Below are 72,089 nucleotides of genomic sequence, written 5' to 3'. Positions count from 1 at the left end.
GACAAAGCAGGTGGGAGAGCCAGTCGATACGCCAGAGGTCCAACTTTATCCAGTATTTCGTAAGGTCCCACGTACCTCGGACTTAACTTGCCACTTCATCCAAACCTCATCACTCCCTTGGTAGGGGACACCTTCAAATATACCTTTTCTCCCGGTTGGAACTCCAAAGGTCTCCTTTTTGAATCTGCCCAACTCTTGTTACGGTCCTGGGCTAGTTTTAATCTTTCTCGTATGATCTTAATTTTCTCCAGAGTCCGTTCCACTAAATCAGGGCCAGTGATTAGTTTCTCACCTATCTCATCCCAATATAAGGGGGATCTGCACTTCCGTCCATACAATGCCTCAAACGGCGCCATACCTATACTGCTATGATAGCTATTGTTGTACGAGAACTCCATTAGCTTCACCAACCTATCCCAACTATCCGTAAAGTCTAGTGCACAAGCCCTGAGCATTCTAGAGTCTGTATGGTCCTCTCCGATTGTCCATCCGTTTGAGGGTGGAAGGCTGTACTTAATCTTAGGTCAGTCCCCATAACTTCTTGATAAGTCGACCAAAATCTGGACGTGAACCTAAAGTCTCGATCAGACACTATATTCACTGGAACTCCATGAAGGCTTACGATTTCCTCCATATACATCTCTACCAGCCTCTCCATTGATATCCCATTCGACATTGGTAGAAAATGGGTCGATTTGGTTAATCGATCGACTATAACCCAAATGGCATCATTATTTCTAATAGTTCGAGGCAATCCCACCACAAAATCCATTGTCACATGTTCCCACTTCCATTGGGGAATCTCTAGGGGTTGCAACAAGTCGGCAAGTCTTTGATACTTGGTCTTTACTTGTTGGCACACCAGACATTTCGCCACATATTCGGCTATCTCTCATTTCATCCCATTCCACCAATAATTCCTCTTAAGATCTCGATACATCTTGGTTCCACCAGAATGGATCGAGAACCTCGAATTATGTGCCTCCTTTAGCAATTCCTGCTTTAATCCTTCATCCCTTGGCACACACAACCTACCATCCTTCCACAGACTCCCATCGTCTTTCAATTTAAATCCATCAAAGGGTTCTAATTCCAGTTTTTCCTTAATTTTTGCAAGCCCGGCATCCGAGTGCTGCGCCTCCTTAATCCTATCTATCAAGGTAGGTGCGACTACCAGGGCAGCTAGCACTTGAGCCGTGGAGTCTACCATCTCCACTCCAAAGTTTTCCATTTGATCCTTTGTCGTGGGCTCTCTTAACACTCTCGATTTCCTACTAAGGGCGTCTGCTACTTTATTTGCCTTGCCCGGATGGTAACTGATTGTCAAATCATAGTCCTTAATTAATTCTAACCACCTCCTCTGCCTCATGTTCAATTCCCTTTGAGTGAACAAATACTTGAGACTCTTGTGATCGGTAAATACCTCACATTGTACACCATACAAGTAATGCCTCCATATTTTTAATGCGAATACTACTGCCGCCAACTCCAAATCATGCGTTGGGTAATTCTGCTCATAAGGTTTCAGTTGGCGGGAAGCATAAGCAATAACTTTTCCATTTTGCATCAAAACGCATGCTAAACCGTTCTTAGAGGCATCACTATAAATCACAAATCCTTCCGTTCCAGAGGGTAGGGTAAGTATTGGGGCTGACACTAACTTCTCCTTTAACTTCTGAAAACTTGATTCACATTTATCTGTCCATTCAAACTTTGCTCTCTTTTGAGTTAATCTAGTGAGAGGCGTAGCGATGGTGGAGAATCCTTCCACAAATTTTCGATAATATCCAGCCAATCCTAAAAAACTCCTCACCTCAGTTACATTTAGTGGGTCGTGGCCAGTCCACAATTGCCTCTACCTTCTTTGGGTCGACCGACACCCCTTGACCTGATATCACATGTCCTAAAAATGCCACGCTCTTCAACCAAAATTCACATTTACTGAACTTAGCATACAGTTTCTCTCTTCTGAGTATCTCTAGGACCTCCCTGAGGTGGGCAGCGTGAGTTTCGTCATCTGGAGAGTACACTAGAATGTCGTCAATAAACACTACCATAAAATGGTCTAGTTACGGTTTAAAAACCCGATTCATCAAATCCATAAAGCCTACCGGAGCATTGGTTAATCCAAAGGGCATTACCAAAAACTCATAGTGCCCGTACCTTGTACGAAATGCACTCTTCTGGATGTCTTCGACTTTTATCTTCAATTGATGGTATCCTGACCTTAGATCTATTTTAGAGAATACCTTAGCACCCTTCAATTGGTTAAAACTGTCATCTATCCTTGGAAGAGGGTACTTGTTCTTTATTGTGATCCGATTCAACTCCCTATAATCGATACACAACCTCAAGCTACCATCCTTTTTCTTTACAAAGAGCACTGGCGCACCCCAAGGAGAAACACTAGGTCTAATGAATTTTTTATTCAATAACTCTTGTAATTGCTCCTTGAGTTCCTTCAATTCCGCAGGCGTCATCCTATATGGGGCCTTAGATATGGGATTCGCTTCAGGTATAACATTCATTTCAAATTCTATTTCCCTATCCGGAGGTAGACCAGGAAGGTCCTCCGGGAACACGTCAGGAAAGTCTTTCAGCACTGGATTCTTTTCTAAAGACATCTCCTCTTCCTCCGTATCCACAACATAAGCCAAATAGGCCTCACACCCTTTTCTTATTGCCCTATACGCCTGCATGGCAGACAGAAGAGGTAATCGACGAACTCTCCTACTACCAATATTTTCTTGGTATGAGAAATCCTCCTCATTCGGTTTCATAAATAATACCCTCTTCTTCCTACAATCAATTTGTACAAAATGTCTAGCTAGCCAACCCATTCCTAGGATAACATCAAAGTCACTCATGTTTATTTGTACTAGATCCACTTCTAATTTCTTATCCTTCAATTCCACACTACCATTCGGATACCTAGTATGAGACATTAAGATTCTATCTCCTGGAGCAGCTACTTGGTAGGGGTGGTCCATCTTTTCAGGGGGCATGCACAAGTACTTTGCAAATTTCTTAGCGACAAAAGAGTGACTAACTCCACAATCAAATAGCACGTATGCAGGTACAGAATTAATTAGAAGAGTACCTGTGACCACGTCGCCTGACACTCCCGCCTCAACGTCGGTCATGGCATGCACCCTCGCGTTAACCTTTGGCTTCTTATCAGGGGGATTGTTACCCTTATTTCCTTCTACCTTCTTACTTGGGCAATCCATAGCTCTATAACCCTGTTGCCCACATTCAAAACAAGCTCCAGTTCTCATTCGGCATTCCCCTCGATGTATTTTCCCACAAGTCTTACACGGAGGGAAAGTCGTCTTAAGTCGGCATTCACCCCGGTGCATCTTCCCGCAAGTTTTGCACGCCGGAAAGGTATTTCCCCCAGTTACCTTCGGTGGTGGCCCATGACTCTTCTTAATTAAGCGGAATTGTCCGCCGGGTTTCAGTGCTCCCGACACCGCAAGTTCGTTTCCTAGTCTAAGCCTTTTATTCCTACCCTCTTCATCCAATCTTTTGCAATCAGCCTCCGCCTTAACACTGGCATCTAGTACATCATTAAACGTAGGGGTATAAGTGGTGTTCACCCTAGTTTGAATCCTACTCGACAACCCCCGTATAAACTTATATTTCTTCAACTCGACATCTGCCATGGTCGACGGCACGAACCTTCCCAGTGCCGTAAACTTATTCGAATATTGCACCACAGACATCCCCGGTGCCTGTTTCAGGTTTTCAAACTGATCTATTTTTTGCATCCTCACGGCAGGTGGGAAAAAGTATTTCAGGAACTCCTCTCTAAATTTTGTCCAACTTACTGGTGGGACAACGGTAGGTTCCAGAGTTGCCCACCACTTATTGGCCTCTCCTACCAAAAAGGGTTTGACGATTAGGTGCTTCATCTCCTCCGGCACTTGCAGAAGCGTAAAATTATTTTCTATTTCATCTAACCATTTTTATGCCAAGTCCGGGTCAGGGGTTGCATCAAAAGTAGGGACATGGACCCGTTTCATTTTCTCATAGTAGGACTGGGTTCCCCCTTGTCCATGACCCTGGATTTGGACAGCCTGAACTTGTGCTAACTGTGATTGGGCTTGTAATGCTTAGGCTACTGTAGACACCAAATTTTTGACTTTATTTTTCATTGTTAGTTTTATTGATATTTATTTTAGTTTGGTTTTACTAATCTCATTTTTAGACATTTTAGCATTAAAAAGGAAAAAAGAAAAAAAAAAGAAAAGAAAAGGGAAAAGTCAAAAATCAAAAATCAATCAAAGGACAAAAACAAGACACATGAACCTATTTTTTGAGGAGGAGATCCTGGCTTTTCATATTAGGTTTAGTTTTGGGGTGCCCTAAAAGATGAAAGGGCCGCAAGCTAAAAGGGGGTGCCAATTAGAGAGGAGAGCTACGGGGGGCTACTTGAAAGAGCTGACGGCTGGAAAAACTCTAAAAAGGGAGCCTGAGAGGGGAATTTGGGTCTAAGGCAGCCGGCAAAGGAAAAAAGAGCTCACGGGGGGAGAATCAAAGACAGGGAATGAAAAACAAAAGCAAGAGAGCTGCGGCTGAAAGGTAAAACAGAGGAAGAGCGGCTGCCTAGCAAAGGAAAAATAAAAAGACCGAGAGAGTTGAGAGCCGAGGGGAGGAAAAACCCAGAAAATTGACGGGCAATCAGAGAGGAAAAATCCAGGAGTTGCGTGAGAAAAACAGCGGAATAGAAGGGAAAGGGGGCGGCAGACGGACGGGTTGTGAAAAGAAAAAGAAAAGAAGGAGAGCGCGAGGGAGAAATCGAGAGTTTTGGAAGAAACAGAGCAACAAGGGAAAATATTAGCGGCTAGGAAGCAGAGCAAGGAAGGGAGGAATGGTTCCGGCTGAAACAAAGAAACCAGAAAAGGGGCGAAAGTGGTGCGGATAAGCTGAATCTCGCCAGCTCCAGAATTTTTCGAAGCCGCTACCGCTCACTGGAATCCACCACCACCACCTCGTCTGAATCCAGCACCGCCACTTGCAGGTCACCGTAAGTCATCCCTTTTATTTGCAATTCAGTTTTTCCCTCAAACACAGGCCGCTAGAAATTTTCAGCATATGTCTGCCGTACCTTTGTGCCGTGCTGCTTTTCTTGTTGTTTGTTCGTGAATTTCAGAACATACATGCTTTGTGTATTGATTGGGTTGAATTGCTGGGTATTTCTGATAATTTTGGGGCGGGTTCTAGAGACAATGGAGCAAAATTTGCTTAAGTTTTCATGCCCATTGATTGTTTGTTAAAGTGTCCGAGTGAAAGTTTTAACTGAAAGACAATTGGCCGGCATTTTTTGCAAGTCCGTGAGCTCATTCCTTGCATTTGAGAAGTCCTGATGAATTAGAGTTTTTGCAGTTTTGTTTTTGGTTTGTCGTTTCACTACGAATTAATGCTAGGAGATGAAGTTTTGTTTAGGGGGAAATTTTGTTTGACTGTTGGGAATGATTGCAATTGAAGTTAAAAAATCTGGTATTGCCGATTGGAAAGAACGGAAATGGTAATGGATGATAACTTGGTGAAGAAGATGATGATTTCTCCAAAATTACTAAATCAGACCCTTTGTTGTCTCCTTCTTCGTAATTTAGCCCCAAGGTTTTAAGCCTTTACAATTTGACCTTAAATCTTTCATAATTCTTTCAATCAAGTCCCTGTTGTTATTGCATTGGAACCCCTCAAGTCACCCCTTTGTTCTGATAAGACCTGGAAAATTGGGAAAAGTGAACTTGTTTCTCCCTTTAGATTTTAAATCATCTTCTAATAAGCATGAGTAGTCCTTTAACTAGATTAATTCTTGTTTTTAGGATGTAATTGTGGCTTAATAATTTTTGTTGATTTTATCATGTTGGGATGCTTGTGGAAAGGTGATTTGGGTTGAGAAGTTATTATCTTGGGTTTTGGTTTGGGCCAGAGGATCATGACCCATCTGTTTGGTTGGCTAATTTTGGGCCAAAATAGTTAAGCTAGCCCATCTGTTTTTGCTTGGAATTTCCATTGGGCTGGGAAGCTTTGGCCCAAACAAATAAAGGAAATGGCCCAATGGTTTGGTCCATTAGGAAACCAGAAAATGATTTTGCAAATCAGTCCCTGAATTTCTCCTTAACTGTATTGTGGCCCTGGACATTTTCAACTTCTTTCAATTCGGTCCTTAATTTAATTGCGAATAGGTCCCTGCACTTTATTTTTCTTTAATTTTGACCCCAAAACTTTGTTCATTTTTGTAATTACGTCCCTTCTTCTTTTGACTTCTTAAATGTGGGTTGTTGACATGATTCAATTTCATGTTTATATTTATCTTTCATGATTATTTGTTAATTAAAGTGGTACCTTAACCTTTTTATTATTTTGGAGGGTAAATTAGTAGTTTCGCCACACTAGGACATCGATTCAAGGGAGGTACACTCTATCCCTTATTTGCACTTCATTTGACCCTACGTGCTCCTACGTGTTATGTGAATATGCATGTCTACTTCGCTTTCCTTGCCTTTCCTTAATTCCTTGCATTTATTTCATTTACTTTTGCTTTTATTTAAGTCATTCATTATGGGGTATGTGTACACCTCTTGGTTTGTAATAGATAGGGCTTGGAAGAGCATTTTGGTCCATTCTCCCCTTCCCCTTTTGTTTTAGTTAGCAAATGTAATAGATTCATTAGCTTGGTTGCATGCCTATGTGTTATGTGTTAAGTGCTTTATTAGACTCTTGCATCTAGTCGAGCATGCTAAGTGTTATGTGCTACGTGTTTATAAGTGATTTGCATGTCTACTCGCTTTTTATAGTCATGAATGAATGTGATGGATGAATGGACGTCACCACACTAGTCCAATGCTAGTTGTGGCCCCCTTCCCCGTCACCACTCTAGTCCAACGCTAGTTGTGGTTCATTGTCACGTTTTCCACTAGTCCAACGCTAGTAGGAAATTCATAGAAAGGGCTAGTCCAACGCTAGACCCAAATAGGCCGCCCTCCTCATTCGTGCATATTTGCGTGTTCACTACATGTCATGCATTTTTCTTAGTTTTATCATTTGGCATGCTCCTCGAACCCCTTCTCCCCTTCATTCTAGGTTTTTGCATCTCATGCTAGTTATAGGGTACATTTGCTTGAGAGTCCCCTTTCGACAAGGGAAACGAGCGAGTGTGGCTCCACAAATAGCCTTAGCACGCTAGTTCCCCCTTCTAATCAAAGGGAAGATTAAAGTCACAAAGTTAGGACTCCCCGTTCCCGTCTTGATGCATTCCTATAGGATTCATGCATTTTACTCATTCGCTATCACATACACTTCTACTTTATATTCTAACCCTATTTCCACATTCTCACTTCACACTACTTTAATTTTGCACGTTTTCACTCAACTACTTACACTTTATAATATCACTTGCACACATGCACTTTATGTTATCTCACATACGTTTCACATTATTACTTTACTCACCTTATCTTGTACATCCATTTGCACACTTCCACTTACACACTCTTGTTTTTATCACTTTTCTCACTTCACACAAACTCACACTTTCACATGGCATGCATTCCACTCATTTTTACGTCATTTAGGGTTACGTGTGACCTCTCCAAAGGATCATTATTGGGCTTCACAATTAATGTGATTGGCACCACTCGACCTTTGAAGCACTACCCTGCCGCTGCCAAATTGCAATTTGCTTGCACAAACAACATGGCTGAGTATGAAGCCTGCATTTTTGGTCTCAAAATGGCTTTGGAAATGGAGATCAAGGAGTTGGTAGCTTTCAGTGACTCAGATTTGCTCGTGCACCAAACCTTGAAGCAGTGGATAACCAAAGATTCAAAAATTCTGCCCTACCATTGTAGTTTGCTCACTCTGGCCAAGCAATTTCAAAATTTGGAGTTCAGACATCTCCCGCGAGCCCGAAATGCATTTGCTGATGCTTTGGCCACTTTAGCCTCTATGATCCAGTATCCAGATGAATTGAGGATCGAACCGATCCAGATTCAATTTCAAGACAAGCCTGTCCACTGTTGGGTTGTAGACAAGTCCTCTGACAATGTTCCTTGGTATAATGATATTAAGGAGTTTCTCAAAACTGGATCTTACCCTCTGCATGCTAGTACCAAGGACAAGAGTTTTCTGCGTAGAATGGTTTCAAAATTTTTCTTGAATGGAGAAGTCTTGTATAAAAGAACCTCAGATTTGAACCTTTTAAGGTGCATCGATGAAGATGAAGCTCAGTATATGATGAAAGAGGTGCATAGTGGCGTTTGTGGACCTCACATGAATGGCCATTTGCTAGCAAAGAAAATCATGAGAACCGGATATTTCTGGCTTACTATGGAGCGTGATTGTATAGACTTTGTCCGGAGATGTATAAAATGTCAAATGCACGGTGACGTAATACACGCTCCACCCACTGAGTTGCATAGTATGATCGTCCCGTGGCCCTGTTCAATGTGGGGTATGGACGTGATTGGTACAATTGATCCACCCGCTTCAAATGGACATCGATTCATATTGGTGGCAATTGAGTACTTTACCAAATGGGTTGAAGCGGAGTCATTCAAACATGTAACGAAGAAAGTAGTTGCTAATTTTTTGAGAGATCACATCATCTGTCGCTTTGGAGTGCCCGAAACGCTTATTACCGACAATGCCAAGAATCTGAACAATGACATGGTAGATGGACTATGCGAGCAGTTCAAGATCAGACACCGCAACTCCGCCATTTATAGGCCTCAGATGAACGGAGCGGTAGAAGCCGCGAACAAGAATTTGAAAAAGATTATCCGCAAAATGACTGAAAGGCATCGCGATTGGCATGAAAAGTTGCCTTATGCACTAATGGCGTATCGGACTTCTATCCGGACATCAACTGGGGCAACGCCATATTCACTCATGTATGGAATGGAAGCTGTATTACTAGCCGAAGTTGAAATTCCTTCGTTGCGAATCCTCATGGAAGCCAAGTTGGAGGAGGCTAGTTGGATAAAGCAGCGCCACGAGCAGCTGACTTTGATCGATGAAAAGCGATTCAATGCTATCTGTCATGGTCAGTGCTATCAGAAACGTGTGGCCCGGGCTTACAACAAAAAAGTCCATCGGCGTGCATTTGAAGAAGGTGACAAAGTACTAAAGCGAATTTTGCCGATGCAAGATGAAGCTAAAGGCAAATTTGCTCCAAATTGGCAAGGGCCGTTCATTGTCCAAAAGGTATTACCTGGCGGAGCCCTTATCTTGGCAGAAATGGATGGACGAACATTCCCTCAACCCATCAACTCAGACATGTGCAAAAAGTTTTTCATTTGATCATGCAAATTTTCTTTAGAAATTCATGCAAATGGCGAAATGCAAGTCAGGCCATCTTCTTTTACACTTAAAACATTTTATCCCTACTTGTCCCCTTTGAGCCATTAGAATTGACAAATTTTCGTTTGGTAACCCCTGAGAATTGTAAACCCCACACTGGGGCAAAAATTATTTTTGAAAGCGAGATGAAAAAAAAAAAAAAAAAAGAACCCCACACTGGGGCAAATTTAATTTTTAAAGAAAAATGCAAAAAGTGAGAAAAATGCAATGAAGAAAATGCAAAGAAATGAAAATCCGATCAAGCTGGGGCAAATTTTCCTCAGTTTCGTTCAAAATCGGAAATGATTTCAAAATAGTGCAATCTCAGGTTATTTCACACCTCGCATCAAATTTGCTTTCAAGCCTCAACTTTTCTTGAAAACACCCCACCTGACCTCATTACAAAGCCCAAAGTCCTGGCTTCCATCATTTGTTGCATTTCTATTAGCAAAATTTGATAATCAACTGGCAAGTGATGTCCGTAATGCCTTCGCCTAATCTACAAGGGAAGTGCATTTTACTGATGCCTGAAATCTTTAACTCATATTTCTGAGTCGATCATGGTCGAGATGTTTCTTTGTTCTTTAGGTGAAAACCCGAAAGGGCGCCTCGAAAAAGAGAAAAGAAAGAAAAAGAAAAAAAAAAGAAAAAGAAAGACAAAAAGAAAAGAACAAACAAAAAACAAAAAGGGTGGGGGCAACCTTGGTGAAAACCCGAAAGGGCGCCAAGGCAGGTTTTCTCAACAAGACGAGCACGAGAAAGAACAGCTGGTGACCCGGTTCATTTGGACTTTCCCTCATGATTGTGATACTTCTGCCAGTATCGAATTCCGAAGCGAATATATCCAAAGCCTTGAATGTGATATTCGTTGGCCAAATTTGTATTTTTCTTTACAAATATTCTTTTGCAAAATGTATCTTTATAAACCTCTTGGTTTTCTCTCTCGACTATTTGCATTCAATTGCTATTGGATTGACTGCATTCTTTTGCATGCTCATTTTGCCTAACATAGGAATCATCTTGCATATATCATTGCTTTTTTATATGACAAATTTGCATGCATCATTGTTTCACCATTGGATTCGAATGGATGATAAACCCTGGGGCTTGTGCAAGGATAGGGGATTCCATCGTCTATTAAAGCGAGTGAAGTGTAACAAAGCGGCTACATAGATTTGGTGACGGGGTAAATGCGAACTTTATCAGTCTCAGAAATTGAAAGGTTTCAAAATTACAAGGTCGGCTAAGCTAGACACCGCGGAACAGAGGCAAAAGTGTCACAAGACTCATGTCTACACGATTCTCAAGGCAAATCGGGTCAAATGATGGTGGTAAGTCCGTTATTTCTTCTTTTCTTGCAGGAACATTGCATTTACAAACAAGAACAACCACTCTTCTCTTCGCACCAAAATCGATATCAGAAACAACTCCCCAGAAGGCAAAGACGAAGTGATATTGTTATTAGCAAAGTTTGACCATAAGAAACAACATCAGTCACTGTTTTAGCTACGGAAGTCAAAATTCCCTCGTGGTACAAAAAGTGTGAACCATTCTCAGGTAAAAACTCAATTCATTGTTTAAGTCTCTCCTCAGTGCAAGCCCGTTTTAAATTTCCGTTCGGGTCAGTCCCGTTTAAATTTCTGTTCGGGTCAGTCCCGTTTAAATTTCCGTTCGGGTCAGTCCCGTTTAAATTTCCGTTCGGGTCAGTCCCGTTTAAATTCCCGTTCGGGTCAGTCCCGTTTAAATTTCTGTTCGGGTCAGTCCCGTTTAAATTTCTGTTCGGGTCAGTCCCGTTTTAAATTCCTGTTCGGGTCAGTCCCGTTTAAATTGCTGTTCGGGTCAGTCCCGTTTAAATTCCTGTTCGGGTCAGTCCCGTTTAAATTCATGTTCGGGTCAGTCCCGTTTAAATTCCTGTTCGGGTCAGTCCCGTTTAATTTTCCTGTTCGGGCCAGTCCCGTTTTAAATTCTTGTTCGGGTCAGTCCCGTTTTAAATTCATGATTCGGGTCAACCCCGTTTTAAATTCTTGTTCGTTAGAATCCTTTTGCAGCCAAATAACACAGGTGAGTATTTGGTGTCTACTTCTTTGTCTCAAGTTTTTTCAAAACTCGGACAAAGAGGGGCAAACTGTAGACACCAAAATTTTATTGCAATTTCTTTTACTATTATTTTACTTATTATGTTGTCGTGTCAGTTTTATTCACTTTTAGTTTTTAGTTTTTATTTTTATGTTGTTATTTTTGGATCTTTAGCACAAAATTTCTCGAAAAGGAAAAAGAAGAGAAAAACATTAAAAAATATGCTTTATGTTGATTTTTTATTCAAATTCAACGCTTTCTTGAAAAAAAAAAAGAAAGAAAGAAAGAGAGAAAAAGAAGAAAAAATGAAAGGAAAAATGGAAAATTGCAGTTTTGCTGTTTATTATCTCTAGTTATTCATTTTCATCCGATGTTAATTAAATTGATGGTTTTTATTTAATTTTATTACCGTTTTGTTAAATTACTTTTAAAGAGAAAAAAAAGGGAAAAAAAGAGAGAGAAAAGGAAAAGAAAAGAAAATTAGCATTTCATTTTTATCTTAATTAGCATTTCTTCATTAGATATTTTTATTAATTAGTTATCTATATTTTTGTTAAATCAATCAAAAAAAAAAAGAAAAAAGGAGAGGACGTCGTGTTTCAGCCGCAGCAGAAGAAAAGTGCAGCTGCGTTTCCTGGTTTTCTTTAGCTCCCTTCGATCAAGGATAGTACAGTCCACATGGCTTGGCCTAGGAATCCCAACGGTGAAGTATCAAGAACCATTAGATGATTTCCAAAAGTGCAGACGGCTTCATCCAACCATTGCTGAGAGGGTTTTAGCTCTCTGAGGCCATATAAAAGAAAGGAGATGCTGGCTGTAGGGAGAGACTACGAGGGTTTTAAGTTGGCGGCGGAGAGCAGAAATCAGAGGAAAAAAAAACAGGAGAGAAACAAACTGTGAGAGGGTAGCGTTTGTAGGCTGAAGAGAGGTTACGGGGGGGAAGTGAACCGAGAGAGAGTGGGAAAAGAAAAGAGTGGGGCGTGAGAAGGTGTTCCGTGACGGTGGAGGAGAAGGAAAACCCAGCAAAAGAAAAGAAAGCAGTAAACGGAAAGGCGACGGCAACTGGTGGCGACTACGGAGCAAGAGGAGGAGCCCAACGTCACCATCATCGTCTTCGATCTTCATCAAGAAAATACGAGTACTGTAAGTTGTTTTCTCCTGTAAATTCTAGTATTCCTTCATAAACGCAGATGTCTTTAATTTTTTCAAGGCGTGAGTTTTCGGGACTTTGCTCCTGGAAATCCTTGTTTGTTGTCTACCCTTCTGCCTTTTCTATTTCATGATTCACCAAGAACCTGTTTCAGTGTTTGTGAGTAAAAGGCCTGGTCTTGTGATTATACGTGGATATGATGTCTACTTCTGGATTTTTTGTGGTTTGAAATTGAAAGAACTCAAAAAGCTGTCATCTTCCGTGCTTCCTTTCCCCTGGTGAAACTGAATGTTTGATTCGTAGGTTGCAATTTTTTCTTTTCAATAATTTGTTTGCATAACATGAACCTCTGCTACCACAAGCTCGAAGCTTTCGGCTTGTGGCAGCAGCGCGGAGTCTTTCTTCTGATTACTCGAAGCAAGGTGGCTTTCCCTTCGATTTGCCCGGCTGTTTCAATCAGATTTTTATGAAGGGGAGGTTAAATGATTATGCTTAGAGATGTTTATGACAAAGGGTTTGGTATTTCTGGTTTGAATGTTATATTAGTAGCGTTTGTCGATTCTGGCTTATAAACCTATCCAAGCTGGGGTAGGGAAATAAGGAGGCTGCATTTCATGCTCTTGTTCTGCTGTTTCCCTTTCCCGTAGCCGTCACCAAATGGGCCTCATCACGTACTTGATGAGATATTCGGATAAGAGGTGTTGAGTGTGTATGTTTAGGGGCTGAAGTGTTTGAATCACATTCAAGTGTTTGCTGGAAAAATGAACAACCGAATTGCTGAACTTTTCTTGTATATTTTTCAGAATTTTTGCATGATCTTTTCCTAAGTCTTCTGTTCGTTTTTGATGGTGGTGATTATATGTTTTGCTTAGCCTAAAGTGGCAGGTTTGGTTTTGAAAATATATAAATCCAAGTTGGGATTAAGAAATAGGCATTTGTAAACATAGAGTTGCAGCAGTTTTCATTTTTTTTTTCTGATTGCAGAAAGCTCATTTTCTTCCTAAGTTGCACGCTCTGCATGAAAAATCTTCCAAGAATCTCATTGTTTTAGCTATGTTTAATTGGAAATGGGTAAAAGTGCTGCATGAATCTTGTTTGCCAAAAATTCCCTGGAGTTGCAAAAGCTCCTGCGGCTGAAAATTCACAGCGGAGAAAATGCTGCTGTATCTGTTTTGTCGTTCTTGTCTCCGTGATTCTTCACCAAGTTGGCCATTTTAGTTTGATAATTAATCTGGTGTAAAGAGGGCAGCGTTGGACTGGTATTGAGTTTGCATGTTTGGCTTTAGACATTTGAATCATGTTTGAACTTTGCTGGAAAACGAATTTCAGATTATCGAATCATCTCACATGAACATCCTATTCAGAATTTGTTTTTGTTTTGCTGCATCAGTTCCTGTTATGTTTCTTGTTTGTTTGATCATTGAAGTTGGCCTTAGTGTTTAGTTTCACGCCATGATTTTGATCACGAAATTGGCTTTCAAAGCAAGCTGCATTCGGATGTGTATTTTGGCTGCTGAAAGTTTAAGGGAAATGTTGCAGACGACCGTTTTCTCTTCGTGGATTGCATGAGCTGCATGGAAATATTTTCTGAAATTTGCTTTTTGATCCCCCAAGTCCCCCTTTGTTGCACTAGGGCCCAATTTCATTTTAATTTCTTGCAATTGAGTCTTAAAGAATTTGCAATCTGAATCATGACTTGACCTTTTCATCACTCTTGAACCTTCAAAGTGCTTAAATGTGCTAATTGGATTCATATGGATGATTAATGTTTGCAACTGAATCCCATTTACATGATAATTGGCCTTGACATGTTTTCATGTGAATTATGGACGATTTTAATAGATTTCTAGGCTAAAATCATGAAAGCTTAATAATTTGGGAATTTAGAGTCTTGGTTTCATTTGATTTAGTTTTTCTTAGATAATTTTGTTATTTACCCATAATTTTTGTGATAGTTTTTCCTTTCTGTGATTTTTGCATTCGATTGTGATGGATTCCATCTTAAGCCATTCAACTTAGCACTCCATTTTAGATTCTTGAGACCTTTTATTGGAAACCGAGTCTTGCCTGCACACGCATGGGCTATTCCATATTTAATTTCCATTTCGTGCTTAATTCTCATTTTCGTGTTTAATTTTTGTTTTATGTGATTATTTGATAATTAAAGTGGTACCTTGACCTTTTTATTATTTTGGAGGGTAAATTAATAATTTCACTTCATTAGGGCGTCGATTCAAGGGAGGTACACTCTATCCCTTATTTGCACTTCATTTGACCCTACGTGCTCCTACGTGTTATGTGAATATGCATGTCTACTTCGCTTTCCTTGCCTTTCCTTAATTCCTTGCATTTATTTCATTGACTTTTGCTTTTATTTAAGTTATTCATTATGGGGTATGTGTACACCTCTTGGCTTGTAATAGATAGGGCTTGGCAAGCAATTTGGTCCATTTTCCCTTTCCCCTTTTGTTTTAGTTAGCAAATGTAATAGTTAAGGCCTTAATTGCCTTATGTGTCTTGCATGCTTAGTTGCTACGTGTTAATTTGCTTTTTTTTAGGCTCTTGCATCTAGTCGAGCATGCTAAGTGTTATGTGCTACGTGTTTATAAGTGATTCGCATGTCTACTCGCTTTTTATAGTCATGAATGAATGTGATGGATGAATGGACGTCACCACACTAGTCCAATGCTAGTTGTGGCCCCCTTTCCCGTCACCACACTAGTCCAACGCTAGTTGTGGTTCATTGTCCCGTTTTCCACTAGTCCAACGCTAGTAGGAAATTCTTAGAAAGGGCTAGTCCAACGCTAGACCCAATAGGCCGTCCCTTTTTGTTAGTGCATACTTGCACGCTCACTACATTTCATGCATTTTTCTTAGTTTTTATCATTTGGCATGCTCCTCCACCCTCTCCCCTTCATTTTAGACTTTTGCATTTTCATGCTAGTTATAGGGTACATTTGCTTGAAGAGTCCCCTTTCGATAAGGGAAACGAGCGAGTGTGGCTCCACAAATAGCCTTAGCACGCTAGTTCCCCCTTCTAATCAAAGGAAAAATTAAAGTCACAAAGTTAGGACTCCCCGTTCCCGTCTTGATGCATCCCTATAGGATTCATGCATTTTATTCATTCACTACCACATACACCTACTTTATATTCTATCCCTTTTTCCACATTCTCACTTCACACTACTTTTGGACGTTTTCACTTAACTACTCACACTCTATACCATACCACTCGCACACATGCACTTTATGTTATTTTCACATTATCATTCTTTACTCACCTTACCTTGTAAATACATTGGCACACCTCCACTTACATCCTATTATTTTTATCATTTTTCTCACTTCACACAAACTCACATTTTCACATGGCATGCATTCCACTCCTTTTTACATCATTTAGGATTATGTGTGACATCTCCAAAGGATCCTTATTGGGCTTCACAATTAATGTGATTGGCACCACTCAACCTTTGGAGAGAAATTTCCCCCATGTCCCCCTAGGTCTAGGTTTTTGCATTCATATAGACATATCCAACATGCGATACATACCTTGGGTAGAAAAATTAGGAAAAGTTTGGGTTAAGTCACGCAACTAGCCTTGGCTAGGGTGAGGGAGTGCCTTAGGCCTTGCCTTTGCCTTCTCCCTCATCAAATGTGACCCCCGATCCCTCTTTTTGGTTACGTAGACCCAAAAGTTCTCTAAAAGGGTTTATTTACTTTTTTCATTCAAAAACAAAAATCATTTTTGGGTGACTTGGTACACCCTAACTCTATACCAAGTGGCGACTCCATTTTCATTTAAAAACCCTTTTTTGAACTTTGTTTGGCCAAATCGTCGCATTCTTAAGTCCCATGGCCTTTTACTTTTCATTTCGCACACGTTCACATGTATATCATACACACTACTCACTCTCACACACACTCACATCATCCACACATTCAAAAAGTGGGGCGCGACAGCTACTCCAGTTAGTGCAGTCACTAATTCCGTTGGTAGCATCAGGTAGGGTTGATGCCCGCTTGAACCAGCCCCCTGGTAACCCGTATCCTGATCATTATTTTCTTGATACGGTTCTTGGCTGTGACTACTCTGAACGTTCTCGCCATTAGAGCTGCCATTGCGATTCCCGCCGCGCCTAGTTCTTGGTGCCATTTCCTAAGTCACACAAATGAGCCCCATACTAAGTGAGTATTTCACCCCTATTTATTATTATGCATGCATGCATACATATATATAGGTACATAAGAAAACACGCTCTTAACGCTGTTAAGACGATCCAACTAGAGTTGCCTACTTGCATACTTTATGCATACTACCCTTAAAATAATATGGGCGAAAAATTACATTAAACAAATTATAATGATAATAAATACTAAAAAAAAAAATTTAAGTAGGAGGTTTCATTCGCTAACTCTGAACGAGAAGAACAATCGATCCCTCACACATCGGAGCCAATAATCCAACATTTTCCCAAGAAGAAAATGTCTAACAACCTAGCGTCCAAACTGTCTAATTATAGCCAACAACTGGCTAGAGGACTAATCTACGCGAACAATCGCTAATCAACCTACCAATGTTTTAGGAATAATATTCCATAATACTAATAAAATGAGTGATTCGTCGAATGAAACCTCTCTTAGACCAACTCCACTACTCATCAACTGGTGGATCCGCATCCACAATAGCTCCATCTCCTATGCCCTCTCCAGCACCATCCTGGTCCTCAACTCCATTTTCCTCCTCTTGATTTTCCATGGGCATGTTCCCAGGGTCCTCCTCAGGGTCATCCTCTATCTCCGCATCACTATCAGACCATAGGTGATTCCACCCGTGCATCTGAGGTGCAAGAGGCTGGTGGTCAGCTATCCAGTTCATCACGCGTTGCCTTCTCTCTTCATACTTCCCCGCTAGGGTTTCGTACTCCGCTTGTCGATTCTGGAGTTGGGAAGCTACTTCCTCAAATCCTTCATTATACATATCAGCTAGTCCCTTCTGTACTCCCATATCTGCTTTCAACTTAATGACCTCTTCTCGCAGACAGAGGGCCTCTCCACGCCAGCCTTCCATGTCCTGTCTCATGTGTTCCCTCGACACTATCAGCGACGAGATCTCTTACCTTTGGTTAGCTACTCGGTCACTCAATGCATAAGCCTTCCTAGCTCCGTCCGTGGCTCTCTCTAACTCCTCGAGGAACCTGTCCCTATAAAACCTTTGTCTCATCCTAAGACGAGCCACATCACATCCCGTCAAATGGATTGGGCAGTCGCAATTCTCCTGCTCCCCGTGCACTGGTTCGGCCATCTCCTATAATACCAAATGGAACACCATCAGTCATGCTTCCATCCTCTTTACAATACCCAGATCTTTTCAAAACTAATTTACTACTCACACTACTTATTTCATGAATTATTCAACCTTATGGTCTTATTTCGAACCTAAGCTCTGATACCACTAAAAAATGTCACGCCCCGGGCCCGTACGTGCCCGTCACATGACATTCGCCGTACTTCCAAGTCTCACTCAAGAATACAAGGCTACATTAACTAATTTAACTTTAAAGGTACTAAATAATTTAACTAGATAAAGTGCGGTACAAACCACGTATGAAAGAAAGTCTACAAATGTTCAAGACGTTCGTATATTTATTCTCTGATTGAAACAGCGGATATAAAAGTAAATAAAACTAACAACTAGAAGTAGCTAGCTTGCCAACTTCTTTTCATCTAAAACTAATAAAAGTCATCCTCAGGGTCTTCTACGTAAACCAATTCATACCCTTCAGAATCTGTAAAAATGGTAAGAAGTGGGTTGAGTGACACATCACTCAGTAGGTAATATTTACCCCTCTGTTGGACCATGCACTCTTAGTTTTATAGATATATATATATATAAGTACAACTCAAATCGTTTGCAAATCATTCACATCCATAATTTTGAAAGTAACGTCATTTATAAAACAATCAGTAGTAAAGAATGACAAGGAATTTAAAAGCGCTTTATTGATACCCATCCATGAGAAATCGCAATGTCATAAATCACTTTGTAACAATTCATAAGTCTCTTCATATCCATTCATGAATCATCCCATAAAACGTCGCATATCCGCTCATAGATCATTTCAAAGCAGTTCATAAATCATTTCATATCCGTTCATAAATCTTCTTTCAGTTCAACTCATAACAAGTACATGCAATGACCGGCTACTGAGTACTCAGCCTAGAGATTTTACCCCTTCTAGGTGGGCGACCAATAGGTTTCATGACTACCGATTGGTCTCATTTCATTCATGGGTCAATCGGTCGGACTTTATACCAGGCTACCCTGATCTTGTCAATCGGCTGGGCTCTATACCAGGCTACCATGACTTTATCATTCGGTCAATCGGCTGGGTTTTATACCAGGCTACCCTGACCTTGTCAATCGGCTGGACTGTATACCAGGCTACCATGACTTTATCTATCGGTCAATCGGCTGGGCTTTATACCAGGCTACCATGACCGTTATACAGGACTATAGCCCCTACCGTCTATCCCATGACTGTTTTGAGCTTTACTTGTCAAAAATTCATTCCACACACCACATATATAAATCCTTGATTACATAAAAGATTCAACTCATTTGGTATATAATAACATATCAAAACATTTCAAATAAGTCACATGGTCCTTTTTGTATAGTAAAATATAACTTTCATAAATATCCAAGTAAAGCATTTAATCAAACACCTTTCGAGTCAACACAACAAAATAGGATTGAAAACAAGAATTTCATTTTGCACATTTGAAATCTCAGAAGGGTAAGTACCACCTACCTCTGTTTGGTTGCTCGAGTGGAACTATCTTAGATCCTTGTATCGTACCTATCAAATGCATAGGTTCCCTAATTAGTTATTACTTCCTATAGATGCATAAATATTCAACCTCTAAGTACGTCAAAGATTCGTATCTCGACCATTATACGACCCTAATAGCATTTCCCTCAAATTGGACGATTTCTATTTTTGGAATGTTTCTTAATTTGGAAAGTTTCTATTTTTAGAAAGTTTCTTAATTCGGAAAGTGTTCATTTGTAAGGTTTCCTAATTTAAAAGAAAATAATTATTCACAATCCTGTTTATTATCCTGACTACTATCTTACAATGTTTATTTATAGTTCATGCTTATCCAATATTATTGTTATTATTATTACTATCATTATTATTATTATTATTTTACATGTTTCGTTTAACTATTTAGAACTTAACCCACTTTGTCTACATTAACCTAATAAACCTAGATAAGGATGTTTTAAATTTTCCTTTATGCATCTTAAACGTAATTAATTAAGTATAATGTTTACATGGCCAACCCTTCAATTCTAACCATTGCCTTAAATTGGGTCTTGAATTTTAATATTCACGATATACCATAAAAATGGACTAATTATATTTAAAATTCATTTACTAAACATTTACTAAATTTTTATACTATAGTTTGGTCCAAGTTTACATTGCATCCCCTTTTTTTTTACTTATTTATTTTTTGTTTATTATGATGATTATTATTTTTTTTAATTTTCTCGGGTGGGACCCATGGTTGGCCTTTGGCCAACCATGTCTGACCATGGTCGCCAGGCCCTCTGGCGACCCAAACTTCGGCCAACCACGAATTTACTCCATTGTCGTCAGCAGGTGCTGGCGACATCATCTTTTTTTTTTTTTTTTTTTAAGTCCTGGGTTGGCCTTTCGGCCAACCCTTGGAACTGGGTGCGGCGTTGCTTCTGCAACGCCCAACCAAGATAGAGCAGCGGCAGCCGCCGCCGCTCTTCCCTTTCCTTTTTTTTTTTTTTAAAACAGATCCAATCACCTTATAATCTCAAGATTAAAAATCAACCCCCCTATTTTTATTAGCCTAGATACGAATCTTATCATAGCATATATATATCTACACCTATATAGCGACAATACATGTCCATAAAATTCTTAGAGCAATTAATACATTTACTAAACTTAAAGAGAGATTTCTTGCGTGAACTCGAGACTTACCGGTTTAGGTGCCTAGTCGTCGGATCGAGTGACGATGTTGCCTGCTTCTCCTTCTCTCCCCTCTGACGGCTCTTGCTCTAGGGTGCAGACGAAAGAAAGGTAAGGTTGGGCTCATTATTCCTTTTTTTTTCTGTCTAGGGTTTTAATAAAACCCTAAACCTAGCACTATTTATATTAGTACCCCTGATCCCATCCTACAGTTATTTTATTTTATTTTTTTTCTTAGCAACTCTATCTTTTCAGTTATTGAGAGAGAAATAAAAAAATAAGTGAGCAAAATAAGGTAATAAAATCGGTGCTAATGGGCGTGGGTTTCACACCACTGCCGGGAGCGTCCCATGCAGAAACTTCAGGAAAATGTTGCTCCCTCATTTCAACCACCAAGACCAAACCAGATGACACACCGTATGCACACCCTCTAGTTCACCATCCTGGATCTCAAAATGCCGCCAAACTAATCTTGCCCCTTTGCCTGAGCAAAAAACATGCTCCAGATCCTCCTCCCGAGGCTCCCGACAACACCAACATCGAGAAGGGCCACGAAGGCCGAATCTCCTCAACCTGTCCATGATAGGGATCTTGACCTGCAGCAACCTCAGCATAAAGAATGATATTTTTAAGGGAATACCCAGTTGCCAGACCAAGGCAGAGAACCAAGATCTGTTGCCAACCTGGCGAACTAAGGAATATGCTGATGCCGTGGAGAAGCTACCAGCAGATGTGAGGCACCAGACCATTCAATCAGGACCCCAAAAGGATGGAGGAGCCACTTCCAGTACGTGCCTAACCAGCCCTGCATCCAAATGTTGATTAAGCATGGCGACATTCCAGGCCCCCCATCTACAAAATCAGCCACTATATGGTCATAGAAGATCTCCACCTTACTACATAGCGCCCCAGACCCCAGCCAGTTATCATGCCAAAAATCCATTAGCCCCTGCCGAACGATCCAGCCAATGTTGTCCTTCCCTACCTGCTGTACTGCTATCATCCTCCTCCACGTGTGTGAACCCCACTGGGTTTCCTCTGTCAGATACGGGTGCAATCCCGCACAGTATTTCCTTGACATGAAATCCGCCCAGAGCGACTGCTGCTGCCGAAATTTTCACCAGAGCTTGACCGAGAATGAGGCATAGACTTCCTTCAAACCTCACAGCCCAATACCCCCTCCTCTCGTGGCCTACACAGCTTCTCCCACCGAATCCAGTGGAAATGAGTGCCAAAGTCTGACGACCCCCAAAGGAAATCTGCAAACAGCTTCTCCACGTCCACAAGAACCCCCTGTGGAGGAGAGGAAGCCGCAAGCAGGTGTATCGGCATTGAAGATAACACACTTTTAATCAAAATCAATCTGCCTCCGATAGATAAAAGTCAATTCTTTCAAGACAGAATGCGAGCCGCCACCGCAATAAAATCAGGATGTAAGGAATCAGAATTTGGAACGATGAGGAAAGAATTATCACCAACGAAATAAGAAGGAAGTTTACAACAAGTTTCAAGTGTAGAAACTCCCTTTGAAACTTCATTATTCCTTCCATCAATTGATTCAACTTGAGAAGGCATTGCTAGCTTTTTACACTTTCCTTCAAAATCTGCATGAGAAATACAAGTGTTAGGATGGAAATTATACTCAAAAGAAGGTGAAGATGATGAATGAACCATAAGTAGCAAATGAGAGTCAAAATTTGGAATTCTCCCTTCATGGGGGGTTTGAATTAATTCCCCTTTGGTATGGGCAGATTTGAATTGAAATTGTTCCATGAGGTGTTCCCAAATAGATTTAACTCCAAGAAGACAAACTCCATGAAAACTAGTGAATTGTACGAGTGACTTCAGAATGGAGCATGGCATGACTAACTTCACTTGACTTTGCTTAATCTGCACAAAAGAAGAAACACTAAACAAAGCAAAGGTAAGTTCGTTAGGAAAACAATAAGCCCTCACATTTTTGCTCAAAATTGGTTCACTTTCTTTTTTTTCTTCCTTTTTACCACTCATCTCATCAGATTTTCCCTTCTCTTTTTCTAGCTTAATGCCTTTGATTGTTTTCTCATTAGCAACCTCCTCAACAAATGGTTAAATAGGATGAGATACTCCTTTGTTAGGAATAGGTTCAGCTACCTTCTCCTTAGAAAACTCACTTTGATAGCATCTATTTGACTCCATTTGTTTTTGGTGTAGAAGACGTTGATGTCTCCCAAAATGACTCCTTATGAGATGGTTCAACTCTAAGTTTAGGCCTAGAAGATGTTGAATGAACCTTCTTATCACCTCTTATATAAATCGGCTTTAAAGAGGTAGATTGCATGGAACCCCTCCTCTTGAGAGATTCATTCTCCCGCTTGAGTTTATGTTTGTGTTTCCTCGACCATTGTTCCTAATTGTCAAGGTCGGTGTCCACATTTGAATCACTAGACTCATTCAAAGGTTGTTTCCCTCGAGATTTCTTAGAGGAATTCCTTGAAGTTTCTAGATTATCAATGCATTCATGGATTGTCTCAAACTTAAGATCAAACTTTCTTTGAAACTCCGTTAACATGGCATCCAATTTAAGAGCAAATTGAGTAATAGTCATTTCATCTCCACTTGCCATGTTTTTTTTTTTAAACCTGCAAAACTCAACAAACGTTAGTCATAAAAGGCCTCACTCGCTCCCTTACGTGTTTCTCTCACTCTCGTGTATCCCTCAAGTGTTTAAAACACTCTAATGTTCTCATTGATCACTTCTCAAGTCCTTTGAAGAAATCAGAATTTTCTCCAAGAAATTCAACCAAACTTCACTCAAGTCTCACCCAAAATGTGGCGTATAATTGCTGGGATTTTTAGGGTTTATTGGACCGTCAAAGTGACTCAAGGAATTCTGTGAAAACTTGCTAAAAATTACCAGATTTAGTCCGCAAAAGGTAGCCCATGAATTAGAAGAGTTTGACTTCGACAAGGACTCAATTTGGAAGCTAACAACTAATTAAATCCTAGACTGATTTGGACTCTTTTTGGTACTACTAGGCACGAACAAACAATCTGAAAATGACTCAAAAACACTAATTTATAAAGCTGGACATAATACTAATTTCGACCAAACAAGAATCAAGATGGCAGAATTTTGTTAGATCCTAGAATTACTCTACCCAATTTGCACTTGGCTGGAATTTAGGCAAGTTGAAACAAAGGTTTCTTGGGTTGTTTGGGAAGGTTAGTGGCTGATTTCTTGTTTCGTAAAAGTGCCAAAAGGTTAGCAATTGAATTTGGTAATTTGAGCGCAATTAGAATTTGTTTTGCAAACCCAAGTCAACTTGGTTTCCAAAGTCTAGTTGGTTTCCTTTTCTTGGTGAGTCCAAATCTGGTTTTTTTTTTCTTGCGCTTCTTTTTTTTTTAACGCAACCAGATTTTGTTTTCTTTCTTTCAATTCGGATTTGCACTTCAAGAAACAAGATTTTTGTTTGAGTTTTTGGCACAAGATCAACCCCTAATTTTCAAGAATCAAGAACTAGGGGTTTTGCACAAGTTCAAGATTTGATCTTCTTGATTTCAAGAATCCAAGAAACCCTAACTTTGTACCCCAAAAATTCAAGAATTATACCGAAAAAATTCCAGAAATTCAAGGTTCTTTATCAAGAATTTCAAGAACAATACAATCCAATCACAATCTTGACACAAAACACGAGAAACAACTTCGGATTTCCAAGAACAACCATGATCAGATTTTTTTGTGACTTTAGATGAATTCAAGATTCAAGAAACACAACAATAAGAGACAAGATAACGTATCCAGGAAATTTTTTTTTCGTATGAACAGTAACCGCGGATCATTAGTAACAATGAACAGTATGATGAACAGTGACCTTTTTTTTTGTTTTTTTTTTGAATCATGAATTTGACTTCGGAAAACGAGGATATATGACTTGAACACAAAAAAAAAAAAGGATATAACCTGGTGGTTGTCGACTAGCTCTGATTACCAACTGATGTGATATACAATTGGACACAATCTAGACAACCAATCACCGACGGTTTGAGCAGCGGAAATTTAACCCAATCTAATTCCCGAAGTAGCGAACAATATTGATATTATCTCAACCCACTACTTAACGAATTAGCGAACCAAACTATAGGTAGAGGAACGCCACAACCAAGGAGTTACTTGATTGATAAGTTCACTTGAATAACTTGAGAAAGATTCTCAAATATTCAAAGAAGCTTTCTTGGAAAGAGAAAGTGAAAAAAACTCACGATTTTTATTACTGCAAAACCAGAAGAAGGGAGACTCGGGCAGTGATGGGGAAGAGAGCTTCGGTAGTAGCGACGGAAAGAAAAAGGAAAACACAGAGCGGCCGCAACCTCAGAGGATCCTATCGTCGACAGTGGCTGAAGTGGTGGCACTGTCATTGCTGTTGCTGCTCTCCTTCTATTGCCGTGGACTCCACCACCACACTTCACCCCCAAAGCCCACTGGCGCACCTTTGAAGATCCGGCAGAAACCACCTGAGCCTTTTCTTTAGTCATCCCACGCCTCATTATGTGTTTAAGGTAAGACCCTTATCTTTTGTGGTAGAAAGCTGTTTTCTTTAGTTGTCATTTACTTTCTTTTTGCTGTATACTGGTTCTGTCTTTGCTTCCATGATTAGTTGATGGTTCTCCGCTGATAAAGTTATGATATTTGGAGGTTATCAATAGGTCTCATTTGAATTACTGCGTGATTATGTTTTGGCCGAACGAAAATTGCAGAAAGTTTGCAGCTTTGATTGTTTCTATGCTTAGAATCTTTTAGCACATCTAAATTGTGAGAACCCGTCAAAGTTCTTATTTTCTAGGCTTTATTTTATTTGTTTGCACACTTTTATACCTTTTCTTTATTAGAAAATTCCCCAGATAATTTTTTTTTATGAGTACATATAGTTTTTAAATCATTTTCTTGATATAAGTTAGTGTACGTTAAATTTGAAGTGTAGTATTGACGTGGGACCCGCTAGTGCGAAATGTTCGGAAAAATTCGGCCAATTAGGTTAAGTTTTGGATACCGGATTTATTTTACCAGGTGCTAAGAGATAATTAAAGGTTGTTATATGGATGAGAGTGGAGAGACAAAAGGATAGCCAAGCATTAATGAGAGTGACAAGTGTCACTTTGTGATTTGGTTGGACTTTGACCTTTGGACCAACTTTACCAATAAATCAAAATTGACCAAAATCATCTTCATTCTTCTAGCATCTTGGCCGAATTCTTGAGGAGGAAAAACAAGAAGAAAGCCTTCAACTCCAACTCCATTTCTTGCTCAATCTTGTGAATCAACCGTTAAAATTTCAAATTCCTCCACAAAAGTCACTGTTTAGGAATATTGAGGGTAGTGGTGGAGTGATTGGAGAAGGGAAAGGACTAAGCCATCACCTTTCTTGAGATTTCAAGGTATCATGTCTAGCAATCCTTTCTTTGGTTTTAATAATGTTTAATTAGTGACTTGTGTTAGTCATAGAGTTGGATTTGTGCAAGGTTTTGTGACTTTTGGTGAAGATTGGTGAATTTTCATAATTATTCATGATTTTTCTGTTTTAATATGATTCATATGTTGTGGCCATGTATGATGATTGGAAATGATATTTAAGGAAGCTAGAAGGTGGAAAAAGTGATTAATTGCAAGCAATTTCTGTTTTGGAAAGACAATTGGAAAGTTAGGGTTTCAATGTTCTTCATTCTGCCCGGCACTGTAGCTCATAGTTAGAGGCCGAATTGGCCTTGGGTTAAAACATGAAAGTTTTAGGGAATGTTATTTTAGAGATGCCTACAAATTTTCAGGTCAATCAGAGTAACGTAGCTTGTGAAAAGATGGAATTACCCTTGCTGCCCTGTTTCTACCCGAATTTGAGAATTGCTTCTGTAATGGGTTATTCTGGTTGGGAATGCTTCGGAATTGGTTGTTGAGGTCTTCTGATGAATTGTATCCCTGTTTCTTAGCTTTCGGATGGCTTTGGAATTACTGGATTTGGACTTAGGTAGCCTGATTTATGATGTTTGCACCAGAATACGATTTGTGAACCTGTTTTTGCGGTTCTGGTGTAGTAGATTGCATTTTTCACCTGGTTACACTCGACACTTGTGACGCCCCGAAAAAAAAAAAGAGTTTGAGAACTCGGAAATTTTCTAATTTTCTAGGGTTTTATTTATTTAATGGCTTGTTTTCTGCGTTTTCTTTCGTAGGGAAATTTTCTAGATATTTTTAATGAGCAGATATAGTTTTTGGAAGATTTTTCTAGTATCAAATAGGTTTTGAGAAATTAAGAGTGTATTCCGGATGTGGGACCCACTAGGGCGAAAAGTTCGGAAAAATTCGGCCAATAAGGTTAAGTTCCGGATACTGAGTGAAATTTATCGGGTGTTAAGAGATAAGTGGAGGATGAGATGTGATTGATGTGAGAGGAAACAAAAGGATAGAAATGCATTTAATGAAGTGACACGTGTCACTTTGTGAGTGGTTGAAGCTTAAGACAACTATTCACCCTTTTTGACTTTTTGCCATTGAGTTAAATATCTCACAAAAATCACTAAAATTCACTCTTTTCTTCTCCTCCATGGCTGGTTCTCTCTTGAGCAAAGAAGAAAGAAACTCTTCAACATTTTAGCTTCCATTTAGCTCAAGCTTCCAAAAACAATCACATAAACTAGTTTCTACTCCATAAAATCCCTCCATTAGGTGCTAGTAAGTTGTTTGGTGAAGTTTTTAAGGAAGCTAAGGTGTTCTACAACTCCTTCTCTCTTGTTTACTAGGTAAGTGGTGATTACACTTCCTCCTACACTTAATGATGCTTAATTTGTGCCTAGTGGTGGCTAAAGTGCTGAAATTTGTGGTTTGTTTCTTGGTTTGAGATGAATTGGTGAAGTTTTTATTTTATTGAGGAATTTTATGGTTTAATGTGATCATGATGTTGTGGTTATTTATGATGGTTGGTAATGAGGGGTTATGACTCTAGTGGATGTAAATGATTGGTAATTGCAACCAATTTTGGGTTTGGAAGGAATTTGAGGAAGTTAGGGTTTCATAACCCCCTTTCTGTCCGGTTTTGTATCATATGGTTATAGGCCGAATTGGCCTTTGCTTAAAACATGAAAGTTGTAGGTATTGATGTGTTTGAGGTTCTTGTAAAATTTCAGGTCATTTGGAGTAGTGTAGAATGAGATATGTCGATTTTACTGTTGCTGTTCTGGGTTGATCAGAATGTGCGAACTGCGCTTGTAATCGTCTGTTTTGACTGGAATTGTTTTGGATTTGGTTGTTGGTGTATTCTGATGAAATGTAGCTTGATGTCTTAGCTACCGCATGCCTTTGGAATCAATGCATTTGGACCTGTATAGACTGAGTTGTACTGATTACAGCATAGTGTGATTTGTAAACCTGCAATTACGGTTCTGGTTTTGTATTCTGCATATTTGACCTAGTTGTGCTAGGATTTGGACTGAGTGGCCTTCTACATTGTTGTAGCCCTGTCTCTTAGCTTCGAAACGGTGGGTCTTACACCTTCATCCGACCATCGTAGCGCCTTTGGTACCATTACCGCAAAATGACATCAAAACTGTTTTTCTGGTTTTGAGCTTAACTTTCATTTCCGGACTTTTCCCTAGCTTGACTTGTCCTAGTACTACTTGGAGCTTTCTGAATGGCTATTGGATGAACTTGTTGTTGTGTGTGTACCTTTGGGTTGGAATGAGGAAATAATGAAGCCGTGATGGCCGGAAAAGTTAGTAAATTCAGGGGAAGTGCTGTCCGAACTTTGAAGGGATTTGTTTGCATTGGGTTTGTGATCTAAGGCTTGGATTTGAGCAAGGAAATATTATATGATGGATGATTTCTGAGCCATTGAGGTGAGTGACCCTAAACTATTTCCAAAGTACTTGTGAAATGTTTCTTACATTATTTACTTTTGAACTGTTTCCAAAGCTACTTTTGAACTGTTTTGTTGCATATCATGCGTGCTTATATGAAAGTGTTCCTTGTTTGATATATTTCCTTGACTTCATGACTTGTATTATTGATTGATAACGTGTTATGTGCTTTGAATGATTTCCAAAACGAGCTTTCTAGGCGAGTGTGTATTTTATCGCACTCGACCTAAATCAATGTGAAATTTTCATGATAAATGATTAAATGCTACTTGCGCATGAATGTAAGCCTTTTGGGCTGAACTGGCCATTGCCTCTTGTTACCGGTCGTCTCGAGCCAGAAACGGACTCGGTCGGGCAATTAGGGACCTGGGTGAACGTTTGGTATACTCGAGTATTACCTTTGTAGGTTGGTGGAGGTTGGTGGAAAATGATGCAATTTCAAATGAAAAAAAAAAGGAAATGACAGGAGAACGAACGTATCTTTTCATGAATGTTACTATCGCTTTCCATTGTACATGTTTCTTGAATTATTGATACTCCATATTTAATGTTTTGTAAATGTTGTAATTGTTTCTGAACTTATCATTTGATTTATGACATCATTGAAAAGAAATATTGTTAAACCGATTTGATTACTGATTTTCTGGTTACTCGCTGAGCTTCTAGCTCACCCCAAAAATATTTTATTCCCCTCCACATTGCTCAAGGCGAAGGAAGGGCTTGTAGTACTTGTGCACGTGATTGGATGGCCTATGTTTTGTACAATTTGGATTTGGAATCAGTTTATGTATAGTTGGGAATTGTTTCCGCTTCGCTTATGACATGTAATTTTTGGAGAATGTGATGTAATATTTGAGATTTATCTTGTAATCTGTTTGAGGATTGTAGTGAACGACTGAGTCCCGGCGAGAGCCGGGCAGGCGGCCCGCCGAACCCTCTGGTTCGCCTTAGGGGGAGGTTGGGCTGTTACAAAACTGGTCTGAGTAGCCTTCTTCAACATTTTAGCCCTATCTCTTAGCTTCGAAATGGTGTATCTTGTACCTCAATCCGATAATCGTAGTGCCATTGGTACCAAAACCGCAAAATGATATCAAAAAACTGTTTTTATGGTTAGAGCTTAACTTTCATTTCCGGACTTTTCCCTAACTTGAATTGTACTCGTACTACTTGGAGCTTACTGAACGGCTATTGAATGAACTTCTTTTGTGTGTGACTTTGGGACTTTGGGACTGGATGAGAAAAATAATGAAGCCATAAATGGCTGGAAACAGGAAAATACAAAGGGCGTGCTGCCCAAATTTTCGCTCGAGGGCTAAGTTTCTATTTCAACTTATCTATTTTTCGTTTGGCAAATACTATGCCCGTTTTCCATCTTAAAACATGATACCTTTTCCATTTGAACCTTCAAATGTTTAGTTACTGCTTCATACCAAAATATAGAGGTATGACCTAAGGTTTTCTCAGTCAAGACATGTAGGCTATAATGCCTACTTGAATGTATATCGATTTTGAACCACATACACGATTCCGAAAAATAATATTTCTGAGCCTATCTAGTTGGATTCCGACTTGACTTTGATTCAAGTGTTTTCCATTGGAACTGTTATAACCCTTTGAGTTTGGTTTATGACACCCTAGTTATTTCCGTCCACAGATCCAAATGGTTGTTTTTCACTTTAAAGTCACCTTTATCCGTTTTACTCGTAACTAGTCGAGTTCCTTGATTCCACTTACTTGTTTTGCTAGATGAATAGTAATATTCTTTCTCGTTGAATCATAGGTTTTCTCGGTGACCGAGGGTAAGATCCGATAGGACATTTTGGACGTTATTTTGCATAATTCGGTGAGTGTTCCTTGTTTGTTATGTTTCTTGATTATATGGCTTGTATATATGACTGATAACATGTTAAACGCTTTCAATGATTAGCCAAAATGAGTTTTCTAGGCGAGTGTGTACTTTATCGCACTTAGCCTAAATGATTGTGAACTTTTCAATGATTGAACGATTGAAATGTTACTTGTGCATGAATGTAAGCCTTTTGGCTGAACTGGCCACTACCCCTTGTTACCGATCGACTCGAGCCAGAAGCGGACTTGGTTGGGCGATATGGTGACCTGGGTGAACGTTTGGTATACTCGAGTATTACCTTGTAGGTTGGTGGAGGTTGGTGGAGCCTGGCTAATGTCCAGGAAAGGGTGAATGAAATGAACGAATGAACGAACGAACGAGGGTTTTATGTATAAACGAAAAATGCATTTTCAAATGAATGAAGGAAAGGGGAATGACAGGAGAACGAACGAACGAACGAACGTATCCTTTTCATGTATGGTTTATTGTAAATGTTGTAACTGTTTCTTGACTTATCGTTTGATTTATGACTTGATTCTATGTTCGGAACCTCACTGAGCTTTTAGCTCATCCCTTTAGTTTTGTTTTCCTTAACAGGGGAAGGCGAGCAAGGACGAGAGCTCTGTATAGACTGGCTGGGTCTAGTTTTGATTTTATTTTGGTTCTCACCCTAGTGCTTGGCACGGGCTGGTTGTATGGTGACTTGAGAACTTTTGTATTCTCGACGGTTGTACTTCTTTCTGAGATAGCAATGTACATATAAGTTTCACTTAAGGTTTGGATCCTCGTTTTGCTCTTTCTTGTGGTTCTATTTCTGATTTGTGTGAGTGAACGACTGAGTCCCGGCGAGAGCTGGGAAGGCGGTCCGCTGAACCCTCTGGTTCGCCTAAGGGGGAAGTGGGGCTGTCACAAAAATCTAGAGTTGGGTTCAGTTTGGACTGGGTTTTGAGAGATAGAAACCAGGGTTTTGAATAATAGTTTTGGGGTCTTAATGCCTTGATTCAATCCATGTTTAAGCATGTTTGGGACTTTTATGAGGTACCGAGGGACGCTGCAACAAAGTTAGAGTCCTCTACTTTGAAAAGAAAAATAAAATTCTGCTCTTTTGGGTTTGTTGCGGTCTCAGGGATGGCTGGAGTTTCATTTTGGCTTTGTTTGTGGCTTGATAGTAATCCCATGTATGTGATTGCTGCGTTTTAGAGTAGCAATCAATGGTAACGCAGACCTGCTACTTTTTGTCATGCTGTCTCCATTTTCTTTTCTCCTATCTGTTTAGTTGTTACCAGCAACTGCTTTCTTGTGCTTCGGTGGAGTCTTCCTGATTTGCTCAAGAGTTGGTTTGAGGTTGTTTTGGCCTGAATTGGTTGTTGATCTGTTTAGCTCCTCAAATTCTGTTTGAAATTTCATTTGGCCGCAAGTTTTCTCCTTTCGCTCCTCTGCTGTACTTTTCATAGCCGGTTGCCCTCTTTACTATATTGGAAATGCGTAAATGTATTTTGGTTAATGGTGGCACTGGATTGAGGGTGTTATACCTGAGTTTGGTTGGAGTCTCTTTGCACGGACATGCTTCACGAAAGTTGCCTAGGAGAAACTAGCAAGGAAGATGGAACTTCCGAGCCATTTTTGCATGAAAGTTTCCATGATTTCGCATCATTTCTTTCTGTGTTTTTACTTGCTTGAATGTCAAAGATGCGTGTTGTGTTGCTCAATTCAAAGTTTGGACATTGGTTTGAGAGAGTTTGATCAAAGTTTGTGTTAGTTTTTTGAAATCTGTGGTCAAAGATGAAAATGCAGCAGACATTCATTTTTGTTGTAAGCTTCAGTGGCAGAAATTGTTCCTCTACGTAGCTGCATGCATGATCAAGAAGGGAAAATTACACTTCACTCCCCTTAGCTTCTACTTATGCCGCACAAGCCCAGTTGTGTTCCAATTTCTTGCAATTAGATCCTAAAATCATTGCAATCTGAACCATTACTTGACCTTTTCATTACTTTTGGACCCTTGAAGTTCCCAAAATGTTTAATTGGACTTGAGTAATTGGTTAATATTTGCAATTGGGTCCTTGGTAGTTTTTCTATTTTAGAAATTTGATCAATAATTTACTTTTCTTGGAAATTATGCATTGTTTGATTCCATTTAAGTTGCAATTGGGAGGGATTTGGTGATTTTGTTTATATTTTACTATTTGATTGGTGCCTTGACCCATTTATTGTTTTGAAGCTATTTTTCCTTCATTTGATTGCCATTGCAAGGGAGGTACACTCTATCCCTCATTTTCACTTTATTTGACTCTATGTGTCTATGTGATTTATGTGCTTAATTGCATTCCTTTTGAATGTTTTCATTTTATTTATTTATTTATCTATCCACTTTATTTGTTTTAATTCTGTATAGTTATTTTCAATTTCGATTATTTGAAAGGCATTTAAATGCCAAATTGTAATAGTTAGGTTTATTTTTATTTTTATTTTTATTTTCGCCTCCCCTCTTAGATTGTAGTAGGCTTCCCCCCTAAAAATGTAATAGTTAGGGCTTTAATTGCCTTATGTGTTTTGCATGCTTAGGTGCTATGTGTTTAATCGCTTTCTTAGGTTTTGACATCTAGATATGCATGCTTATGTGTTATGTGAATTACGTGCTCACATGTCTACTTGCTTTAATTATGCACATTACTTATATATGTGTATGATGGATGCAAATGCATGTAACCGTGGCTAGTCCAATGCTAGTCATGGTTGTCCCCTCGAGCTCTTACAAGTCCAATGCTTGTGAGAGAGCGTAGATGTGGGCTAGTCCAACGCTAGACCCTTATGAGCCCCTTCGCGCGATAGATCATGATTGTGTGATAAAATCACCTCATCGCATGCATATTTTACTTTCTAGGGTCTTTTATCATTTTGTATGATATACCCTTTATACATATAACCCTTATCCCTAATTTCCCTATATATATCCCCCCTATGTATGAAACATGACATTAGACTTGCATTTCATATAAGCATTAGAATTAGGTTAGTTCATTTGCTTGATTAGATTAGGGAATAGCCCCCTTTGAATATGGGATATGGACGAGTTTGGCTTTCTAGCCTTAGCACTCTCGTATTCCCTCTATTAAAGGAAAAATTGAGTCACGAACATTAGTCCCCCCGTACCCGACATGATGCACTCCTTTAAGACATGTATATTTCTATAATTATTTTATCCCTTTTCTTTTCTTGGAGTCTCATACTTTGCATTATTCGTGACCTCTCCAAAGAGTCATTATTGGGCGTCACAATCAATGTGATTGGCACCATTCAAGCTTTGAAGAGAAATTTTGCCCCCGATACCCTCCTAGGTCTAGGATTTGCATTCATATAGTATATCCAAATGTGATAAATCTTAAGGTTAAAACAAGAAAATCTTTGACTAAATCACGCAACTAGCCTTGGCTAGGTCGAAGGGGTGCCTTGAATTTTTATCCTTGCCTTCCCCTTCGTCAAATGTGACTCCCGAACCTTTTTCGTTGGTTTACGTAGACTAGGAGTCGTTTAAAAGGGGTTTCTTTCTACCTTTTTCTCTAAAAATTCATTTTAGGTGACTTGGTACACCTTAACTCTATACCAAGTGGCGACTCCGATTTTTATTTCAAAAACCCTTTTTAAACTATATTTTGGATCAAATCGTCGTATTTTCAAGTCCCATTTAGACCCATATTTTTCATTCTCTTTTTAAATCAAAAATCCATTTTTCAACCAAAAATTGAATCAAAATTCACCTTTTAAACCATTTATTTTTCTTATAAAAAATGGGGCGCGACAACAGGTTTGACGTCTCTTAGCATATCGATCACAACCGAAACTATGCTTGTCGGATTAGGGTACAATTTATATTGATTCGAAGCTAAGACAAAGGGATACAACTTTGATGAAGACAACTCAACCCAGTTCACCATTATCCAGGTCGAATCTACAAATTACGGAACCAGAATTTCACCATTAGGCTGGTTAACAGCATTGGATTCAAATGACAATAACTCAGGCTACAACTGTCCGATTGAGGCATTTTCAGATGCGTTGGAATGTTAAAACATAAGACTACAACTTTTATGTTTTGGACAAATTCTGATTTAATACGGATCAAGGTAAAAAAATGAAGCCAGAATGATGAAATGTCAAAACTGTCCGCAAAACTCTACCTATGGTAGTCAAGGGTATTTTTGTCATTTCATGTGATACAGTACTCGGATTGAGCTAAATTTTTAAAGGCATCTATAAAACATCATTTCCTACAACTCTTATGTTTTAATCTAAGCCCAATTCGACCTCCATCATGGCCGAATGAAACTGGTCAGAACAGGGTAGTACAAAAACTTAAATCTGGAATTAATGCATTCAAGTGATAATCTTCTTATTCATGTATAAAACCACTACTACCACTCCCTATCTAAGCTTATTCACATCATATTCTATCTAAAAAATAAGAAATACAACTAACCAATTCAAAACCCTAACTCACAAATCCACCATAATCATCAAATTTACTTAGATAGCCATCGTAAGCCAAGAATACAAGTTGCTACATAAACTTAAGCAAGATTAAGGGGAAGGAATAAGATGGACAGCCATGATACCTCACTAAGATGCTTGCAAGAGAAATCCATCACCTCTCCTTGTAAAACTTTTAGCACCCCAAGCTTCCCAAGTGCTCAAAGAAAGGATTAATGGTTTAGATTCTTGATTTTTCACTCAAATGAGCTAAACCCTAAAGATGGAATGAAGTTTTCTTCTCTTGTTTTTCTCCCTCTAGGTTTGGCCACCATGGAAGTAAAATGAAGAAAAATTGAAGTCCAAGAAAGATAAGAAGCTAAGACTTGCATTTGGTCAAATGTGGTTAGATTGTCTGCAAGTGTCACTCCATGATCTTTTCTCAAAATTTTTTCTTTTCCTTGGTTTTTTTAGTCAAAATTTTCGGCCATCATATGCTGATTAAGGGCTGATATTTTGGCTCTAATAACAATGATTTATTAGGTTAATAAAGTGGTGGTCCAATGGTGTGTTCAATCGGTAGTGAACGATACCCGTCGGTTCAAGTCGATTTTTCCTAAATCGAGTATACTAGGGTTTTAACTTATGATTCACTAACTTATTATTATCACTTCCAATCGCACACTTAATGTGACGCCCCGAAAAAAAATGAGTTTGAGAACCCGGAAATTTTCTAATTTTCTAGGGTTTATTTTTTAAAACGCCCGCCTTTTCTACATTTTCTTGATTAGAAAAATTCCCCAGATAAAGTTTATGAGCAAAAATAGTTTTAAAATGATTTTTCTAGTATCGGTTAGTTTTTGAGAAATTAAAAGCGTATTTTGGACGTGGGACCCGCTAGTGCGGTAAATGCATTATATTTTTAACCACTTGTTGGAATTTTGTATTAAGTGATATTATTTTACAAAGTGTTAAGATATTTTATTGGAAAGACAAAAGGATAGAGTTGCATTAATGAAGTGACATGTGTCACTTTAAGAGAGGTTGCCACTTATTTGACTTGTTTGACTTTTGACCTTTCTTACTAATTGTTGATTAAATATCTCAAATTTGCCACAAAAATCACCATTTCTTTCTCTTCTTTGGCCGACCAACCTTAAGGAAGAAAGGAAGAGAGCTCTTCACCATTTTAGCTAACATCTAGCTCAAATCATCCAACCCAAGTGCTGAAATTTGTTTCTACTCCATACAATCCTTCCATTTGGTGCTAGTGAGTGATTTGGTGAAGTTTTTTGGAGAAGCTAAGGTGTCCTACAACTCTCCTTCTCTTGTTTATTAGGTAAGTGATGATTGAACATCCTCTTACACCTAATGATGTTTAATTTGTGCCTAATGGTGGCTATGGTGTTGAAAATTGTGGTTTATTTCTTGGATTGGAATGAATTGGTGAAGTTTTTATTTTATTGAGGAATTTTCTGGTTTAATATGAATGTGATGTTGTGGTCATCTATGATGGTTGATAATGAGGGGTTATGACTCTAGTGGATGTAAATGATTGGTAATTGCAACCAATTTCTGTTTTGGACCAAAAATTGAAAAGTAAGGGTTTTGTGATGAACATTCTGTCCGAAATTTTAGGTCCTAGATGGAGGCCGAATTGGCCTTAGCTCAGAACATGAAAGTTGTAGGGAATGACATTTTAAAGGTGCCTACAAAATTTCAGGTCATTTGGAGTGTTGTAGAGTGAGATATGTCGTTTTTACTGTTGCTGTTCTGGGTGATCAGAATGTGCGAACTGCGATTGTAATCGTCTGTTTTGACTGGAATTGTTTTGGATTTGGGTGTTGGTATCTTCTGATGAAATGTAGCTTCATGGCCTAGCTATCATATGCCTTTAGAATCAATGCATTTGGACCTGTGTAGACTAAGTTGGACGAATTACAGCATTGTGTGATTTGGGAACCTGCAATTACGATTCTGGTTTGGTATTCTGCATATTTGACCTAGTTGTGCTAGGATTTGGACTGAGTGACCTTCTACATTGTTGTATCCCTGGTTCTTAGCTTCGAAACGGTGGGTCTTGGACCTTCATCCGATACTCGATGTGCCTTTGGTGCCATTACCGCAAAAGGACGTCAAAACTGTTTTCTGGTTTTGAGCAATTGTGGTTAATTGCTATGTGATTGGGTTTGGTTGTAGGATGGAAAGGATGAATTTATGGGGAAATGCTGTCCGAATTTGGAATGGGCTTGATTGCTTTGCGTTTGTGCTTTAGGGCTTGGACTTGAGTGAAGTAATGCAATATGATGGATGGTTTCAGAGCCGTGGAGGTGAGTGACCCTAAACTATTTCCAAAGTACTTGTGAAATGTTTCTTGCATTAATTATTCGATTGCATATCATGCGTGCTTGCATGTGAATTCATGACATGATTTGGCTTCAATGAGTTTTGGGAAAGTCTTGTGCTAGACACCAACGTATCCACCTTGTTATGGTTCATGTTCATGGTTATCTGGAGCACCGATGTTGCTCCCACTTTCGTGAGTTCGTGAGTTAATGTTAAATGAAATATTTGAGCGTTGGGTGTTCAAGTGCTATGATTTCACCGGCTCACGAGAGCACTAAACGGACATTTGATCTCTGAATCATGACATCATCGAAATCATCGAAATGCAACATTGTGAAATATATTTGCTTAATGATTTTGCTGGTTACTCGCTGAGCTTCTAGCTCACCCCAAAAATATTTTATTCCCCTCCACAGGGCTCAAGGCGAAGGCAGGACTTGTTGTGCTTATTCACGTGAATGGATGGCCTTTATGTTGTACAATTTGGATTTGGAATCATTTTATGTATAGTTGGGAATTGTTTCCGTTGCATTTGTGACATGTAATTTTTGGAGAATTTGATGTATATTGGAGATTTATATTATAATATTTGAGGTTTATTCTTGTAATTCATTTGAGGACTTTAGTGAACGACTGAGTCCCGGCGAGAGCCGGGCAGGCGGCCCGCCGAACCCTCTGGTTCGCCTTAGGGGGAGGTGGGGTTGTCACACTTAATATCATCTAAAACTCACTCTTAATCACTAAATTTGATACACACTCCGTACCGAATAATCACACTACGAAAAGGTGTAAAAATCCTAATTTGCAATAACTTGAAAACGAAAGGAAAAACCCTTGATTCTATGTTTATTTGCACTTATTGTGGGGTAAATGAGTAGTAATGCTATTCTAAATTAATAAATTCCAAATAAAAGGGGATTTTAAGAAAAATATAGGGGATTTTACAAGTCCTCACAAGGGTTCTAGTTCAAGTGAATTCAATTCACTTTAGGTTTTCAAGTTGTAAGGCTATATATAGCCAAGGCAAGGTGTGAGGACTCGAAAAATTTATTTATTTTAAACTCCTAATTCTAGCTCATTTAATTATTTATTTGGCCAATTGCCCTAATATTATTTTCTAACCGTTTTAGACCTAATTACATGGATCTATAGCTTAATTATATTTTTAAAGTGACTTGTTTCAAAATTTAATTTTTTGGAAACTTGTTAAGTGAGAATAGTGAATGCGCGTTTGGAAGCAATAACCGATTTGAGAGTACAATGAGTTTGAAAAATTGAAGACTTATACATTAGTCTTAAAATAGGTATTTTTATGTTTAAGTGTTCAAGTGTTAGTTAGTTATACTATCATTATAAGAATTTCTTGAAAATTCCACTTTATCGCGCACAAATCGGAAGTACGCGTTTTTACGCGTGCAATTAATTGATGGACTTTAGACCATTATTTTTAGACCATTAAGAGTGAATAATAATAGTATGAATGCAAGTGCATTAGAGGTTTAGTGCACTAGTGCAACAAACTCGAGAGGAATCGAGCACAAAATGCGTGCGTGCGCGCCGGAAAAAGAGTTGACTTTTGAATTAATTAGAGCCACATATTTTAGCTTATCTTGGAAGCTTCATTAGAGCCCAAAACATTTTTTTTTTTGCTCCATTCTAGCCGTGCATATCAAGAAGAAAAGAACCAAATTTCTCCTCCAAGTTCTTCTTCATTTCATCACTAAATTTCCACCAAATCACCTCAAACTTTAACCACACTTTGCAATCTACTTGGAGAGCAACTCAAGCTACAAAAAGAGCTTCAAATCCACGGTTTTTCTTGAGCAAGGAGGACCAAAATTTCTGTCTTAATCATCTAAGAAAGTAAGTGACGATCAACCTTGCAAATCTTGACTTATGGAAGTTGTTTAGCACTTATGAGTTCATAATTTCTTATGGGGAGCTTTAAATTGTTGGAAAATTGGTGAGTGGGCTCTATGAACTCCCACTATGGCTTGATGGACTGATTTTGTGAGTTTTGATGTTAATAATGTTGGATTAGTGCTTAAATTAGTAGAAATGAGTGATATTATGAATGAAAGCTTAAAGGAAGTGAAGGGGAGAATTTTTCCATTTCTGCCCCTGTGAATGCCGTGACCTTTAGAGCATTTTTTTGAAGTTCTATTGACTTGTTTATGATGTATATATGTTGTATGGGTTGTGTGGGAAGTTTCCACAAAAAATTATGTGATTTGGTTGGCCAAATATGGTGATTTCAAAAGTTCATTCAATACTGAAATTTTCCCCGCATTGCACTGGCAGTATTTTTCAAACAGCTATAACTTTTTGTTCCGACGTCAAAATCAAGTGCCGTTGTGGCATTGGGAACTAGTCATTCCCAACTTTCCAACGGTATAAAATGCACATCCTGATTCCACTTGAGTGATCCGAACCAACCTTGTAAAGTTGCCTATTCTGTTTCTCATTTTACTAGAAGCTCTGTTTTAAGCAACGAGTTGATGCCCAAATATGAGCTAGTTGTGGATAGATTTTTAAAATGATTTCTTCTGAGAAATTGTAGCTTTATGAATCTAATTTCCAACGCCACCAACCACGCTCAATTCCAAGTTGAATTGAGTGAGTTGTGTCCAATGTTTGAAACTGATTCAGGGATTGAAAACCCTCTTTTGGCTAGTTGATGCCTTAACCTTGAGTGGGACTTGTTGTTTTGAAATTCTTGGTGTTAATCACCTACCAAACACATCTTGGATGCTTCTTAGACATTGTCTACCTAAATGAACCATATTTGAGATTATTATTAATTGTTCAGGCACTCAAGAGGACCTTCAAGGGGATCTCACAGGAGACGCCTAACTTATCACTTGTACTTGCTACTTGAATCACTCGGTGAGTGTCAAGTGTGTGAAAACGTGTTAGTTGCTTTGATAATAGAATATTTTGAAAATGTTGAGTCGAGTGTGTATTTTATCACACTCGTTCTCATTTAAGTGAAGTGTACTTGAATTTCGTGACATGAAATACTTGAATTGCTTGAAGTGACTTGTTAAGTGAATTTAAGTGAAGTGTTTAAGTGATTATTTATGCTATGGCTGCACAAGTCGATGGGAGTGAATGTCCTCGACTCTTAAGTGTTAAGTGGGGAACGCCCAAATCTCACTGGCTAACCCTGGACTAGAGTCGGCATGGGCTTTGTCGGGCTCATTGGCGAACCATGAGAAATAAAAGCTTGACCTATTAAGAGGTCTTGCTTGGCATACTCGAGCAGTATCGTCTCAAACAAAAGACAGGCGGGTCCGATATAGGGGTATGTAAGGTAAAAAGGGGACATGATAAGTGAAGTTCTACGGACTAAACCTACCCGATTGATGGAGTGTCAACTCGTGGAGGTTCGTGATCGTGCAAGTAGAAAATAGCTCCTGAGAGCTCCTATATCCTTGAATTGTTTCTGTTTACTTTTCTCGCTCGAATTGTTATTTATTGAAATATTATTGTTCTACTTGTTAAATTGAGATTGTTACTTGAACAACGTGCCTGCATGTGTGTTCTTGGCCTCACGAGCGTTTTGCTCACCCTGTAGTTTTGTTTTCCTTAACAGGAAAGGATCGGAAGTGAATCTCGGAGAAACCCCTTTTGAATGTATTTTTGTTAGGGTTTTCAATGTACTTGACTAGACTCTGGATTATTGCATATTTTGGGATTTGTTGTAACCTTTGAAAACTTGATGTAAGGATTAGATACTTGATGTATTTTGGAACTCGTGATGTTAGTTTGGATGTTATTTATAGGAGTGACCTTCCTTTCTTACTTATATCATCGTGATGGCTGGGATTTCATTAATCTTGAACGGGATTTGTCTTGAGTCCTGGCGAGAGTTGGGTAGGCGTCCCGCGGATACCCTTTGGTTCGCCTTAGGGAGAGGTGGGGGCGTCACAGTTGGTATCAGAGCGCTAGGTTAGAGGTCTATTTGGGAGTTATACTAGAAACCTTATCTTTTGGACCCGAGGTAGAATGACTTAGTATACTTTAAGTGATATTTGGGTAAGTTAGTGACTAAGTTAGGCATGCCGTAAGAGACATTCATGCGAACAAGTGATTAAGTTTCTAACCCGAAAAGTGTAATTGTATTGCAGGGATAGAAAATGGAAACGGGACTCCGGCAGCTAATGGGAATGGCCATGCTAATGGTCATGTAGAGTCTCCTAGGCCTATTTACTACCGAGCTCTTGGTGGAGGGGCTCGAGTGCGCTACTCGCCCTCTAATAGGTACCCCGATGTTCGTGTAGGTTGACCTTTGCCTACTTGAACCACCTAGTACTTGCTTTGGACGACGAGCGTCGTCAGTTGGTGAACGCCAACCTAGAGTTACAGGCCGAGGTAGACGAGCTGAGACAGATGGTTAGTGCTTAGGGCAAGAGGATCGCTGAGCTTGAGGAGGTAGTGGAGGGCGAGGTGGCTACTGCTGTGGTTACTCGTGAGGAGCTCCAGAGGACTAGGGCTTGACTCACTAGGTTAGGTGAGGAGGTCCGTGATCGGGCTTCCGGGATCCTGGCTGATGCTACTAGACTGGTAGATGAGGTGATGGATGTAGTCCAGAGCCCTGATCAGGAGGAGGATCCGGAGGAGGATCTTGAGGAGGAGATTCCGCCTGGTAGTCTTACTGTGGACTAGGTCCCTAGTGATTGACTCTTTTGACTTGTGTAGCTAGGATTAGCAGGGGTGATACTAAGTGCTAAGGCCATTCTATTTTGCATGACTGTGTGGCCTACTTTTGTGGCACTTGCTTTTACTTTAGTCTTCTATGACTAAAAGTACTCTTGTGGCACTACGTGCTATATTTTTATGATCTTTCTCATGACTTGCTAATTATATGAACTTGAAGTGTTAGTGAATGTAAATTATTGTTATTTCCGATGTTTTCGTGATTGGTTCCTGTTTTTGACTTTTTATTGCATAATTGATTTGTTTCTTGCACTAGGCATGCCTAGGATAATGGAAGGACTAAGAAGTGGTCGACACCGTGGGCAAGGGACTGGACAGGCCCAACCTCACGGGGATGACCAGGGATCGACAACTGGACCGACCCAGGGACGGGAAAATATAGAGAGAAATCAAGTGGCTACTGCCATTAATAGGATGACTGATTTCCTAGAACGTTTAGCGGAAAGACAAGGTCCTGGACCACTTAACCAACCTGAGGGACAGGATAGAAGAGAGGATAGAGCCTTAGAAAGGTTTTTGAAGTTTAATCCGCCTAACTTTATTGGTGATGTGACGACCCCACCTCCCCCTAAGGCGTACCAGAGGGCTCGGCGGGCCGCCTGCCCAGCTCTCGCCGGGACTCAATCGTTCGCTACAGTCCTCAATTAAAAATTGAAATAAATCACAAGAATAAATAGGGCATTGATCCGAACTTAAAGCGGAACTTATATACATTGCCAACCCAAAAAAAAATATAAACATCAAATATACAAGGGTTCTCAATCCTTCATACGTCCAGCCCGTTCCAAGCACTAGGCGAGAACCACTACAAAAGAAACAAAAGAAACAAAACTAGATTGGCTAGTCTATCTCAAGCTCACGTCCTCGCTCGCCTTCCCCTGTAAGGAAAACAAAACTAAAGGAATGAGCTAAAAGCCCAGTGAGGTTCCGAACACCTAATCAGATAATCAATCCAATACATTAAACATGGAGTATCAATAATTCAAGAAACATTTACAATGGAAAGCGATAGTGACACATTCATTAAAAGGATACGGCTCACAAGGAGCAATTTGTTATTTCGTTCATTCGTCCTCCTGACATTTCCCCTTATTCCTCCAATCATTTGAAAATGCATTTTTCGTTTATCAATAAACCCTCGTTCGTTCGTTCGTTCATTCATTCATTCATTCACCCCCGTCCTGCCCGTTGGCCAGTCTCCACCAACCTACAGGGTAATACTCGAGTATACCAAACGTTCACCCAAGTCCCTAATCGCCCGACCGAGTCCGCTTCTGGCTCGAGACGACCGGTAACAAGGGCCAATGGCCAGTTCAGCCCAAAAGGCTTACATTCATGCGCAAGTAACATTTCAACCATTAAATCCTTGAAAATTGCACAGTTATTTAGGTCGAGTGCGATAAAGTACACACTCGTCTAGAAAGCTCGTTTTGGAAATCATTAAAAGCACTTAACACATTAGCAAATAATAACCACAAGCCATAGAATCAAATAAGGAACACTCACCTAGAAATGCAAAATATCGTGCAAAATATCCTTCCGGATATTACCCTTAATCACCAATGAAACCTAAGGTTGAACAAGAGAACATTATTATAGTTTATCGAGCAAAACATTTAAGGAAACAAAGAAACCCGACTAATTAAGAGTAAAACGTGTAAAGATGACTTTCAAGTAAGAAGAGGGTTGTTTGAACCCAAGGATGAAAAATCATGTTTTAAAATGGAAAACCGGTCATGGTATTGGCCTAACAAAAGTATACAAGTTCAAATAGAAACCTAGCCCTCGAGGGAAAATTTGGGCAGCACGCCCTTTGTGTTTACCTAATTTTCCAGCCATTTTGGCTTCATTATCATTCCTCAACCACAACCCAACATCACACATAAGCAATTCAAGTCAAGAGCCGTTCCATAGGCTCACAATATCATAAGAATAAGAAATACAGTAATAACAAGTGCAGAAATTCAATTTAGCAAAAGACAGATTTGACGTATGAAAGCGGAAATAACTTATCCGAGGCTACGCTTATCGGATTAAGACACAACCTATGCCGTTTCGAAGCTAAGACTCAGGGCTACAATGTTCATGAAGGTTACTTAGTCCAGTTTCTAATGTAACTTGGTCAAATTCTCGAATTACTAAACCAGAAACCAATTCGTCGGCTGTTTAAACGCAGAACACTGTAATGGACATAACTCAGAGTACACAAGTCCGAATCAGGTGTTCTTAGAGGCATTTGAAAGCTAATTCAGAATTCTACAACTTTCATGAAGACCACTCAGTCCAGTTCTCATCCTAACTAGGTCAAATTTACCAAAACAACTCCAGATTTTCCAGTTCGAAATTCACTGCAGCAGTCCTGATTCTTTCAGTCATATCTCAGCACACACAACTCCAATTCAAGTGATTCCAAAGCCATTAGAAAGATAAGATACAAGGCTATAATTAGTAAGAAGACATCAACAACCAAATCAGTAGTATTCCTGGTCAAAACATCCAATTACAGAAGCTGATTATCAGTTTCGGATAAATACAGGGAAGTAGGGGTATTTTGGTCTTTTCACAGGCTACGTTGCTCCGATTGAGCTGAAATTTTACAGACAACTATAAAACATCATTCCCTACAACTTTCATGTTTTGGACTAAGGCCAAATCAGCTCCCAACATGTTCGAATTTTCAGACTAATTTCGGACAGAAATCTTGACAGAAAAGGAACACTTGAAGTTCATTTAAATTCCACCCAATCAAACGAATTTCCAGCCGTTCAAATCAGTTCCTAGCTAGTTAGATTCAACTTCCAATCATCAATCATATGTTTTACCACAAGAATCAAGAGTTAGGAAATTGGTTTACCTCAAATCCTTAAGCATACCCCCTAGCTGGCCGATTCTTTGAGGAGATGTATCCTTGAGCTCCAACTCTCCAACAAAGTTCCCTTTTTTTTTTTCTTTTTTTTTTTTTTCTCTCTTCTCCTAGCTCACCCGATGCTGCCTTTCTTCTTCTCCATGCTCACGGTAGCTTGTTCTTGGTGTTGGCTTTGTTTGTTTTGTCTTATGTCCTCCTAACTTAATAGCTAAGTCTATTAATAGTAAAGCAAAACAAGAGATGGGTCATGGGCTTGGGTAATTAATGGGTTTATGGCTTAGGCTTCTAATGAAATTAAAACTTAAAGGCCCAACACTAAAACTCTACTTGATCCAATGTAATTAACCCATTGGTTTACTTAGTTTAATTAAAACTAACTTAAGCCCACCAACCCAAGGTACTAATCACTCAAACCCCCGTACTAAACATGCATGGATGCACATACAATCACGAAAATATTAATTGGTTGAATTTAATTTAAACTTAACGGTTTAGTTTTGAAAGTAGGATTTTAAGGATTCAATTAAATTTTTCACTTTTGGTATGTAAAATACTCTTTGAAAATTAAAACACATGGTAAAATATATTTTTCACACAATAGCTACTATAAATATCCATATTTAATTTATTTGAGACAATTTGGAATCCAGGATCTCACAATCATAATGCACCTCAAATTTAACATGTACGCACTTATCCTAAAACAAATGATTTAAAAACGATACTCACTTATAAAATCTCTGAAAATTAAATGATTAATTGATTGAAAGCAAGGAAAATACACGCGGAAAAATAAAATAGAATGAAATAAAATAAAACAAGGAGAATTTTGCGGGTCCTCACAATCTCTCCCCCTTAAGAAATTTCGTCCTCGAAATTTTTACCTTCAGATGGCTCAAGAGTTTGTTGGTTGTCTAAAGCATATACCCTTGCCGGTACTTTTGTTCGGTTCCCTCTTTCATTCGCTTATTTTGATTTAGTGCCCTCCAGTTGTTGGGTACTATTTTCACGTGACTGTTTCCTCGGACAGTTGCTAACCTGGTGGTCACCACTTCCGCAAATCAAACACTTCCGCCCTCTCCTCCAACAATCACTCTCAGTGTGATTGGCCTTTCCACAGTAGCCACAAGTCAAGGAAGAAGCCACTTGTTGGCTTTTTTGAAAAATCTCCCCATGGCCTACTTGACTTCTTTTTGTAGATCGTTCATCTGACGCCCCTCTTGTCCATGGTGGGTGGGACAAAAAATTCACTTTCTGCACTTTGGAAGGGGCTATCGATTCATTTGGTTCCTCACTCATACTACCAGCTGCACCTTTTTTCCGAGTTTGGGAGGCTTTTACTTGTGCCTTTGCATTCTCGATTCGTTGAGCCTTCTCAAGGGCCTCCGTAAACGTATTCACTTGCGCTGCTGCTAACGCCTCTTGGATGTCCAAATTTAGTCCCTGTATAAACCGTCTCACTCTTCTCGGTTCCGTGGCTACTAATTCGGAAGCAAACTTGGATAGTTTGGTGAATTTCGTTTCGTATTCAGCCACACTTAAGGTCCCCTGGCGTAGTCCAATAAATTCGTCCTCCCTCCTTTCTTGGACTAAAGGTGGGAGGTACTTCTCGTTAAATTCTCTTATAAAGTTCGCCCAGGTCCATACAGTCTGTTCCCTTTCCCATTTTGCTCTAATTACGTTCCACCATGCTCGAGCCGGTCCTTCAAATTGAAATACCGCAAAGTTCACTTGCCTTTGTTCGGTATAGTTCAAAGCTGCGAAGATATTGATCATGACCTCCAGCCACTGTTCGGCTACATCCGGATCAGACCCTCCAAGGAATTTCGGAGGAGCAAACTTCTGAAATCTCTCAAGAGCCCGATCTTCACCTATTTCAGGGTTCGGAGGTTGATTCACAAGTATTTGACCTTGTTGGTCCACCAACCTTGTTAAGATGTTTGTCATTTGTTGAATTGCCATCGCCATTTGGTCCCCGGCTTCAACCCTCGGTCCTTGCTCTTGTGCAGCTGTTGTTTCCCTTTCCTCTCTTGCCCCTTGACCTCGTTTATTCCCACGGCCACGTCCACGGCCACGTCCACGTCCACGACTATGTCTCCCGTCCATATATATGTTTTCCCTCTCTCTTTCCTTTTCTTTTCCCCCCAAAAAGGTAATTAAGTGAATAAACACAGTAAATTGACTAAAGTAACAAATTCCAGCATACCAAATATACAAATAAACATATACGCACATAACACACCATAGATCAAGAAGACAGATGATCAAATACACAAAGGCACATTAAATTAGACAGATAATCATATGCACAAATACACCAACTAACGTCATGTAATAATAATATAAGGACAAATCAAAAGAAAAGGCGATATCGTTCTAGTTTCAGTTGAATAACCCCGTCCGGTCTCTTACGTCACTTACTATCCAAACTAAATATCCATTGACCTCTTGTGCTTATTCTAGCTAGACAAAGCCTGTTCATGTTCCCAAAATACAATTCTCAAGTACCTAGTAGCTAGCATCGCCTCAACTCCAGAGTACTCGGGCACAAGAATCCGAAATAAAACAGTTCACATCTCGAGCTGGCCAGTCCCAAGAGTAAACTATCTACAATCGAAATTCCTACCCGACGTACCTATCTATGATCCTTAGATACTACAGGAAATTTAAGGCCTATAACGTTCACAGTTCATAATCCTTCATGCCTATTCACCACTCAATCCAGGCTCACTCCGGGCAGAGACCGCGCGAAACAGGCTCTAATACCACTTGTGACGACCCCACCTCCCCCTAAGGCGTACCAGAGGGCTCGGCGGGCCGCCTGCCCAGCTCTCGCCGGGACTCAATCGTTCGCTACAGTCCTCAATTAAAAATTGAAATAAATCACAAGAATAAATAGGGCATTGATCCGAACTTAAAGCGGAACTTATATACATTGCCAACCCAAAAAAAAATATAAACATCAAATATACAAGGGTTCTCAATCCTTCATACGTCCAGCCCGTGCCAAGCACTAGGCGAGAACCACTACAAAAGAAACAAAAGAAACAAAACTAGATTGGCTAGTCTATCTCAAGCTCACGTCCTCGCTCGCCTTCCCCTGTAAGGAAAACAAAACTAAAGGAATGAGCTAAAAGCCCAGTGAGGTTCCGAACACCTAATCAGATAATCAATCCAATACATTAAACATGGAGTATCAATAATTCAAGAAACATTTACAATGGAAAGCGATAGTGACACATTCATTAAAAGGATACGGCTCACAAGGAGCAATTTGTTATTTCGTTCATTCGTCCTCCTGACATTTCCCCTTATTCCTCCAATCATTTGAAAATGCATTTTTCGTTTATCAATAAACCCTCGTTCGTTCGTTCGTTCATTCATTCATTCATTCACCCCCGTCCTGCCCGTTGGCCAGTCTCCACCAACCTACAGGGTAATACTCGAGTATACCAAACGTTCACCCAAGTCCCTAATCGCCCGACCGAGTCCGCTTCTGGCTCGAGACGACCGGTAACAAGGGCCAATGGCCAGTTCAGCCCAAAAGGCTTACATTCATGCGCAAGTAACATTTCAACCATTAAATCCTTGAAAATTGCACAGTTATTTAGGTCGAGTGCGATAAAGTACACACTCGCCTAGAAAGCTCGTTTTGGAAATCATTAAAAGCACTTAACACATTAGCAAATAATAACCACAAGCCATAGAATCAAATAAGGAACACTCACCTAGAAATGCAAAATATCGTGCAAAATATCCTTCCGGATATTACCCTTAATCACCAATGAAACCTAAGGTTGAACAAGAGAACATTATTATAGTTTATCGAGCAAAACATTTAAGGAAACAAAGAAACCCGACTAATTAAGAGTAAAACGTGTAAAGATGACTTTCAAGTAAGAAGAGGGTTGTTTGAACCCAAGGATGAAAAATCATGTTTTAAAATGGAAAACCGGTCATGGTATTGGCCTAACAAAAGTATACAAGTTCAAATAGAAACCTAGCCCTCGAGGGAAAATTTGGGCAGCACGCCCTTTGTGTTTACCTAATTTTCCAGCCATTTTGGCTTCATTATCATTCCTCAACCACAACCCAACATCACACATAAGCAATTCAAGTCAAGAGCCGTTCCATAGGCTCACAATATCATAAGAATAAGAAATACAGTAATAACAAGTGCAGAAATTCAATTTAGCAAAAGACAGATTTGACGTATGAAAGCGGAAATAACTTATCCGAGGCTACGCTTATCGGATTAAGACACAACCTATGCCGTTTCGAAGCTAAGACTCAGGGCTACAATGTTCATGAAGGTTACTTAGTCCAGTTTCTAATGTAACTTGGTCAAATTCTCGAATTACTAAACCAGAAACCAATTCGTCGGCTGTTTAAACGCAGAACACTGTAATGGACATAACTCAGAGTACACAAGTCCGAATCAGGTGTTCTTAGAGGCATTTGAAAGCTAATTCAGAATTCTACAACTTTCATGAAGACCACTCAGTCCAGTTCTCATCCTAACTAGGTCAAATTTACCAAAACAACTCCAGATTTTCCAGTTCGAAATTCACTGCAGCAGTCCTGATTCTTTCAGTCATATCTCAGCACACACAACTCCAATTCAAGTGATTCCAAAGCCATTAGAAAGATAAGATACAAGGCTATAATTAGTAAGAAGACATCAACAACCAAATCAGTAGTATTCCTGGTCAAAACATCCAATTACAGAAGCTGATTATCAGTTTCGGATAAATACAGGGAAGTAGGGGTATTTTGGTCTTTTCACAGGCTACGTTGCTCCGATTGAGCTGAAATTTTACAGACAACTATAAAACATCATTCCCTACAACTTTCATGTTTTGGACTAAGGCCAAATCAGCTCCCAACATGTTCGAATTTTCAGACTAATTTCGGACAGAAATCTTGACAGAAAAGGAACACTTGAAGTTCATTTAAATTCCACCCAATCAAACGAATTTCCAGCCGTTCAAATCAGTTCCTAGCTAGTTAGATTCAACTTCCAATCATCAATCATATGTTTTACCACAAGAATCAAGAGTTAGGAAATTGGTTTACCTCAAATCCTTAAGCATACCCCCTAGCTGGCCGATTCTTTGAGGAGATGTATCCTTGAGCTCCAACTCTCCAACAAAGTTCCCTTTCTTTTTTTTCTTTTTTTTTTTTTTCTCTCTTCTCCTAGCTCACCCGATGCTGCCTTTCTTCTTCTCCAAGCTCACGGTAGCTTGTTCTTGGTGTTGGCTTTGTTTGTTTTGTCTTATGTCCTCCTAACTTAATAGCTAAGTCTATTAATAGTAAAGCAAAACAAGAGATGGGTCATGGGCTTGGGTAATTAATGGGTTTATGGCTTAGGCTTCTAATGAAATTAAAACTTAAAGGCCCAACACTAAAACTCTACTTGATCCAATGTAATTAACCCATTGGTTTACTTAGTTTAATTAAAACTAACTTAAGCCCACCAACCCAAGGTACTAATCACTCAAACCCCCGTACTAAACATGCATGGATGCACATACAATCACGAAAATATTAATTGGTTGAATTTAATTTAAACTTAACGGTTTAGTTTTGAAAGTAGGATTTTAAGGATTCAATTAAATTTTTCACTTTTGGTATGTAAAATACTCTTTGAAAATTAAAACACATGGTAAAATATATTTTTCACACAATAGCTACTATAAATATCCATATTTAATTTATTTGAGACAATTTGGAATCCAGGATCTCACAATCATAATGCACCTCAAATTTAACATGTACGCACTTATCCTAAAACAAATGATTTAAAAACGATACTCACTTATAAAATCTCTGAAAATTAAATGATTAATTGATTGAAAGCAAGGAAAATACACGCGGAAAAATAAAATAGAATGAAATAAAATAAAACAAGGAGAATTTTGCGGGTCCTCACAATCTCTCCCCCTTAAGAAATTTCGTCCTCGAAATTTTTACCTTCAGATGGCTCAAGAGTTTGTTGGTTGTCTAAAGCATATACCCTTGCCGGTACTTTTGTTCGGTTCCCTCTTTCATTCGCTTATTTTGATTTAGTGCCCTCCAGTTGTTGGGTACTATTTTCACGTGACTGTTTCCTCGGACAGTTGCTAACCTGGTGGTCACCACTTCCGCAAATCAAACACTTCCGCCCTCTCCTCCAACAATCACTCTCAGTGTGATTGGCCTTTCCACAGTAGCCACAAGTCAAGGAAGAAGCCACTTGTTGGCTTTTTTGAAAAATCTCCCCATGGCCTACTTGACTTCTTTTTGTAGATCGTTCATCTGACGCCCCTCTTGTCCATGGTGGGTGGGACAAAAAATTCACTTTCTGCACTTTGGAAGGGGCTATCGATTCATTTGGTTCCTCACTCATACTACCAGCTGCACCTTTTTTCCGAGTTTGGGAGGCTTTTACTTGTGCCTTTGCATTCTCGATTCGTTGAGCCTTCTCAAGGGCCTCCGTAAACGTATTCACTTGCGCTGCTGCTAACGCCTCTTGGATGTCCAAATTTAGTCCCTGTATAAACCGTCTCACTCTTCTCGGTTCCGTGGCTACTAATTCGGAAGCAAACTTGGATAGTTTGGTGAATTTCGTTTCGTATTCAGCCACACTTAAGGTCCCCTGGCGTAGTCCAATAAATTCGTCCTCCCTCCTTTCTTGGACTAAAGGTGGGAGGTACTTCTCGTTAAATTCTCTTATAAAGTTCGCCCAGGTCCATACAGTCTGTTCCCTTTCCCATTTTGCTCTAATTACGTTCCACCATGCTCGAGCCGGTCCTTCAAATTGAAATACCGCAAAGTTCACTTGCCTTTGTTCGGTATAGTTCAAAGCTGCGAAGATATTGATCATGACCTCCAGCCACTGTTCGGCTACATCCGGATCAGACCCTCCAAGGAATTTCGGAGGAGCAAACTTCTGAAATCTCTCAAGAGCCCGATCTTCACCTATTTCAGGGTTCGGAGGTTGATTCACAAGTATTTGACCTTGTTGGTCCACCAACCTTGTTAAGATGTTTGTCATTTGTTGAATTGCCATCGCCATTTGGTCCCCGGCTTCAACCCTCGGTCCTTGCTCTTGTGCAGCTGTTGTTTCCCTTTCCTCTCTTGCCCCTTGACCTCGTTTATTCCCACGGCCACGTCCACGGCCACGTCCACGTCCACGACTATGTCTCCCGTCCATATATATGTTTTCCCTCTCTCTTTCCTTTTCTTTTCCCCCCAAAAAGGTAATTAAGTGAATAAACACAGTAAATTGACTAAAGTAACAAATTCCAGCATACCAAATATACAAATAAACATATACGCACATAACACACCATAGATCAAGAAGACAGATGATCAAATACACAAAGGCACATTAAATTAGACAGATAATCATATGCACAAATACACCAACTAACGTCATGTAATAATAATATAAGGACAAATCAAAAGAAAAGGCGATATCGTTCTAGTTTCAGTTGAATAACCCCGTCCGGTCTCTTACGTCACTTACTATCCAAACTAAATATCCATTGACCTCTTGTGCTTATTCTAGCTAGACAAAGCCTGTTCATGTTCCCAAAATACAATTCTCAAGTACCTAGTAGCTAGCATCGCCTCAACTCCAGAGTACTCGGGCACAAGAATCCGAAATAAAACAGTTCACATCTCGAGCTGGCCAGTCCCAAGAGTAAACTATCTACAATCGAAATTCCTACCCGACGTACCTATCTATGATCCTTAGATACTACAGGAAATTTAAGGCCTATAACGTTCACAGTTCATAATCCTTCATGCCTATTCACCACTCAATCCAGGCTCACTCCGGGCAGAGACCGCGCGAAACAGGCTCTAATACCACTTGTGACGACCCCACCTCCCCCTAAGGCGTACCAGAGGGCTCGGCGGGCCGCCTGCCCAGCTCTCGCCGGGACTCAATCGTTCGCTACAGTCCTCAATTAAAAATTGAAATAAATCACAAAAATAAATAGGGCATTGATCCGAACTTAAAGCGGAACTTATATACATTGCCAACCCAAAAAAAAATATAAACATCAAATATACAAGGGTTCTCAATCCTTCATACGTCCAGCCCGTGCCAAGCACTAGGCGAGAACCACTACAAAAGAAACAAAAGAAACAAAACTAGATTGGCTAGTCTATCTCAAGCTCACGTCCTCGCTCGCCTTCCCCTGTAAGGAAAACAAAACTAAAGGAATGAGCTAAAAGCCCAGTGAGGTTCCGAACACCTAATCAGATAATCAATCCAATACATTAAACATGGAGTATCAATAATTCAAGAAACATTTACAATGGAAAGCGATAGTGACACATTCATTAAAAGGATACGGCTCACAAGGAGCAATTTGTTATTTCGTTCATTCGTCCTCCTGACATTTCCCCTTATTCCTCCAATCATTTGAAAATGCATTTTTCGTTTATCAATAAACCCTCGTTCGTTCGTTCGTTCATTCATTCATTCATTCACCCCCGTCCTGCCCGTTGGCCAGTCTCCACCAACCTACAGGGTAATACTCGAGTATACCAAACGTTCACCCAAGTCCCTAATCGCCCGACCGAGTCCGCTTCTGGCTCGAGACGACCGGTAACAAGGGCCAATGGCCAGTTCAGCCCAAAAGGCTTACATTCATGCGCAAGTAACATTTCAACCATTAAATCCTTGAAAATTGCACAGTTATTTAGGTCGAGTGCGATAAAGTACACACTCGCCTAGAAAGCTCGTTTTGGAAATCATTAAAAGCACTTAACACATTAGCAAATAATAACCACAAGCCATAGAATCAAATAAGGAACACTCACCTAGAAATGCAAAATATCGTGCAAAATATCCTTCCGGATATTACCCTTAATCACCAATGAAACCTAAGGTTGAACAAGAGAACATTATTATAGTTTATCGAGCAAAACATTTAAGGAAACAAAGAAACCCGACTAATTAAGAGTAAAACGTGTAAAGATGACTTTCAAGTAAGAAGAGGGTTGTTTGAACCCAAGGATGAAAAATCATGTTTTAAAATGGAAAACCGGTCATGGTATTGGCCTAACAAAAGTATACAAGTTCAAATAGAAACCTAGCCCTCGAGGGAAAATTTGGGCAGCACGCCCTTTGTGTTTACCTAATTTTCCAGCCATTTTGGCTTCATTATCATTCCTCAACCACAACCCAACATCACACATAAGCAATTCAAGTCAAGAGCCGTTCCATAGGCTCACAATATCATAAGAATAAGAAATACAGTAATAACAAGTGCAGAAATTCAATTTAGCAAAAGACAGATTTGACGTATGAAAGCGGAAATAACTTATCCGAGGCTACGCTTATCGGATTAAGACACAACCTATGCCGTTTCGAAGCTAAGACTCAGGGCTACAATGTTCATGAAGGTTACTTAGTCCAGTTTCTAATGTAACTTGGTCAAATTCTCGAATTACTAAACCAGAAACCAATTCGTCGGCTGTTTAAACGCAGAACACTGTAATGGACATAACTCAGAGTACACAAGTCCGAATCAGGTGTTCTTAGAGGCATTTGAAAGCTAATTCAGAATTCTACAACTTTCATGAAGACCACTCAGTCCAGTTCTCATCCTAACTAGGTCAAATTTACCAAAACAACTCCAGATTTTCCAGTTCGAAATTCACTGCAGCAGTCCTGATTCTTTCAGTCATATCTCAGCACACACAACTCCAATTCAAGTGATTCCAAAGCCATTAGAAAGATAAGATACAAGGCTATAATTAGTAAGAAGACATCAACAACCAAATCAGTAGTATTCCTGGTCAAAACATCCAATTACAGAAGCTGATTATCAGTTTCGGATAAATACAGGGAAGTAGGGGTATTTTGGTCTTTTCACAGGCTACGTTGCTCCGATTGAGCTGAAATTTTACAGACAACTATAAAACATCATTCCCTACAACTTTCATGTTTTGGACTAAGGCCAAATCAGCTCCCAACATGTTCGAATTTTCAGACTAATTTCGGACAGAAATCTTGACAGAAAAGGAACACTTGAAGTTCATTTAAATTCCACCCAATCAAACGAATTTCCAGCCGTTCAAATCAGTTCCTAGCTAGTTAGATTCAACTTCCAATCATCAATCATATGTTTTACCACAAGAATCAAGAGTTAGGAAATTGGTTTACCTCAAATCCTTAAGCATACCCCCTAGCTGGCCGATTCTTTGAGGAGATGTATCCTTGAGCTCCAACTCTCCAACAAAGTTCCCTTTTTTTTTTTCTTTTTTTTTTTTTTCTCTCTTCTCCTAGCTCACCCGATGCTGCCTTTCTTCTTCTCCAAGCTCACGGTAGCTTGTTCTTGGTGTTGGCTTTGTTTGTTTTGTCTTATGTCCTCCTAACTTAATAGCTAAGTCTATTAATAGTAAAGCAAAACAAGAGATGGGTCATGGGCTTGGGTAATTAATGGGTTTATGGCTTAGGCTTCTAATGAAATTAAAACTTAAAGGCCCAACACTAAAACTCTACTTGATCCAATGTAATTAACCCATTGGTTTACTTAGTTTAATTAAAACTAACTTAAGCCCACCAACCCAAGGTACTAATCACTCAAACCCCCGTACTAAACATGCATGGATGCACATACAATCACGAAAATATTAATTGGTTGAATTTAATTTAAACTTAACGGTTTAGTTTTGAAAGTAGGATTTTAAGGATTCAATTAAATTTTTCACTTTTGGTATGTAAAATACTCTTTGAAAATTAAAACACATGGTAAAATATATTTTTCACACAATAGCTACTATAAATATCCATATTTAATTTATTTGAGACAATTTGGAATCCAGGATCTCACAATCATAATGCACCTCAAATTTAACATGTACGCACTTATCCTAAAACAAATGATTTAAAAACGATACTCACTTATAAAATCTCTGAAAATTAAATGATTAATTGATTGAAAGCAAGGAAAATACACGCGGAAAAATAAAATAGAATGAAATAAAATAAAACAAGGAGAATTTTGCGGGTCCTCACAATCTCTCCCCCTTAAGAAATTTCGTCCTCGAAATTTTTACCTTCAGATGGCTCAAGAGTTTGTTGGTTGTCTAAAGCATATACCCTTGCCGGTACTTTTGTTCGGTTCCCTCTTTCATTCGCTTATTTTGATTTAGTGCCCTCCAGTTGTTGGGTACTATTTTCACGTGACTGTTTCCTCGGACAGTTGCTAACCTGGTGGTCACCACTTCCGCAAATCAAACACTTCCGCCCTCTCCTCCAACAATCACTCTCAGTGTGATTGGCCTTTCCACAGTAGCCACAAGTCAAGGAAGAAGCCACTTGTTGGCTTTTTTGAAAAATCTCCCCATGGCCTACTTGACTTCTTTTTGTAGATCGTTCATCTGACGCCCCTCTTGTCCATGGTGGGTGGGACAAAAAATTCACTTTCTGCACTTTGGAAGGGGCTATCGATTCATTTGGTTCCTCACTCATACTACCAGCTGCACCTTTTTTCCGAGTTTGGGAGGCTTTTACTTGTGCCTTTGCATTCTCGATTCGTTGAGCCTTCTCAAGGGCCTCCGTAAACGTATTCACTTGCGCTGCTGCTAACGCCTCTTGGATGTCCAAATTTAGTCCCTGTATAAACCGTCTCACTCTTCTCGGTTCCGTGGCTACTAATTCGGAAGCAAACTTGGATAGTTTGGTGAATTTCGTTTCGTATTCAGCCACACTTAAGGTCCCCTGGCGTAGTCCAATAAATTCGTCCTCCCTCCTTTCTTGGACTAAAGGTGGGAGGTACTTCTCGTTAAATTCTCTTATAAAGTTCGCCCAGGTCCATACAGTCTGTTCCCTTTCCCATTTTGCTCTAATTACGTTCCACCATGCTCGAGCCGGTCCTTCAAATTGAAATACCGCAAAGTTCACTTGCCTTTGTTCGGTATAGTTCAAAGCTGCGAAGATATTGATCATGACCTCCAGCCACTGTTCGGCTACATCCGGATCAGACCCTCCAAGGAATTTCGGAGGAGCAAACTTCTGAAATCTCTCAAGAGCCCGATCTTCACCTATTTCAGGGTTCGGAGGTTGATTCACAAGTATTTGACCTTGTTGGTCCACCAACCTTGTTAAGATGTTTGTCATTTGTTGAATTGCCATCGCCATTTGGTCCCCGGCTTCAACCCTCGGTCCTTGCTCTTGTGCAGCTGTTGTTTCCCTTTCCTCTCTTGCCCCTTGACCTCGTTTATTCCCACGGCCACGTCCACGGCCACGTCCACGTCCACGACTATGTCTCCCGTCCATATATATGTTTTCCCTCTCTCTTTCCTTTTCTTTTCCCCCCAAAAAGGTAATTAAGTGAATAAACACAGTAAATTGACTAAAGTAACAAATTCCAGCATACCAAATATACAAATAAACATATACGCACATAACACACCATAGATCAAGAAGACAGATGATCAAATACACAAAGGCACATTAAATTAGACAGATAATCATATGCACAAATACACCAACTAACGTCATGTAATAATAATATAAGGACAAATCAAAAGAAAAGGCGATATCGTTCTAGTTTCAGTTGAATAACCCCGTCCGGTCTCTTACGTCACTTACTATCCAAACTAAATATCCATTGACCTCTTGTGCTTATTCTAGCTAGACAAAGCCTGTTCATGTTCCCAAAATACAATTCTCAAGTACCTAGTAGCTAGCATCGCCTCAACTCCAGAGTACTCGGGCACAAGAATCCGAAATAAAACAGTTCACATCTCGAGCTGGCCAGTCCCAAGAGTAAACTATCTACAATCGAAATTCCTACCCGACGTACCTATCTATGATCCTTAGATACTACAGGAAATTTAAGGCCTATAACGTTCACAGTTCATAATCCTTCATGCCTATTCACCACTCAATCCAGGCTCACTCCGGGCAGAGACCGCGCGAAACAGGCTCTAATACCACTTGTGACGACCCCACCTCCCCCTAAGGCGTACCAGAGGGCTCGGCGGGCCGCCTGCCCAGCTCTCGCCGGGACTCAATCGTTCGCTACAGTCCTCAATTAAAAATTGAAATAAATCACAAGAATAAATAGGGCATTGATCCGAACTTAAAGCGGAACTTATATACATTGCCAACCCAAAAAAAAATATAAACATCAAATATACAAGGGTTCTCAATCCTTCATACGTCCAGCCCGTGCCAAGCACTAGGCGAGAACCACTACAAAAGAAACAAAAGAAACAAAACTAGATTGGCTAGTCTATCTCAAGCTCACGTCCTCGCTCGCCTTCCCCTGTAAGGAAAACAAAACTAAAGGAATGAGCTAAAAGCCCAGTGAGGTTCCGAACACCTAATCAGATAATCAATCCAATACATTAAACATGGAGTATCAATAATTCAAGAAACATTTACAATGGAAAGCGATAGTGACACATTCATTAAAAGGATACGGCTCACAAGGAGCAATTTGTTATTTCGTTCATTCGTCCTCCTGACATTTCCCCTTATTCCTCCAATCATTTGAAAATGCATTTTTCGTTTATCAATAAACCCTCGTTCGTTCGTTCGTTCATTCATTCATTCATTCACCCCCGTCCTGCCCGTTGGCCAGTCTCCACCAACCTACAGGGTAATACTCGAGTATACCAAACGTTCACCCAAGTCCCTAATCGCCCGACCGAGTCCGCTTCTGGCTCGAGACGACCGGTAACAAGGGCCAATGGCCAGTTCAGCCCAAAAGGCTTACATTCATGCGCAAGTAACATTTCAACCATTAAATCCTTGAAAATTGCACAGTTATTTAGGTCGAGTGCGATAAAGTACACACTCGCCTAGAAAGCTCGTTTTGGAAATCATTAAAAGCACTTAACACATTAGCAAATAATAACCACAAGCCATAGAATCAAATAAGGAACACTCACCTAGAAATGCAAAATATCGTGCAAAATATCCTTCCGGATATTACCCTTAATCACCAATGAAACCTAAGGTTGAACAAGAGAACATTATTATAGTTTATCGAGCAAAACATTTAAGGAAACAAAGAAACCCGACTAATTAAGAGTAAAACGTGTAAAGATGACTTTCAAGTAAGAAGAGGGTTGTTTGAACCCAAGGATGAAAAATCATGTTTTAAAATGGAAAACCGGTCATGGTATTGGCCTAACAAAAGTATACAAGTTCAAATAGAAACCTAGCCCTCGAGGGAAAATTTGGGCAGCACGCCCTTTGTGTTTACCTAATTTTCCAGCCATTTTGGCTTCATTATCATTCCTCAACCACAACCCAACATCACACATAAGCAATTCAAGTCAAGAGCCGTTCCATAGGCTCACAATATCATAAGAATAAGAAATACAGTAATAACAAGTGCAGAAATTCAATTTAGCAAAAGACAGATTTGACGTATGAAAGCGGAAATAACTTATCCGAGGCTACGCTTATCGGATTAAGACACAACCTATGCCGTTTCGAAGCTAAGACTCAGGGCTACAATGTTCATGAAGGTTACTTAGTCCAGTTTCTAATGTAACTTGGTCAAATTCTCGAATTACTAAACCAGAAACCAATTCGTCGGCTGTTTAAACGCAGAACACTGTAATGGACATAACTCAGAGTACACAAGTCCGAATCAGGTGTTCTTAGAGGCATTTGAAAGCTAATTCAGAATTCTACAACTTTCATGAAGACCACTCAGTCCAGTTCTCATCCTAACTAGGTCAAATTTACCAAAACAACTCCAGATTTTCCAGTTCGAAATTCACTGCAGCAGTCCTGATTCTTTCAGTCATATCTCAGCACACACAACTCCAATTCAAGTGATTCCAAAGCCATTAGAAAGATAAGATACAAGGCTATAATTAGTAAGAAGACATCAACAACCAAATCAGTAGTATTCCTGGTCAAAACATCCAATTACAGAAGCTGATTATCAGTTTCGGATAAATACAGGGAAGTAGGGGTATTTTGGTCTTTTCACAGGCTACGTTACTCCGATTGAGCTGAAATTTTACAGACAACTATAAAACATCATTCCCTACAACTTTCATGTTTTGGACTAAGGCCAAATCAGCTCCCAACATGTTCGAATTTTCAGACTAATTTCGGACAGAAATCTTGACAGAAAAGGAACACTTGAAGTTCATTTAAATTCCACCCAATCAAACGAATTTCCAGCCGTTCAAATCAGTTCCTAGCTAGTTAGATTCAACTTCCAATCATCAATCATATGTTTTACCACAAGAATCAAGAGTTAGGAAATTGGTTTACCTCAAATCCTTAAGCATACCCCCTAGCTGGCCGATTCTTTGAGGAGATGTATCCTTGAGCTCCAACTCTCCAACAAAGTTCCCTTTCTTTTTTTTCTTTTTTTTTTTTTTCTCTCTTCTCCTAGCTCACCCGATGCTGCCTTTCTTCTTCTCCAAGCTCACGGTAGCTTGTTCTTGGTGTTGGCTTTGTTTGTTTTGTCTTATGTCCTCCTAACTTAATAGCTAAGTCTATTAATAGTAAAGCAAAACAAGAGATGGGTCATGGGCTTGGGTAATTAATGGGTTTATGGCTTAGGCTTCTAATGAAATTAAAACTTAAAGGCCCAACACTAAAACTCTACTTGATCCAATGTAATTAACCCATTGGTTTACTTAGTTTAATTAAAACTAACTTAAGCCCACCAACCCAAGGTACTAATCACTCAAACCCCCGTACTAAACATGCATGGATGCACATACAATCACGAAAATATTAATTGGTTGAATTTAATTTAAACTTAACGGTTTAGTTTTGAAAGTAGGATTTTAAGGATTCAATTAAATTTTTCACTTTTGGTATGTAAAATACTCTTTGAAAATTAAAACACATGGTAAAATATATTTTTCACACAATAGCTACTATAAATATCCATATTTAATTTATTTGAGACAATTTGGAATCCAGGATCTCACAATCATAATGCACCTCAAATTTAACATGTACGCACTTATCCTAAAACAAATGATTTAAAAACGATACTCACTTATAAAATCTCTGAAAATTAAATGATTAATTGATTGAAAGCAAGGAAAATACACGCGGAAAAATAAAATAGAATGAAATAAAATAAAACAAGGAGAATTTTGCGGGTCCTCACAGGTGAACCCAATCCTGAGATAGCAGATAATTGATTGGAGAGAATGACCAATATATTCGTCGCCTTGGTCTATACCGAGGATAGGCGAGTGAATTTTGCTGCATTCCAATTTGAGAGAGTGGCACGTGCTTGGTGGGATCTGATAAGGGAAAAGTGGGAGAGAGCCCAAACCCCTTGGACTTGGGAAAATTTCACGAGAAAATTTAATGAAAAATTTCTTCTGCCCTTAATCCAAGAGAAAAGAGAGGATGAATTCATCAAGTTGAAACAAAGGACCCTTAGTGTAGCAGAGTATGAAGGGAAATTTACTAAGCTTTCTAAGTACGCTCCTAAATTGGTAATTAATGAGCGAAAACAGATAAGACGGTTTGTACAAGGGTTTAATGTGGAAATCCAGGAGGGCTTGGCCGCAACCCAAATCTCTACATTTACTGAGGCTCTAGAGAAAGTCCAAAGGGTTGAGAGTGCAAGAATGCAAGTAAGGGACTTTCACAATAGAAGAGAAACTTTTCTTGTCGTACTTCTGGACAGACTAGTAAGATTACTTAGCCTTCCAAAATTGGAAGAGGAATGGGAGGAATAAGGACTATTGGAGCTAGGGGAGCTTTATCCAGAGGAGGTCGTAGTGGTCCGATTCAAGCTAAGGGAGTGCCTTCTAGTGGTTCGGCAATGATCCCTCAAGTTACTTGTGGGTACTGTGGTAAACCCAACTACTCTGAGAATGACTGCTGGAGGAAGTCGGGGAAATGTCTATTTTGTGGGAGTGTCGAACACCAACTCGCAGGTTGTCCAAAGGCACCAAAATTGGGAGGTAACCCTCAAAGGTCAGAAAAGTCAACTTCTAAGCAGACTAGTGCTGGAGGGAGCCGACCTAAGGTATCGGCTAGGGTTTATGCACTGGATCATCAATAGATACCTGATGCGATTGAGGTGGTTGAAGGTACGATTCCTGTCTTCTACCGTTTAGCTAAGATTTTAATTGATCCGGGTGCGACACATTCTTTTGTAAACCCTAATTTCATGAGTGAAATAGACTTGAAACCAATTAAGTTACCTTATGACTTGGAGGTTAAGACACCTATTGGGGATCAAAGTTTAATCGCTAACTTGGTGTATAGAGATTGTGAGATCTGGGTTGGAGAACGGAAATTATTGGCCGATTTGATAGGTTTAGCAATTAAGGGGTATGATGTGATCCTAGGAATGGACTGGTTAGCCCGTTACAATGCCCAGTTGAATTGTAAGACAAAGATAGTAGAATTGTGCATTCCGGGAGAGGCAATCTTGAAATTTGATGTAAGGGGTAAATTAGCCTCATCTGCACTTATTTCAGGACTCTGAGCTAGGAAGATGTTAACTAAAGGGGCTCGGGGATATTTAGCTTTTCTAATCAACACTCCTAGTGATAAAGTGAGATTGGAAGACATGCCTATAGTGAAGGATTACCCAGATGTCTTTCCTGAAGAGTTAGAGTCCTTACCCCCGGAAAGGAAAATAACTGTTAAGATTGATGTGAATCCGGGAATAGCACCTATCTCTAAGATGCCATATCGGATGGCTCTAGTCGAGTTGAGAGAATTGAAATTGCAACTGCAGGACTTGTTGGAATGGGGTTTTATAAAAGAAAGCGATTCACCGTGGGGAGCCTCAGTCTTATTTGTTAAGAAGAAAGATGGGAGTTTGAGGTTGTGTATAGACTATCGAGGCTTGAATGATGTTACTATTAAGAATAAGTACCCATTGCCCCACATCGATGAATAGTTTGACCAATTGCAAGGGGCGGTAGTATGCTCGAAGTTGGATTTGAGACAGGGTTATTATCAATTGAGGATTTTGGAGAAAGATATACCCAAGACTGCTTTTAACTCGAAGTATGGACACTTTGAGTTTGCCGTGATGCCATTTGGATTAACGAATGCACCTGATGCTTTTATGGATTTGATGCACAGGGTCTTTAAGCCTTATCTGGACCAATTTGTGGTGGTGTTTATTGATGATATTTTGGTGCATTCTAAGAATGTGAAAGATCACGAGAAATACTTGATAATTGTTTTGCAAACTTTGAGAGAACACCAATTGTATGCTAAGTTTAGTAAGTGTGAATTTTGGTTGAAAGAAGTGACATTCTTGGGGCACATAATTTCTGAGGATGGGATAAAAGTGGATCCAGCCAAAGTTGAAGCTGTTTCAAAGTGAAAACGACCGGAAAACCCTACTGAGGTTCGAAGTTTTATAGGGTTAGCAGGGTATTACCGGAGATTTATCCAGGATTTTTCTAGAATTGCTGAACCCATGACTGAGTTGACCAAGAAGAGTGGAAAGTTTATATGGAGTCCTAGGTGTGAAGAGAATTTCCAAGAATTGAAAAGACGTTTGACACGAGCGCCTGTACTAGCTCTACCAAATGGGAAGGATAGCTTTGTGGTCTACACAGATGCTTCTAAAGAAGGATTGGGATGTGTTTTAATGCAAAATGACAAGGTGATAGCATATGCCTCTAGGAAATTGAAATCTCATAAAAGAAACTACCGACTCATAATTTGGAGTTAGCGGCGATAGTGTTTGCTTTAAAGAAGTGGACGCATTACCTGTATGGAGTGACATTTGAGGTTTTACTGACCACAAAAGCCTTGAGTATTTGTTTTCTCAAAAGGAGCTGAATTTAAGGCAACGTAGGTGGATAGAATTCTTGGAAGATTATGATTGCACGATAAAGTACCATCCAGGGAAAGCCAATGTAGTGGCCGATACTTTAAGTCGTCAAGTGCAAGTGGCCGGATTGATGATTAAAGAATTACACCTGTTAGAAGAAGTTAGTTATTGGAGCCCTAGACTTGAGCCGAGGAAAGTAATCCTTGGGAATATTGTAGTGAATTTCACTTTGTTGGAACGTATTAAAGAGACTCAGGAAAAGAACCCTGAAGTGCAAAAGTGGGTGGAGAGAGTCAAAAAGGGAGAGAAGTCGGATTTTAACTTGGGATCAAATGATATTTTGAAGTTTCGGAATTGGATAGTGGTGCTAAAGGATGAAGGGCTTAAGAAGGAAATTTTATCAGAGGTACACCGATCGAACTTTACGGTACACTCAGGAGGGAATAAAATGTACCAAAACTTGAAGAGTTTGTATTAGTGGGAGAGCATGAAGAAGGAAATTGCCCAATTTGTCCAGACCTGTCTAGTCTGCCAACAGGTCAAAACTGAACATCAGAAACCGTCTAGACTTTTGCAACCTTTGGAGATACCTGAACATCAGAAATGGAAAAATATCACTATGGATTTTGTATCAGGATTATCGAGATACAAAGAGGCCATGATGCTATTTGGGTGATAGTGGATAGACTGACCAAATCGGCTCATTTTCTGCCGATTAATATGAAATACCTATTGGAGAAGTTAGCTAAGTTGTACTTGTATGAGATTATCAGGTTACATGGAATACCTGTGAGTATCGTGTCCGATAGAGACCCGAGATTTGTTTCGAGATTTTGGCAAAAGATGCAGGAAGTGTTGGGGACTAAATTGAATTTTAGTACTACTTACTATCCTCAGACCGATGGACAGTCTGAGAGGACAATTCAAACCCTTGAGGACATGTGTTCTGGATTTTGGGGAAAGTTGGAGTAAGTTTTTGACATTAGTGGAATTTGCCTATAATAATAGTTACCACTCTTCTATTCGAATGGCTCCGTATGAAGCACTTTATGGTTGGAAGTGTAGATCTCCGATTTGTTGGGATGAAATAGGTGAACGAAAGGTCTTAGACCCGACTACAGTGCCTTGGATTGAGGAAACTAATGAGAAAGTGAAATTAGTACGTCAGAGAATTCAGACCGCACAAAGTCGTCAAAAGAGTTATGCAGATAATCGGAGGAAGAACTTAGAATTTGCGGTTGGAGATCGAGTGTTTCTCAAGATTACACCTCTAAAAGCATGTTTAATGTCTGGAAAAGGAAAGAAGTTACAACCAAGATTTGTAGGACCTTATAAAGTTATCCAACGCGTGGGAAAGGTAGCGTATAAGTTGGAATTGCCACCGAATTTGTCTCGGATTCATAATGTTTTCCATGTGTCCATGCTTAAGAAGCATCATCCAGACCCTTCACATATTTTGCAACCGGAAAGTATTGATATTGATGAGACCTTGAACTATGAGGAGAAACCAGTAAAGTTTCTGGATAGGAAGGTGAGAGAATTGAGGAATAAACGGATACCGTTGGTAAAAGATCTTTGGAGGAACCACGGGCTAGAGGAAGCGACCTGGGAGGTTGAAGAAGCAATTCGAGGAAAGTATCCAAGCCTATTCGCAGATCAAGGTAAATTTCGAGGACGAAATTCTCTTAAGGGGGAGAGGATGTGAGGACTCGAAAAATTTGTTTATTTTAAACTCCTAATTCTAGCTCATTTAATTATTTATTTGGCCAATTGCCCCGAATATTATTTTCTAACCTTTTTAGACCTAATTACATGGATCTATAGCTTAATTATATTTTTAAAGTGACTTGTTTCAAAATTTAATTTTTTGGAAGCTCATTAAGTGAGAATAGTGAATGCGCGTTTGGAAGCAATAACTGATTTGAGAGTACAATGAGTTTGGAAAATTGGAGACTTGTACATTAGTCTTAAAATAGGTATTTTTATGTTTAAGTGTTCAAGTGTTAGTTAGTTATACTATCATTATAAGAATTTTTTGAAAATTCCACTTTATCGCGTACAAATCGGAAGTACGCGTTTTTACGCGTGCAATTAATTGAGGGACTTTAGACCATTATTTTTAGACCATTAAGAGTGAATAATAATAGTATGAATGCAAGTGCATTAGAGGTTTAGTGCACTAGTGCAACAAACTCGAGAGGAATCGAGCACAAAATACGCGCGTGCGCGCGGGAAAAAGAGTTGACTTTTGAATTAATTAGAGCCACATATTTTAGCTTATCTTGGAAGCTTCATTAGAGCCCAAAACACTTTTTTTTTTTGCTCCATTCCAGCCGTGCATATCAAGAAGAAAAGAACCAAATTTCTCCTCCAAGTTCTTCTTCATTTCATCACTAAATTTCCACTAAATCACCTCAAACTTTAACCACACTTTACAATCTACTTGGAGAGCAACTCAAGCTACAAAAAGAGCTTTAAATCCTTGGTTTTTCTTGAGCAAGGAGGACCGAAATTTCTGCCTTAATCATCTAAGAAAGTAAGTGACGATCAACCTAGCAAATCTTGACTTATGGAAGTTGTTTAGCACTTATGAGTTCATAATTTCTTATGGGTAGCTTTAAATTGTTGGAAAATTGGTGAGTGGACTCTATGAACTCCCATTTTGGCTTGATGGACTGATTTTATGAGTTTTGATGTTAATAATGTTGGATTAGTGCTTAAATTAGTAGAAATGAGTGATATTATGGATGAAAGCTCAAAAGGAAGTGAAGGGGAGAATTTTTCCATTTCTGCCCCTGTGAATGCCGTGACCTTTAGAGCATTTTTTTGAAGTTCTATTGACTTGTTTATGATTTATATATGTTGTATGGGTTGTGTAGAAAGTTTCCAAAAAAAATTACGTGATTTGGTTGGCCAAATATGGTGATTTCAAAAGTTCATTCAAAACTGAAATTTTCCCCGCGTTGCACTGGCAGTGTTTTTCCAACAGCTATAACTTTTTGCTCCGACGTCAAAATCGAGTGCCATTTACGGCACTGGAAACTAGACATTCCCAGATTTCCAACGGTATAAAATACACATCCTGATTCTATTTGAGTGATCCGAACCAACCTTGTAAATTTGCCTATTCCGTTTCTCATTTTACTGGAAGCTCTGTTTTAAGCAGAGAGTTGATGCCCAAATATGAGCTAGTTGTGGACAGATTTTTAAAATAATTTCTTCTGAGAAATTGTAGCTTTATGAATCTAGTTTTCAATGACACCAACCACGCTCAATTCCAAGTTGAATTGTGTGAGTTGTGGCCGATGTTCGAAACTGATTCAGGGATTGAAAACCCTCTTTTGGCTAGTTAATGCCTTAACCTTGAGTGGGACTTGTTGTTTCGAAATTCTTGGTGTTAATCACCTACCAAACACATCTTGGATGCTTCTTAGACATTGTCTATCTAAATGAACCATATTTGAGATGTTTCCATTGGCCGAATATTTAGAAAAGGAAAATTTGCATACAAAGACAGATTTGTCTTGGAAATTCGTGGGAATTTAGTGATTTTGTTAACCGACTTTCCGTACGTATTTTTCTATGAAATTTGACAGAGGAATATCCCTTCTATGGTAGTGTAATACTACTAATTTTGGTGCCATTCTGAGTCCATTTCGATGTTCAACCAAAGTCCCAACGTTCGTGAATTAAATCTGGAATTTGGCCTAACGGTCTCACTTTTCAGCAACTTTGAGCCGCCATATCTTGGTGCTCAAAACTCCAATTCTTGTTCTGCTTGTTTTGTTTTAAACTTTGATTGTAACTCTAATTGATTTTCAAATTTGAGAGGCTATTTCAAATTCTGTGAATTTTGCCAAATTTCCAAATTTGGCCAAAAACCAACCCCGAAACTGCCTCGATAGCCTAAAACAGTAACTTTGAACCAAATTTTGAATGTCTTCCATTTGGAATCCTGGAAAAGTGTCATCTAGGAACTTTTAGTACTTTGGAAGAAGTTTCCAACGGTATCAAGTTTTCCAATTTTGGACTTGTAAAGAGTGAGATACGATTTTTCAAAAATCTTGTATCAAAGCTGAAATTTTTGAAAATTAAGGAAATGGAGTTTTTCGAATTCTCCTTTTTCCTTCGATATCACATGATCGTTTTACACTTGAATTTAGAGATGAAAACTAGATTTCTCTTGTGCTTTAAAACCCCACCTTTGAGTCTCGATTTACGAGTAAATAGGGCTCATTTTCATGAGATTTTGTTAGATTGTACTCTAGTACAATCTTCTTCGATAATTGAGGTTTATGAGTGATACATTATTATTAATTGTTCAGGCACTCAAGAGAGCCTTCAAGGGGATCTCACAGGAGACGCCTAACTTATCACTTGTACTTGCTACTTGAATCACTCGGTGAGTGTCAAATGTGTGAAAACGTGTTAGTTGCTTTGATAATAGAATATTTTGAAAATGCTGAGTCGAGTGTGTATTTTATCACACTCGCTCTTATTTAAGTGAAGTGTACTTGAATTTCGTGACATGAAATACTTGAATTGCTTGAAGTGACTTGTTAAGTGAATTTAAGTGAAGTGTTTAAGTGATTATTTATTCTATGGCTGCATAAGTCGATGGGAGTGAATGTCCTCGACTCTGAAGTGTTAAGTGGGGGATGCCCAAATCTCACTGGCTAACCCTGGACTCGAGCCGACATGGGCTTGGTCGGGCTCCTTGGCGAACCATGAGAAATAAAAGCTTGACCTATTAAGAGGTCTTGCTTGGCATATTCGAGCAGTATCGCCTCAAACAAAAGACAGGCGGGCCAGATACAGGGGTATGTAAGGTGAAAAGGGGACATGATAAGTGAAGTTCTACGGACTAAACCTACCCGATTGACGGAGTGTCAACTCGTGGAGGTTCGTGATCGTGCAAGTGGAAAATAACTCCTGAGAGCTCCTATATCCTTGAATTGTTTCTGTTTACTTTTCTCGCTCGAATTGTTATTTATTGAAATATTATTGCTCTACTTATTAAATTGGGATTGTTACTTGAACAACGTGCCTGCATGTGTGTTCTTGGCCACACGAGCGTTTTGCTCACCCTGTAGTTTTGTTTTCCTTAACAGGAAAGGATCAGAAGTGAATCTCGGAGAAATCCCTTTTGAATGTACTTTTGTATTAGGGTTTTCAATGTACTTGGCTAGACTCTGGATTATTGCATATTTTGGGATTTGATGTAACCTTTGAGAAGTTGATGTAAGGATTGGATACTTGATGTATTTTGGAACTTGTGATGTAATTTTGGATGTTATTTGTGGGAGTGACCTTCCTTTCTTACTTATATCATCGTGATGGCTGGGATTTCATTAAGGTTGAACGAGATTTGTCTTGAGTCCTGGCAAGAGTTGGGCAGGCATCCCGCGGATACCCTTTGGTTCGCCTTAGAGAGAGGTGGGGGCATCACACAAGAGACATTCAAAATCAGTTTTTGAATCAATAAAATTGTGAGTTTTCACTTTTCTCTTTCCAAGAGAGCTTTTTTGAATATTTGAGAATCTTTCTCACGTTATTCAAGTGAACTTATCAATCAAGTAACTCCTTGGTTGTGGCGTTCTACTACCTATAGTTTGGTTCGCTAATTCGTTAAGTAGTGGGTTGAGATAGTATCACTATTGTTCGCTACTTCGGGGATTAGATTGGGTCAAATTTTTGCTGCCAAACCATTGGTGATTGGTTGTCTAGATCGTGTCCAAGTGTGTAGATCACATCAGTTGGTATTAGTGCTAGTCGACAACCACCAGGTTATATCCTTCGTTTCTTTTGTGTTGAGTCATATCTTCTTGTTTCCAATTCAGATTCTTGTGTCAAAAAAAAATCGAGTCTCTAGGGTTTCTTCATTTTTTCTTGTTGTTTATATCTTGTTGCTTGCTATCCGTGATTGATTCTTGGTTGCGTCGTGTTTCTTGATCTTGAGTCTTGAAATCGTTGAGAGAAAAAAAAAATTCGGCGGTACTGTTCACGACTGTAGACATTATTGTTCATCCGAAAATTTTTTTTCCCATACCTTGTGTTTGTTTCTTGTTGTTCTTGCTTCTTGTAGTTTGTTTGGTAATTTCTTGAAATTCTTGGATTGCATAGTGGGTTCTTGAAATCCAACGTTCAAACTAGGGTTTTTTAACAATGGGTGTTGGGAATTTTTGTGTGTTGCACTAAAACAGGGCTGTTTACCTTTGTTCTTGAAAATCTTGATAATATCTTGAAATTTTTGGAAATTCTTGGGTGAATCTTGAAGTATTGGGTTGGTAATCTAGGGTTTTTGAAATTCTTGAAGTCAAAGTTACCAAATCTTGAACAAACCAAACCCTAGTTCTTGTTTCTTGAAGTTGGGGCTGATCTTGTGCAAAAATTAAAACGAAATTCTTGTTTCTTGTTGTGATCCGAATTGAAAAAGAAGAAAAAGAAATTTGATTGCGTTATAATAAAAAAGAAAGAAAAGAAAATGCAAGAAAAAAGGAAACAAAATCAAGATCACAAGGAGAAAACAAAAAGGAAACCAACTTGAATTTGGAAACCAAGTTGACTTGGGTTTGCAAAACAAATCCTAGTTATACTCAAATTACCAAATTCCGATTGGTCACCTTTGTAGCCATGAAGAACCAGAAAATCAGCTACTAAACCATCCAAAAACAACCCAAGAAACTTTGCTTACAACTTCCAAAAAGAAATCAGCCAAGTGCAAGGTTGGGTAGAGTCACTCTAGAATCCAAAATTTCTGCCATCTTATTCTTGTTTAGTCGAACTTAACATTTTGTCCAGCCTTATACATTAGTGTTTTGAGTCCTTTTCAGATTGTGTTTCGTGATTAAAAGTATCCATAAGGAGTCCAAATCAGTCTAGGACTTCAATTAGTTGCTAGCTTCCAAATCAAGTCCTTGTTTAAGTTAAACTCCTCCACTTCATGGGCTATCTTTTGAAATCTAAAGCTGGTAAATTGCATCGAGTTTTCACTGCATTTTTGAGTCACTTGACAGACCAATAAACACTACAAAACCTAGCAATTATACGCCATATCTTTGGGAAAACTTGAGAGAAGTTTGGTTAAACTACTTGGAGAAATTTCTGATTTCTTCAAAGGAAGCAATCAAGGGATTTGAGAAGTGAGTGGTGAGAACATTAGAGTGTTTTAAACACTTGAGTGATACACGAGAGTGAGAGAAACACGTAAGGGAACGAGTGAGGCCTTTTATGACTAACGTTTGTTGAGTTTTGCAAGTTTTTTAAAAAAAAACATGGCACGTGGAGATGAAATTGGATGCCATGTTAGCGGAGTTTCAAAGAAAGTTTGATCTTAAGTTTGAGACAATCCATGAATGCATTGATAATCTGGAAACTTCAAGGAATTCCTCTAAGAAATCTCGAGGGAAACAACCTTTGAATGAGTCTAGTGATTCAAATGTGGACACCGATCTTGACGATTGGGAACAATGGTCGAGGAAACACAAACATAAACTCAAGCGAGGGAATGAATCTCTCAAGAGGAGAGGTTCCATGCAATCTACCTTTTTAAAGCCGATTTATACAAGAGGTGATAAGAAGGTTCATTCAACATTTTCTAGGCCTAAACCTAGAGTTGAACCATCTCATGAGGAGTCATTTTGGGAGACATATCTACGTCTTTTACACCAAAAACAAATGGAGTCAAATAGATGCTATCAAAGTGAGGTTTCCAAGGAGGAAGTAGCTGAGCCTATTCCTAACAAAGGAGTATCCCATCCTATTGAACCATTTGTTGAGAAGGTTGATAATGAGGAAACAATCAAAGTATTGAGCTAGAAAAACAGAAGAGAAAATCTGATGAGATGAGTGGTAAAAAGAAAGAAAAAAGAGAAAGTGAGCCGATTTCGATAAAAAATGTGAGGGCTTATTGTTTTCCTAACGAACTTACCTTTGTTTTGTTTAGTGTTTCTTCTTTTGTGCAGATTAAGCAAAGTCAAGTGAAGTTAGTCATGCCATGCTCCATTCCAAAGTCACTCGTACAATTCACCAGTTTCCATGGAGTCTGTCTTCTAGGAGTTAAATCTATTTGGGAACACCTCATGGAACAATTTCAATTCAAATCTATCCATCTATCCATACCACAGGGGAATTAATTCAAACCCACCATGAAGGGAGAATTCCAAATTTTGACTCTCATTTACTACCTATGGTTCATTCATCACCTTCACCTTCTTTTGAATATAATTTCCATCCTAACGCTTGTATTTCTCATTCAGATTTTGAAGGAAAGTGTAAAAAGCTAGCAATGCCTTCTCATGTTAAATCAATTGGTGGAAGGAATAATGAAGTGTCAAAGGGAATTTTCGCACTTAAATCTTGTTATATACCTTTTTACCATTTAGTAGATGATGTCCCCTTGCTTCTTTATCCAATTTCTGATTTGTTTCAAGTTGAAGGTTATTTTGTTTTTGTAGGTTGTAAAGCTGTCCAAAATTTTCTAGTTTTGATTAAAAACTTACAACCTGATTTCTTGCGTATTCCAGCTAGTGCCTCATTCATGCAACAAGTTGCTCCCATTTTATCCATGCAAGATGATCCAAATCAATGTCAACTAGGGTTGGAT

General features: G+C 39.3%; 2 protein-coding genes and 4 long non-coding RNA genes across 6 annotated transcripts; all 6 read right to left on the bottom strand.

The window, feature by feature from the left end:
* Positions 1 to 892: 892 nt before the first annotated feature.
* On the bottom strand, positions 893 to 3,914 carry LOC140016362 (uncharacterized). Its single transcript, XM_072069856.1, has 2 exons — positions 2,112 to 3,914; positions 893 to 1,675 (listed from the first exon to the last, which is right to left on the bottom strand). Exons 1-2 carry the CDS (start codon positions 3,912 to 3,914, stop codon positions 893 to 895), a joined length of 2,586 nt encoding a protein of 861 aa, XP_071925957.1.
* Positions 3,915 to 17,693: 13,779 nt separating this feature from the next.
* Positions 17,694 to 21,924, bottom strand: LOC140016357 (uncharacterized). The gene is made up of 4 exons (XM_072069855.1): positions 21,754 to 21,924; positions 21,317 to 21,697; positions 21,009 to 21,188; positions 17,694 to 17,885 (listed from the first exon to the last, which is right to left on the bottom strand). The coding sequence occupies exons 1-4, from the start codon at positions 21,922 to 21,924 to the stop codon at positions 17,694 to 17,696; spliced, it is 924 nt and encodes a 307-aa protein (XP_071925956.1).
* Positions 21,925 to 42,412: 20,488 nt separating this feature from the next.
* Positions 42,413 to 44,846, bottom strand: LOC140008893 (uncharacterized). The gene is made up of 3 exons (XR_011816156.1): positions 44,712 to 44,846; positions 43,364 to 43,426; positions 42,413 to 42,735 (listed from the first exon to the last, which is right to left on the bottom strand). It is a non-coding gene; the product is annotated as an uncharacterized lncRNA (long non-coding RNA).
* A 2,803-nt stretch (positions 44,847 to 47,649) lies between these two features.
* Positions 47,650 to 50,292, bottom strand: LOC140008892 (uncharacterized). Its single transcript, XR_011816155.1, has 3 exons — positions 49,800 to 50,292; positions 48,452 to 48,514; positions 47,650 to 47,823 (listed from the first exon to the last, which is right to left on the bottom strand). It is a non-coding gene; the product is annotated as an uncharacterized lncRNA (long non-coding RNA).
* Positions 50,293 to 52,738: 2,446 nt separating this feature from the next.
* LOC140008891 (uncharacterized) lies at positions 52,739 to 55,399 on the bottom strand. The gene is made up of 3 exons (XR_011816154.1): positions 54,889 to 55,399; positions 53,541 to 53,603; positions 52,739 to 52,912 (listed from the first exon to the last, which is right to left on the bottom strand). It is a non-coding gene; the product is annotated as an uncharacterized lncRNA (long non-coding RNA).
* Positions 55,400 to 57,826: 2,427 nt separating this feature from the next.
* LOC140008889 (uncharacterized) lies at positions 57,827 to 60,469 on the bottom strand. Its single transcript, XR_011816153.1, has 3 exons — positions 59,977 to 60,469; positions 58,629 to 58,691; positions 57,827 to 58,000 (listed from the first exon to the last, which is right to left on the bottom strand). It is a non-coding gene; the product is annotated as an uncharacterized lncRNA (long non-coding RNA).
* Between the last annotated feature and the right edge of the window lie 11,620 nt (positions 60,470 to 72,089).

Source organism: Coffea arabica, chromosome 1e, assembly GCF_036785885.1.
Source record: "Coffea arabica cultivar ET-39 chromosome 1e, Coffea Arabica ET-39 HiFi, whole genome shotgun sequence".
NCBI lineage: Eukaryota > Viridiplantae > Streptophyta > Magnoliopsida > Gentianales > Rubiaceae > Coffea > Coffea arabica.
Note: the sequence above shows the minus strand (reverse complement) of the source record. Positions and strands in the feature narration are given on the sequence as shown.

What these genes read in the sequence shown, in the direction of transcription:
- LOC140016362 (XM_072069856.1), bottom strand. Translation starts at nt 3,914, where the DNA reads ATGAAGCACCTAATCGTCAAACCCTTTTTGGTAGGAGAGGCCAATAAG. An exon ending in TTGGATTAACCAATGCTCCG is followed by an intron (nt 1,676 to 2,111) that starts GTAGGCTTTATG and finishes TCAAGTTTTCAG; the next exon opens with AAGTTAAAGGAGAAGTTAGT.
- LOC140016357 (XM_072069855.1), bottom strand. Translation starts at nt 21,924, where the DNA reads ATGCCGATACACCTGCTTGCGGCTTCCTCTCCTCCACAGGGGGTTCTT. An exon ending in CTGGTGCCTCACATCTGCTG is followed by an intron (nt 21,189 to 21,316) that starts GTAGCTTCTCCA and finishes AGGTTGCTGCAG; the next exon opens with GTCAAGATCCCTATCATGGA. An exon ending in AACTAGAGGGTGTGCATACG is followed by an intron (nt 17,886 to 21,008) that starts GTGTGTCATCTG and finishes TTGGTATTATAG; the next exon opens with GAGATGGCCGAACCAGTGCA.